Source organism: Zonotrichia leucophrys, chromosome 18 (assembly GCF_028769735.1).
Source record: "Zonotrichia leucophrys gambelii isolate GWCS_2022_RI chromosome 18, RI_Zleu_2.0, whole genome shotgun sequence".
Taxonomy (NCBI): Eukaryota; Metazoa; Chordata; class Aves; order Passeriformes; family Passerellidae; genus Zonotrichia; species Zonotrichia leucophrys.
The window spans coordinates 11,048,202-11,116,948 of record NC_088187.1 but is presented as its reverse complement, the minus strand read 5'-3'; the positions used below and the strand labels follow the sequence as shown (position 1 = coordinate 11,116,948).

Below are 68,747 nucleotides of genomic sequence, written 5' to 3'. Positions count from 1 at the left end.
TGCTCTGCTCTCTGCCTCCTCACCAGAGCTGAAACCTGACCTTTTTTAATATACAGGGCTGCGGCTCCGGGGCCGGGAGCAGCTCTGGGAGGGAAAGGAAAGGTGGGAGAGTGAGATGGAAATGGGGGGAGCACCGTGGGCTCCAGACACGTGGGCGATGTTGGGGTGCCCACCGAGGGCTGGGATGCTCAGGGAGCACCGGGGGGATTCAGGAGCCCGTCCTGGTGTCTGTGGGATGAAGGACGGGAGGCAGGGATGGAAAAGTGCCCGTTTGAAAATCAATGGAAGCGTCACGCGCCGGGAGCGGGGCTGTGCCTGGAAATCGGCGCCGCCGCCGAGGCCCCGATAATTGTGCTTTTCTTCTCCTCCTTTCTTTCCCTTTCTCCCGCTGCGCTGCAATAATTGGGAGCTGTCGCCCGGCTCATCCGCTCGGCTCCGGGCGGCAGCGCTGCAATTATCCCGCGGCTCTGGGACCGCGCCTCCGACAGCCGCACACGGCACACGCTGCCCTGTGCCACCCGTGTGCCACCCGTGTCCCCTCTGTCCCTGTGCCCAGCCCCGGGACAGCCCCGTCCCCGTCCTCACTGCCATCCCATCCCCACCCCATCCCACTCCAAACCTGTTCCCATCTAATGCCATCCACATCTCATCCCATTCCAACCCCATTCCATCCCCACACTGTCTTCATCCTAACCCCATGTCTCTCCCATTCCTATCTCCATCCTGTCCCTGTTCCTAACCCCATTCCCATCCCCATCCCATCCCCATCCCCACACTATCTTCATCCCAACCCCATGTCCTTTCCCATTCCTATCCCCATCCTCTCCCTGTTCCCATCCCCATCCCAACCCCATTCCTATCCCTTTCCAACCCCATCCCCATCCTTTCCCATTCCTATCTCCCACCGTGTTCCTATCCCTTCCTATCCCCACCTCATCTCCATGCCACTCCCATCCCCATCCCATCCCATCCTTGTCCCATCTCCATCCCCACCCCAGGGCACGGTGCAGCAGCTGGGTGAACCCCAGCTCTGGGCTGCAGCACCGAGGCCACAGGTCCCATCCTGACCCACTTTCCCCAGCAAATCCCTCTCTGTCAGCATTCCAGAGCCAGCTCCTGCCTGGGAGCCCCGAGTGGGGCCGTGGCTCCCGGGGAGTTCCTGCCACACGCTCACAAAAACACAATTATGGGAGAGCTGATAAATGTGTCAGTCCTGCAGGCAGGAGTTCCCTGGGAGCAGGGAGCTGTGCTGCTGTGGCCACGGGCGCTCCCTGTGCGTGGAATTCACTGGGAAATGCCTCCCCAGCCCTGCGTTTGTGCATTATTGATGAACCTCTCAGGGCACCCATGACTTATGGGCTCTCCTGCCTCGCTTTTCCTTTGGATTGGTGAGATCCACGGCTGGCCGTGGCACGATGGAGGAGAGATGGAATGCCAAGGAACAGCCGGGTGTCCCACCTGCAGGGTGGGCTGGGGGCTGCAGACCCCTGCCTGCATCCCTGGTGGGCCTGGGACAGGTGTGGGGACAGGGACAGGGGTGCTTTTCCAATGAAACCCCCACTTCCGAGGTGCTTGGCTTGGCTGTGCTCCCACACAGCCCCGGCACCGAGGGATCTGCATTCCCCAAAGGATTTCCTTAATTAGGAGAATTGACAGCTCCTAATGGAGCTGGAGGACGTTGGCTCCTCACCCACTCAGCCCCAAAGCTCTGCTTCAAAGCTCTGCCCACCCCCTGCCACAGCACTGAGGGGACACCGTGGTGGCACCAGCAGCACGCTGGGCAGGGCACAGGGACCCTGAACCCAGCGCCAGGGTGGGGCTGAGCTGGGACAAGAGGCTGGAGATGAACTTTGGTGTGGGTTTAGGATCCTCCTGAGAGGGGAACGCGCTGTCACCTTCCACCCCATGCCCAGGGTGGATGTTCCTGCTCGGTGGCCTTGTGCCAGCATCCTCCCTGGCACGTCTAGGCGGGTTTGGATCCAGGGGTCCCATGGTTGGGCTGGATAGATGCCATACTGGCAGTTGTGGTAGCCCACATGCCACAGCACTTACCCTGCCATAGCCACCTACCTGTGCCTAGCCACCCAAAATGCACGCCTCCTGCCATAGCCACCCGTGCATCACCCTAACAATGCCACAGTCACCTTACCCCTGCCATAGCCACCCTACCTGTGCCATGGCCACCCTAACAATGCCATAGCCACCACACCTGTGCCATAATGACCCTAACCGTGCCATAGCCACCCTACCCGTGCCATGGCCACCCTACATGTGCCATAATGACCCTAACCGTGCCATAGCCACCACACCTGTGCCATAGCCACCCTAACAATGCCATAGCCACCTTACCCATGCCATAGCCACCCTACCCATGCCATAGCCACCACACCTGTGTCATGGCCACCACACTTGTGCCATAGCCACCCTACCTGTGCCATAGCCATCCTAACCATGCCATAGCCACCTTACCCATGCCATAGCCACCCTACCTGTGCCATAGCCATCCTAACCATGCCATAGCCACCGTAACCATGCCATAGGCACCACACCTGTGCCATAGCCACCTTATCTATGCCAGAGCCACCCTAACCATGTCACAGCCGCCCTAACCATGCCATAGGCACCCTACCTGTGCCATAGCCACATTACCCATGCCACACCTGTGCCATAGCTGCCGTCCCCACCCCCTGAAGCAGCGGCACGTAGGCACAGGCGCATTCCCACGGCGAGGGATTGATCCCCGCTGCTCCATTTATGAGGTGCCGTAATCCCACGGAATCGTCTCCGTAATATCCCAAACTAAATCATTTATTCTTGCCAAAAATCCAATAAAGAGCTCAGGCCTCCTCCATAGGCAGATAAAGCCCAGATTAACGGGGCTGCCGAGATCAAAAAAAAGAGAAAAAAGAAAGAAACAAGGAGGAAACTCTGGGAAAATGAGTGCGGGATGGAGAGGAGACTCCTGCCACCTTCTCCTTTCCCAAGGCTGCTGCAGCTCAGGGTTTTATTACAAAAAGCCACCTAAGTATTACAGACTAATCCCTAAATCCCAGCCTAGTAAAATATGGAATGGATTTTGTAAATTGTGCCCTTTACAAAGCTGATTGAACGTTTTTTTTTCCCTTTTCTTCTTCTTCCCCCTCCTCTCCCAGGGGATCTTTTTTTCCTTCTTGGGGACCATGATGGCTTTTGGTGCCCATGCCCTGGCTCAGCCTGAGTTACCTGGTCCCAGTTTGGGGCTGCTGGATGGTGGGAGCAATGCGGCAGTGAGCCTGGATTGTGGTGGGGATGATCCATTGGAATGGGGTGGAGATGGAGATGGGGATGGGATGGGATGGGATGGGATGGTATGGTGAAAGAGGTGTGATTAGGGATGGGGAAAGGAAAAGTGAAGGGTAAGGGGTTGGGAATAGAGATAAGGATGGGAAAAGTAAAAGGGATGAGGATTTGGAACATGCCAATGGCCCTGTGGCTGGATCTGTTCATCACCTGTGTTGTGACTTGCTCTGTTCCCCACTCCATCCCCTCTGATCCGGCTGCACTGAGGCAGGGATGTGCTTGGGAGCACCAAGCCCTGTGGAAAAGCCCCTGCCCCTCCCCTTGGTCTGATTTTTGGGCTTTCTGCCTTCCCTGGGGTTCCCCGAGGTGATGTGGAGCTGGTGGGGGACACAGAGGTCCCCGTGGGGGTTGGTGTCCCCTGGGGCTATCGGGACATGGGCAGCACATCCCTGGGCTGGAGCCAGGATCCAAGGGAGACACAGGGATGTCTGGAGTGACACAGGGACCGGGCTGTCCTTGGTTCCTCTTTGGGGAGCTGCTGGGGTGACACAGGGACCGGGCTGTCCTTGGTTCCTCTTTGGGGAGCTGCTGGGGTGACACAGGGACCGGGCTGTCCTTGGCTGCCTCTGCAGGCAGTAAATCCGTGTGTCAGCCGTGTGGGTCAGTCTGTCACCTCCGCGTGGCTGTGACTGCAGTGTCACCAGCCCACACAGGGCCTGGCCCAGCGCCCTCAGGCTCCTCAGGCTGCTGGGATGGTCCCTAGAGCTGTGGGAGCTGGATTCCCTCTGGGATGAGCCCAGCATCGCACACCCTGTCTGTGCACGGGACGGGAATAAATTTGGGCACTGCTTTCCTTCCTCCAACATTATTTCCTGTTGGGTTTGGGTATTTTTTTCCCTAATATTAAAGCAAGATGTTGCTGGAAAAACGCTCTCCCTTCCCCGTTTTTCCATCAAATTATTTTGCAGAGGAACATCTGGCAGCGGCTCACAAAAGGGCTGCTCCCTCCTGCCGCGGTGGCACTGCCGGTTCTGGGGCAGCTGGCAAATGCCACCTGTCACCGCGGTGCCCGTCATCCCGTGCCACCGGCTGGCACAGGGGGCAGCGGGCACCAAGAGCCGTCAGCACTGCAGCAAAGGGAGAGCTGGGGAGAGCAGAAACATCTGCCACGTCTCTGCTTTGACTCCGTTCCACCCCGAGCTGCTGTTTGGTGTGAGGGGAACGCAGAGCTGGGATGGGATCCCAGCCCCGAGCCGGGCTCAGCCCGCGGCAGCCGGAGCCAAGGCCGGATCCCTGCGTGGGCTGGGAGCCTGAGCAGGATTTGGGAGCGTTCGGGGGGTGATTGTGCATTGATCCCCCCCCATCCGAGCCTGGCTGAGCTCTCAGTTCTCCTCAGATCCCCCCAAACCGAACGGCACAGCCGGGAGCCATCCATCCATCCCTCCCTTCCCCTCCGCAGCCCATCCCGGCGATGCAACACCGCAATTGCTGCTCGGAGCCCGTGCTGGAGGATGTTAGGTGGTAACCATGGCAACGGCCAGGTTTCTCTTCCCTTGCCCTTGCCAATCACCTTGAGATGCCACCACGTCCGGGCCACCAAGCGGGCCCCTCGTGTCCCCCCAGTGCAGTGTCCCCGAGCTGTCCTGTGCATGTGGCACTGCTGGGGATCCCCACCGCGATCCAAGGGCTGGATCCCGGCATCCAGCAGCGCCCAGGGGTCCCCTCGCTGTGGGGCTGGAAGGAGCAGGGTCCCCATCCCGCCGCCGTGTCCCCACGCTGGCACTGTCCCCTCGCGCAGCCCCGGCCAGGCGCTCCAAGCAACATCTGCAAGTGCTTATCCCCACAGCCGGCCTGGCCCTTCCCGAAATAGCTCTCCGGGATGGCTGCCCATGCCAGCACTGATGTAATTTGCTTTTATTTGCCTCCCGTCTGCTCCCTCCCCGCCGAGGCTCGGTTCCTGTCAGGCACGCTCCGCTCCCCGCCGGGGGCTCTGCTGCCCATGTCAGCCCTGGCACTCCCGGTGATGCTCCCAGAGCCACGGAGGGGCTGGGGGCGTCCTGGTGCTCGGGTGGATGTGATGACGTGGGAGGATCCTCATTTCCCTCACCAGAGCCAGGATGAGACTTATTTGTCCAGTGTGGGGTGAAATTAGGAAAATTTGGGTGTCAGTGGAGGTTGGGGGACAGCAGACCCCAAGGAGAATCCTGATGTCCCCACTGCTCCAGGAGCCCTGCAGAGGGGTGATTCCCTGGTTCTGCACTCTGGGACGGCAGGGTTTGCCCTCAGGGTGTCACTGGGCAGCACCCCAGGGCTGGAGCTGCCTTTGCTCCGCAGCTCCCGGCCCCTCTCCGTGCGTGGGGGTTTAACTTGGCCACGTCCATGCAGCCAGAGACAGCCGGGCAATGCTCCAGAGCGGAGCCGGCCAGCTGGCGGCCTCTCCTCGCCTGGCTCCGGCTCTCCCTGGCTCCGGCTGCGGCACAGAGCTCGGGAGCAGCGTGTCCGTGCAGCTCCCGCCAGCGCAGCTCCATCCCTCCCATCCCTCCCATCCCATCCATCCATCCATCCATCCATCCATCCATCCATCCCATCCATCCCATCCCATCCCATCCCATCCCATCCCATCCATCCATCCATCCATCCATCCATCCATCCATCCATCCATCCATATCCATCCATCCATCCATCCATCCATCCATCCCCGCCACCACCGCAGGGTCCCAGCCTAGCTCCGGCCTCTGCCGTTCACCGGAGTCACGGGGGAATGGAAATCCCGGGCAAAAACCCGCAGAAAATGGATAAAACATCGTGTCCCCACCGTGTCCCCACCGTGCCCTCGGGGACGGGCGCTGTCCTTGTCCCCTGTGCCTGCTGAGACCGCGTCCCCCCCTCCCCCGTCCTCCCCCCTGCAGGAACACATGGAACCACGTCCTCAAATAATTGCTTCATTACGGGCTAATTACTGCAATTAGCTGAGCCGAGCTCGTGCAAGGCGAGGCACGTCCCTGGCACGGGTGGACCTGTGGGTTCTGCCACCTGGACCAGGGGGTGCCAGCGTGGCAGCCTCAGGGTGCTCAGTCCCTCGGGGACTCTGGCAGGAGCCAGGGCTGGGGGTGAGGGTCTGTGGGCACCCAGAGCTGCCCTGGCCGTGCCCAGCACGAGCAGTTTGCTGTGGGTCTGTGCCCATCCAGAGCTGCCCTGGCCATGCCCAGATTGGGCAGTTTGCCACGGGATGGGCACATCCTGATGTCCTGTGGCAATCCACGGCGCTGGTCCCTGGCTGCAGGTGAGGTTGGTGACATCCAGCACCCAGGATTGCTGTTCCCTCGTGGCCTTTAATGGATTTTCCATGGTGCAGGAGCCCATGGTGGCTCTGCTGAGCAGGAGCAAGGCCAGGCTCACCTTTAATCCCTTCCCAGCAGAGGCAGCTCCAGCTCTGGACACTCCTGAGCTCCTGGGGTGGTTCTTGCACCACTCAGCAGTGCCACCACCCAGAGCCACTGCAGGAGATGGGGTGCAGCGGGCACAGAGCTGATTGTCCCCATCTGTCCCCCAAAATGGGGAAGCTGTGACAAGCAGGACACACAGAGCCCCATCCTCACTGCGACCCCGGTGTTGTCACTGCTCTGGTGCCACTGTGAGACCTGGCAGTGCCAGGGCAGCCGTGCCCCGTGCCAGCAGTTGTGCTCAGCTCCGCTGTCATTGTCACGGCTGCGCTTATGAATAAATGAAGTGCGAGCAAAGCGTCTGCCTAATGGCACGGTGACAAATGTGTACCAAAACCGGAGGGAAAAGGGAACAATTTGAGGAATTCAATTATTTAACAGAAGCTTGTTACTGCCATTGCACTGGGGACCCTCGTGCTGGCTCTGGCAGGGGGTGGCTGGGGGTGTCCTGGGGTGCTGGGGGGGTGCTGGGGGCCACAGATCCCTGGGTTGGGAACACACAGGGGCTGGTGGAAGTGGGAGGGATTCATTCATCTCAGGAGATGCAGGTAGGCTCGAACTTTCCCGTGTTCAGCCTGATTCCCAAGGCTGGACATGGCCCAGGGTCTCATCCTGCTGGGTCAGGACCCTGTGGACCCAGCCCTGGTGATGCCACACTCTAATGTCACAGAGATGGGAACTCACAGAGAGGGACTGGCGCTTAAAATGGATTTAAATGAGTCCCACTGTCCCCAGGGATGTGTGTCCCCACGGCCTGGCCACGTGAGTGTGGCACGGGGGACAAGGGGCACCAGCTGCCTGTCCCTGCTGCCCCCAGCCGGGGGCTCGAAGGGTCCGTTCCTCCCTTCTGAGGTCACGGAGCCCTCGAGCTGCATCGTGCACGGCAGGCAGCGCTCCCTCCCCGCGGCCGTGGGGCTGTGCCACGTCCCGGTGCCAGGAGCCGAGGCCAGCACGGATCAGTGCCCGCGTCCCTCCCCGGGCAGCCGGCGGTGACGGATCCTGGCAGGGGACAGGGGACGGGGACAGCAGCGTGTGGATGTGGGCAGGCTCTGGCAGGGGCCGCGGGCTCAGGGGCTGCTCCCCGTGCCCGCCCCGCCGCTGCCTGGGGACAGCTCGCTCCGAGCTCCATATGCTGGAGGAGATGAGCTTTATCCACCCCCAGCCTCCTCTGGCCGCAGCCCAGGCTCGGGCTGGAGCGGGGATCCTGGGCTCTGGCACAGCCTCTCTCCATCTCTCCTTTCCCTCCCTGCATCTCCACGGGGCCGGAGCACACCTGGCTGAGCCCCGTGGGACACCGGTGTCCTCTGCCTGATCACTCAGCCACAAAATCCCACAGGAGCGTGGTCTGTGCCGAGCACCATCCAGCGCCAAACCTGCCCGGGGCCGGGCACACACACCCGGCCCCAGGGGACACCCAGGGGAGCGTCTGGGGCCCTTCTGACAAAGGAGCTCCCGGCGGCGCTGCCAGAAGACAGGATGCTCTCAGGAGCTCTCAACCCCCCTGGCAGCCGGAATGCTCTCTGGAGCTCTCAGCTCGGATGCTCTCTGGAATTCTCAACCCTTCCAGAAGCTGGGATGCTCTCTGGAATTCTCAACCCTTCCAGAAGCTGGGATGCTCTCTGGAATTCTCAGCCCTGGTGGCAGCCAGGATGCTCTCTGGAGCTCTCAGATGGGATGCTGTCTGGAATTCTCAGCCCTGGTGGCAGCTAGGATGCTTTCTGGAGCTCTCAGCTCTGTCAGAAGCCGGGATGCTCTCTGAAATTCTCAGCCCTAGTGGCAGCCAGGTTGCTCTCTGGAGCTTTCAGCCGAGATCAAGTCTGAAACTCTCGGCCCTGCCAGAAGCTGGGATGCTCTCTGGAGCTCTCAGTGATGCCAGCAGGCAGGATGCTCTCTGGAGCTCTCAGCAGGGATGCTCTCTGAAATTCTCAGCCCTGGTGGCAGCTGGGATCCTCTCTGGAGCTCTCAGTGATGCCAGCAGCCAGGATGCTCTCTGAAATTCTCAGCCAGGATCCTCTCTGGAACTCCCAGCCCTGCCAGAAGCCGGGATCTTGACTCTCAGTGGCGACCCAGGTGCTCCTGACTCTGAGCCTGTGACAGCCCGCAGAGGATGCTCTCTGGAGCTCCCAGCCTGGTCAAAAGCCAGGATGCTCTCTGGAATTCTCAGCCAGGATGCTCCCTGGAGCTCCCAGCCCTGCCGGGATCCTCTCTGGAGTTCCAGCCCAGCCGGCAGCCAGCAGGAAGCCGCTGTTTGCCAGGCAGGCAGGGCTGGCAGGGCCGCGGGGCTGCAGCCGCTGCCAAGCCGGGGAGCTGTGCCCGGAACGAGCCCCGGCTGGTCCGGGGAGCCCTCCCTGCCGAGCAGAACGCGGGGAGCAGCCTTGGTGCGGGCTGTGCGTGCTGGGCACCCCCTTTTCCAGCCCCCAGTGCCCATGGATTGGGGCCGCTCGGAGCCCCTCTGTCCCCGCGGAGCCGCAGCCAGCGGGAGCCTCTCAGGAGAGGAGAAAAATCGCGGCATCAATGCCAGAGAGAGCAGGAGCGGTGATTTAGGGGAGCGGTCACCGCCGGAGCTGATGATGAGCTGCGAATCGAGGGGAGAGAAATCAGGCTGTGACACAAAGTGGCATCTGCTGCACGGAGCCACCCGCCCCGGGGAGGGGATAAATCCCGGGCGGCACGTTCCTGCTCTCCGGAGAGATGGATTTGGAACGGAGGCAGAGGCTCGGTGTGAGTTATTGGCTGAGGAGCACTGGTGCCAGCTGGCAGGGGAACCCAAGGGTGATGGCAGTCGAGTCTGGGACGTCAGGGATGGTGGCAATGCAGTCTGGGACATCAGGGATGGTGGCATTTCAGTGTGGGACATCAGGGACCATGGTATTCCAGTCTGGGACATCAGGGATGACAGGACTCTGATGTGGGACTCCAGGGATGACAGGATTCCATCACAGCACCCAAGAGTGCTGCTCTCCACTGTGGAACCCCAGAGATTCCAGGTGTCCAGTGTGAGATCTTTGCACCACACCCCCCCTCTTCTTCCTCCCAACCCTTGCAGCTTCTTTAATTCTCATTTCCAAACAGGCCAAGATGAGGGAGGAGGAGGAAAAGCAGACTCTGGAGCCAGGGGTTTTGTTCCTGCACGTCCCTTCCCTGCGTGCCAGATGGGCAGAAGGAAATGATCCATAATTCTTTATCTGGAAGTGCTACAGCGGGGCAGAGTCACCTTCTCCTGGTGATTCCAGCTCCAGGGTGGGGGGCTGGGGAAGGCTTTTAGGCTCCCCACATCCAGTGCTCAGCCTCAGCAATGGGATCACAACCAGGGCTCTCCTCCCTCCCCTCTCTCCCAAGCCAGCCCTGTCTCTCACCTCCCCGAGCCCGACAAACCATTCACAGGGAGATGATGTACGACTTGCTTGCTCATCTAAGTTTCCCTTTAAATGAGGTTTTTTTTCGGAGCAGCCTCACAGATCGATCCCCTGTCACCCATGCTCTGCTCCTGCCGTGGGTAACGGCGGGGAAATGGATCCCTGGGTCCTCGGGAGGGGTTGGGGCTCCTCCCTGAGTGTGCCCAGAGCCTCTCTGTGCACGTGTGCCGGGGCGTGTGGCACACGTGGCTGCACATCAGCGTTTGGTGGTGAGAACCCCGGCTCGGGCTGTATATCTGGGTGTGCAGAGCTTTATGACAACTGAAATGGAAAAGACAATTGGATGTCAAAACCTATCCCAGGAACCCATTTATACCCACTGACTTTTATGGGATTCCCACTGATTGATTCGAGCACCATAAAACTTCCCCCAGCAGCTCCCAGCCCTCGGTTCTGTAGGGATGGGATCGACTCCTCTGCCTGTGTCTGACATTCCTGGGGGTGCAGCTTCTCCCCAGCTCCTTCTGGGAGAAATTCCAGATCAGGGATGCAGCCACTTTGCCATCCATCCCTGCTGGAGCATGGGCATGGAGGCCATGGCTGAGTCCTGCACATTTTCCTTGGGAAAATCCCTCCCAAGACTCAGTTTTCCATTCCCAGTCACTTTTCCTTGTCACAGAGGTGAACTTCACACTCTGCTGACAAGTGACAGCCCTCAGTGCCACCAAGGCAGGAGCTGGGATGCTCCACAGTGTCCCCAGAGGGACAATCCGTCACCCTGCCCCCTGCACCATGGGCAGCTGGTGGCTCCAGGAAGCCGAAATTCCATGTGTGGACGCATGGAATCCTCCAGAGAATGGGACAGGGGGCTCTGCTCACCCAAATCCTAATCAGAATCTCCCAATCCCCCATTTTTCCCCTTTATTCCCCCAAATCCTAAGCAGACTGCAGAAATGGAGCACTTCTGGATGGAAAGGGACGGAATATTTCCAGTTGGAAGGGACCTACACGGATCACCTCCCCCAGACTGGCCTGAGCAGAGGATGTCCAGGGAACCTGTGCCAAGCAAGGCCTTCCCCGAGCTCCCAAAAATAAAATATTTCCATGTCAGAAAGCTTTAAAAAAAGGAAATGGGAACCATAATGGAAAAGATGAGGAGTGCGGAGAAGAAATTGGAAATGTTAAATAGAGGAGAAGCAGTGAAAGGAAGGTTCTGGTGGGGGAAGGATGGGGAGATGTCCCCAGGGAGGGCAGGGCAGAGGGATGGAGAGGGTCACCAGTGCCACCAGGAGCCATGGGCGGGCACAGAGCCTGGCACAGCCTGTGGGGATGCGGATGGAGGTGACAGAGAGCCCTTCCCGGCGCCCCCGGAGCCCTTGGCACGGGTGGGAGCGGCTCAGCCGCCCTCTGGCGCTCACGGCTCAGCGATCTGACCTTTCCCGGCCTGCCCGGCTCTGCTGCGGCTGCCGGGGGCGCTGGGGCCGGGGGGAGGCGGCAGCCCCGGCCCCTTCCCCCTGCCGGCCCCTCCTCGCACGGGAACCTGCGCGGAGACAGCCAGGACACAATCAGGACACGGCGATGGCAGCGCGGGGACAGGCCGTGGGCGGCTGGCAGTGTCCCCAGCAGCGACGTGACAGGTGACAGGCAGGGTCAGCCCTCCCAGTCCCTGGAGGGGAGGGGGCACGGCCGGGACTGCCAGGATTTGGGGTGGGAAGGTTTGGGGCAGGGTCCTGCCACAGTTCCAGGAGGATCAGGCAGTGCTGGGTGTGGGGAGCAGCTCTTGGATTGCCATGGCACTGCCATTGTCACACTGCTGGGTTTTGTGGCACCCTTGTGTCACCATTGCAGTGCCATTGTGTCACCATTGCACTGTTGTGTTGCCATTGTTGTGTCACTGTTGTGTCACCATTGCAGTCCCATTTTGTGACTGTTACACTGCTGTATTGCCATTGTTGCGTTGCTGTTGTCTCACCATTATGTCACCATTGCAGTGCCATTGTGTCACCATTGTGTCACCATTGCAGTCCCATTGTGTCACCACAGCATTGCTGTATTGCCATTGTTGCGTCACTGTTGTGTCACCATTGCATTCCCATTGTGTCACAATTCTGTCACCATTGCATTGCCATGACATTGAGGTTGTGTTACCATTGTGTCACTGTTGTTTCACCGTTGTGTCACCACTGCACAGCCATTGTGTCACCATCCTGTCACTGTTGTGTCACCATTGCAGTCCCATTTTGTGACTGTGGCACTGCTGTGTTGCCATTGTTGTGTCACTGTTGTGTCACAGTTGCCCGGCTATTGTGTCACCATCCTGTCCCCGTTGCATTACCATGACATTGAGGTTGTGTCACCATTTCATTGCCATTGTGTCACCATTGCATTCCCATTGCGTCACCATTCTGTCACTGTGTCATTGCCATGACATTGAGGTTGTGTCACCATTTCATTGCCATTGTGTCACCATTTCGTTGCCATGATGTCATCGTTGTGTCACCACTGCACTGCTACGCCATCCCTGGAGCACCATCACCATAGGACCCTCCTTCTCCTGTCCCTTTCCCACCCCAAATCCCGCTGTGCCCAGAGCCCCCTGGTTTGTCCCGGTGTCCCCCACTCCGATGTCACCTCATTGTGGCTTTTCCCTCTCCCTGCTGCTGGTCCAGCCCGGTACAGCGTGTCCCGGTGTCCCAATAAGGGCTGAGCTCCCAGTACAGCGTGTGCGGGTGTCCCGGTACAGCTGAACTCTGGTACAGCGTGTCCGGGTGTAGCTGAGCTCCCGGTACAGCATGTCCCGGTGTCCCGGGAAGGGCAGGCACACACCAGCCCTGCTCCCGCCCCTTCCCACCCCTCGGATAAAAGCTCTGCTCCCGGAATAAAGGATTTCAGAACCCGCTGTGCCTGTGTGGATAGAAACTCATTTGTTTAATAGGCAGCAGTTTGGCTTTGTCATGTTCATTTAGTTTTTAATGACGCACAGTTGTGCCAATATTGATTTTAGCTTATAGGGACTCAAAAAATTTACTATCTGGAATTATCTGAAATGTAGCTGTTTCATCCAGAGGGCAGCGAGATGGATCTTTCCCAGCCTCCCTCCCAGCAAGGTGGTGGCACCAACCGGTTGGGAAGGGCTCTGTGTCATCCCTGTCCCCATCTCACCCATGGTATGGCCAGGCTGGAGCTCATCCAGGGAAACTGAGGCACCAGTGTGGTTCCCCCAAGTTCTGTCTGTGGGGTTGTGCTGGGGATTTGTTCCAGCTGTTGGGTTTTTCTCCCTGGATCCCACAGGGATGGAATGTGCTGGGAGAGCTGGGCCAGGGCTCAGAGCTGCCCCTTCACCCCCAGCCCAAATCTCGTCCTCCGCCAATGCTGAATGAGCCAACAGCACTCAGGGGTGACCAGGGACAGAAAATCCCACCCAGGGCCCCTTGGAAGCAGAATTCCTCGGTGGGAGCCAGCCAGAATCCATTTCCTGACCGTCTCCACACTCCCTGGGGTAACACAGGGCGATGTTTGGGATGGGGTGACTCCAGGAACACCCAGAGCCTGGGGGAGCAGAGCAGAGCTGGGTGGGACAGCAAATCCTGCAGGATGGGTGGGCTGGGTGTGGGGAGGGGCTGGGACCCTCCCCTCCCTTCCCCTCCTGCCCAGTGCCCCCACAGCCCCGTCCCAACCCAATTATGGGATAATTCACTTTGAGGTTTGGCTGCTGCTGACGGGATTGATTGAGGAGCTGGTAATTACATCTCCCTAAAAGGCCCCTGGGGCTTTGTGGGAGCACAAGTGGGGAAGGGAAAAGCTGATTTTTATGGGGGGACAGGCTTGGGGAGCCTGCCAGAGCCACGTGTCCCCCTCACCGTGTCCTCATCCCTCTGCCATGCAGGGATCTCTCACTGCAGCCTGAGCTCGGTGTCATCCATTATGCAGGCCTGTAAATATATTATTTACTATTTCCCCGATTTTCACTCATTATTTATCACCTGCAGGCAGGGCTGCAGCCCCCAGGCAGGATCCTGTCAGGGACAGGGCTCCCGCCTTCCCTTGGCAAGAGGAGGGAGTTGGGAACCTGCAGGCTGGGGGCCCAGGTACCCTCTGGGCACACCTGGAGGAGGTTTAGCTGCAGGTGGGTTAAATCTCCTCCCTGAGCACACCTGGGAAAATTTCAGCTTTTCTGGGTTAAATCTCCTCCCTGAACACACCTGGAGGAGTTTCAGCGGGTTTCTCTCCGGGAGTTACCAATCTCCTCCCTGAGCACCCCACTGAAGGATCTTCAGACATGCTCTGGGTTTACTATCTCCTCCTGAACCTGAGCACAACTCCTCTGAACTGAGGAGTTTCAGCTGCTCTGGGTTACATCTCCTCCTTGAGCACACCTGGGGGATCTTCACCTGCAGGTGGGTTAAATCTCCTCACTGAGCCCACCTGGAGGAGCTGCAGGTGGGTTAAATCTCCCTGAGCACACCTGGAGGATTTTCAGGATCTCTGGGTTAAATCTCCTTCCTAAGCACACCTGGAGGATTTCAGCTGCTCTGGATTAAATCTCCCTGAACACACCTGGAGGATTTCAGCTGGGCTAAATCTCTCTGAACACACCTGGAGGATTTTCAGCTGCTCTGGGTTAAATCTCCTGCCCCAGTGCAGAGCAGAGTGGGGCTGTGGGCTCTGCGCAGCTGCCCTGGGATGCCCACCCTGTGCCAGGCTAAGGCAATGCTGGAGCTGCTCCTTTCCTGGAGGGATGAGCCATGAGTGATGCCCACTGGGGACTGGTAAGGTGGGTTTGGGTTCTGTAGCTTTTGTAGGGTTCTGCTGGCAGGAACCCCAAATTATGGGCTGTGAAACGAGCCCAGGGCTGCTGTGGGCACCCTCAGGTGTGTGGGTGCTTCAGGTGGTGATGGCAAGGCCAGGGATGCTGGGAGAGTGAGAGCACACATGACATCTCCTAAAAACTGATCTGGCGTGCCCCCCAAGCCTTTTTGGGTCTGTATTTTCCAAAAATCCCCACTTCTCTGAGCTTTGGCTGTGGGAATCAGGGATGGGGTCACTACAGGCACTCTGGCTGAGGGAGAAGAGGGTTTGGGGGGCTCTGGCCCCCCCAGCCTGGCCCTGGCTGCTGAGGGGGGTCAGCAGTGAGTGCCTCAGACCCCTCAGCTTCTGGAGCATGTGATGAAGTGCGAGCCTTGGACGCAGCCCCCAGCAAACCTGGCTGCTCCCCAGCTGCTGCTCCCGAGGAACGCTCCGGAGGTGCCCTTTAAATGTTAAGAAATGATGTTAAAATGAGCCAGAGCCTTCGTTTAAATTTTTAATCTCCTGATTTAAAAACTCAGCCCCGAGCTCTGGGCTGCTGCTGGGGGCTGCTGCTGCTCGCTGGGTGTCTCTGTGCTGGTGGTCCTGGACTGTGGGGCCAGCTCTGCAGTGGGGGCTGCACCTCTGCCCTCCTGCTGCTGAGTGGAGCCGGCTTTCCCCATCCTGGGGCTTCTCCCGACCCTTTCCAGCCCGTAGGAAAAGGAAAACTTGGATTTGAAGGGCAGTGGAGGAGCAGTTTGTGGGGCTGGGGCTGAGGGGCTGTCCTGGGGTGCTCAGTTAGGGGGGCTCAGAGAAGGAGAAGGAGCCTCAATGCTGTCCTGGGGTGTTCAGTTGGAGGGTTCAGAGCAGAATGAACCTCACTGCTGTTATGGGGTGCTCATTTAGGGGGGTTCAGACCAGCAGAAGGAACCTCAATGGTGCCCTGGTATGATCCATTAGAGGGGTTCAGAGCAGGAGAAGGAACCTCAACGATGTCCTGGGGTGCTCAGAGGGGTTCAGAGCAGCAGAAGGAACCTCAGTGCCAGCACCAGGGTGGGTTTGGGAGCCCTGGTGGTGCCAAACCCTCGTGTCTGAAGGGGAACCAGGGCTGGTTGGGCTGGGTGGGGGTCCCACGGTCCCCACATCCCTCTTGGGGGACCCTTAACCCCCCATTCCAGTGGTTTGTGGGTTACTTGGGCCCATCTGATGGGCACAGAGGGGCCGCAGCCACAGCCAGGTCACCCTGACCCCCTTGGTGGCTCGTTCCCAAATCTCCCCAAGGACAGAAACAGGTCCTGCCCAACCCTGGGAGTCCTGCCCCAGGGCTGGAGATGCTGCTCTGCTCTCTGCCACCTCAGAGCCCCCTCAGCAGCTCGGAGGAAGATTTAATTGGGCTGAGATGCCCCAGGCAGCTGATGCTGGGAGACAGCCCCGGGGCTGGGACGGGGAGCAGCCCTGGCAGGAGGGAGAGGGCACTGCTCCCATCCTCGGTGCTTCTTTAACTCATCAAAGATTGAAGATGTTTCTGTTCTGAGCCGCTTTGGAGGCTCCTTGCACAGCACCCGAGGGCAGAGCGGAGCCCTGATTGACGCCCTTCAAGGAGGGGCAGCTTCAGCCCTGCCAAAATTGAGATATTTGCCTGTGTGTGGCCTTGCAGGGCTGCGGGGGGCCCTGAGGGCCCAGGCAGTGATGAGGTGGCTGTGACCCACCCCAGGCTGCAGCTCTGGGGAGAAGGGACCTGTGCTAAGCCCAGGTTTGAAGCCAGCATTAAATGATTGCAGAGGCTGCTCTGGCCTGCAGCGCTACCCCGGGTTGACTCTTCCAGCAGAGCTGGAGAAAAAAAGCCCCTTTCAATCTTAATTACAAACCCGAGAAGGTGTCAGGGAGCCTTGCTGCAGCCGGAGTTATCCTCCCTGTTAGAAACCTGCGCGTTATTGTTGCTCTGGACGGTTCTGGCTTCTCCTCCTGCCTGCGGGAGCTCGTTACCCCGCAGCCCGCGAGGCTGCCCAGCCTCCCGCATCCAATTTCTCCTCCCTGCGCCGGTGCTGACAGCCCGTGCCTCCATCCATCTCCTGTGCCCTTTGATAGCCGAGAAGGACTGAGCTCCTGGAGCCTCTCGCTCACTCACAGGCAGCGCTCCCGACCTCTCCCCGCCCTTCCCCGGCTGCTGCTCCGCTCCGGGGATGCTGCGGGAGCCAGCGAGGGATGCTGAGGACAGCCGGAGCTCTTGGCTGTTGTCCTGCAGCCTCTGGATAGTGCTGACGGTCCCCAAAGCTCCTGACAGCCCGGCAAAGACTTTTCCCATTTCAAACAAAGCCTTGATCTTTTTTTGGAACTTGCCTTGGTTTCAGACAAGAGTTTTTTTAATTCAAGCCCAGCGCCGTATTTTGGGTTTTGACTTTGATGCGCCCTCTTCAAGCAGGAGGCAAAATAACAGCGTTCGCATCCGCAAATAGCCCCGGGCGGGCTCCTGCTGCCCGCGGCCCCGGGACCGGCCCCGCCTTGGCCGGGCTCCGACCGCAGCTCGGGGCTGCAGAGCTGCCGGTGCGGGCTGGAGACCCCCGGGCAGGGCCCAGCGGTGATGGAGGAGCTCAAAAACCCCTTCAGAGGAGCCTTGGAGAGGCAGGAGTCCTGTGATGCGGCTCACGGTGGTCTGTGGGGATGTGCTGTCACGATTCCTGGTGTAATTACGAGCGGTGCTGCCCCAAATTGTAGGTTAAGATGGGATTCTCTGAAATGCTGGGGGAGGAGGGGGACAAAACTCATGGGAGATGGAGGAACGCCCTGTGTGGGGCAGGGGTGACCCAGCAGCACGGGGAGGACACCCAAATATCACCTGGGCATCATCCTCAGGGACACGGGTGGGTGGCAATGCGGGGCCAGCCCTGCCCTCTGTGATCCCTGGGATGTGCCAGCAGCTCCAGGCTCCTCCACGCGCTCCTGGAGACAGGCACAGGTGTGGTGCTGCCTGCTGGAACTTGCTCCTGCTCGGAGGGCTTTGGGCAGAGGAGAGCTGGCACAGAGCAGGACAGGGAGGCAGGGATGTGCTCTGGTGGGGCGCTGATGTGAGATCCAGACTCAATCAGGCTGGGTGACCGTGGGGAACCAGGTACCTGTGCAAGCGGGTAATAAACCACTCACAGCTCAGCAAGATGAATGGTAATAACCATAAATCAGCGCTGGCACCAGGGTCAGAGCCGGATTTATGGCCCTGGAGACAGGAATTCCTGTTCTTCATGGAACAAAGCCCCGATCCTGCAGGGGCCTGAGAGCGTGCTGGGTGTTATTGTGGCTGCAGCGTGTGTGGAGGTGCCTGGGGAACGGGGCTGAGCCCCCGATGGGGGCTGAGCTCAGCCCTGGCAGGGCAGCCTCTCCCTGTGCTCCCTCCAGCATCGGGAAACACCTCCCTGAGGGGTGAGCCAGGATTGCTGCCTCCCACAGCACATTGATCCCGTCATCTCGGCTGAGAATGCCAGCCACGGAGCTGATTAATGCCGGGGTGGGCAAGAGCTGGGTTATTGTTCAGTCTCTCTTCGAGAGGTCGATGGGAAATTTGGCAGTAGCTCTCCAAATACGCAACGTGCTCGCAGGCGTTGTCCCCCCCAAGGGCTGAGCAGGATTTCCACGTGAGGGTTCCATTGCAGGGGAAATGCACACCGGGGACAGCACACGCAGTTCTGTCGGTGCCTGTGGGAGAGTGTTCCCTCCGTCCCTGCCCTGGTATGACCCGGCGCTGCCGGGGCTGCCTCCAGGCTAATCTGCTCATGCTTTCGTTTCACCCTGATCCTCGCAGGTCCCTTGGCTCAGAGGGGCCGTGTGTGTGCTCAGGAGGCTGATCCAGAATTCCGGATGGATATTTCCTCCTGTGCAGATGGTGCAGGTCCTTGGGTGTTAATGCTCGGTAGCAGCCGTGACTGAGCTGCTTTCCCCCACCTAATGCAAGGCACTGTGCTAGCAGAAAGCACAGACATCTTTGAAGGATGTGTGATCCTGTTGGGAGCTCTGGGCTTGAGGAATTGCAGGATCAGGCCTGACGAGGTGGTGTGTTGTCAGGGAGGTGCTGCTGGGTCATCTCTGGGGTTAAAGGTTTTGTTGGCTTTTTTGGGGTTTGTTTTTGAGAACCTTAAAACGTTTGCTTTGGTAATTCTGTGTCATTGAGTTCTGCCTTAGAGCTACCTGAGGGATGTGCTGTGTCTCCTCCTCAGGGGTCGAGCGCTGTCGGAGGGACTGGGGCAGCGAGGGGCGGGTTAGGGTGGGAGCTGCAGACAGAAGCCGCTGTTTCCACAGCGGGGGCACCGGGAGAACGAGGGGGGGGGGACCCGCCCGCTCCTCACGAACCAGGGGCGGCCGGTGGGGACGCGCCCGCTCCCTCCGCGGCCGCTGGGTAGCGCTCGGGGCCGCGCCGTCTCCCCGCCTCCCCGGCTCGGGCTGCCCCCGGCTCCGCCGAGCCCCGCCGCCGCCGCTCACTCCGCCGCCGCACAGCGCAGGAGGAGCAGCAGCAGCGGCCGGAGCGCCGAGAGGGATCGGCGCGGCGCCGCCAGCCCGCCCCCCGCGCGCCGCCGGCGGCTCCGAGCGGGACCCCGCGCCGCCGCCCGCCGCCGCCGCACTTTCCCCCGCTCCCCGCCGGGGACGGATCCTCTCTCTGCCGCCCGGAGCCGCCTAGGAGGGGATGTCCCTCGGCAAGAGCTGAGCGCTGGGGAGGGGCCGCCCCCCGCCCCCAAACTTTTCGCTCGGCCCCGGAGCGTTGGGGAGCCGGCCCCCATGGAGCCCGGGCGGGCAGGAGGGGCCGGGGGCGCGGCGCCCTGCGCTTCCCGTCCCCTTCCCTGACGCGGGGCGCAGCGCTCGGGGAGGGGCTCGGCTGCCGGCTCCGCTCCGGATTTGGTGGTCCCGGCTCCGCACGTCCCTGGGGAAGCCGCCGATGGTGGGGAGCTGCCTGCGGACCGCCCCCAGCCCCACGAGGAGCCCTTCGCCCCGGCGCCTTCGCCTCCCCCTGAGCAGCGCTGCTGCGGGGATCCCTGCGCCGGAGCCGCCCGGATTATAAAGTCGGGGAAGTTCTCCCCCCGCAGCCCCCCCAGTTTGTCTCGGCAGAGCCATGGCCCGGCTCCGGAGCTGGGGGCTGCTCTGCTTCGCCGTGCTCGCCCTGCCCGGCCCCCCGGGAGCCGGCGCCCAAGGTAAGGGGATGCGGGGGGCGGTGGGAGACGGGGAGACCCCGCGCTGCACCCCTCAACCGAGCCTATTGCCAGCCTGGGCTGGGAGATCGGTGCGCCAGCCGGGGGATGGGAGCGAGGCGGCTCCGGAGCTCCTACCGGGGGAAGAGCGGCATCCGTGATATTCGCAAACCTCCCCGGAACCAGCACTCGGGGCCCGCCGGTGCCGGGTGCAGCGCGGTGACCGTGGTGGCTCAGGGGGACGAGCAGCATGGCTCTGCCCTGCCTCCCCCTTCCCACAACTGCCCTCAGGCTGGGGATGGGGGGAACGTGTTGCTCTGAGCATGAGATACAGTCTGTGCCGGATTACCTTCGGGAGAGTGAACAACCCCGAGGGGTGAGCATCGCCCAAACCCCCCCACCCCGCCCCAAGGGTACCCCCGATGTAGCACAAACCCCGGGGGGCGAGTCTGGGGCATTCCCAGGGAGCCGCTCATACCCTGGTGTTGGTCCTGGTGACTTCCAGCCGCTGGTATGAAGTGCCAGGGGGTTGGGGGGATCTGCACCCCAGAGCCCCTGTGGGTGCCTGGGGCTCCCACTGCACCCCAACAACCCCTGGGGGCTGCAGGGCAGGGTGAGCCCCTCTCCGCTGCTCTCCTTTGGGGCTCGGGCACAGCACAGCCTGCTTTCAGCTGCTCCGCTAGCCCACAGGGATATAAAATCAGTTTGTGGCCCTTCGGGGTGCAGCTGGGGTTCAGAGGGACCGGGGGGACCCTGCGCTCCCCTTCCCTGCGGGCCCAGAGAGGAGAATCCCGGCTGGCAGGGCTGCGGCGTGGCTGCCTCCGTCCCTGCGCCTGGGCTGAGCAGATCCAGACGGGAAATGGGGGGGCACGGCTGAGCGCAGCGCCGGGGGTCCTCACCCACGACATTTCTTGCCCTTGTTTGTGGCAGCAAGTGGAGCCAGGAGTCCCTGAGCGCTGCCGTGCTCCCGCTCCCCCTGAGCCTCCCCCAGCGCTGCTATAATTTCTCAGTAATTAAGTTCAGAACATAACATCTAAAGCGGCAGTATATTATCCGGGCAGGCCCTGTGTGGGGAGCTCTGAAGGTCTCTTTGATTGATTCACTCCCTTGCCGAGTTTCTCTTCTCCTGCCTGGCGGCTCCGGCTGCCGAGTCCCCTGCGATCCGTTTGTTGCCTGCCCTCGGGACGGGCTCCTGGGGTCACCCAACCTCCTCCCGTGTATCCGAGGGGCTGTGGGGTGGGAGATGTGCTCTGGAGAGGTGGGGAAGGGGTTTCTCTCCGCTCTCCTGGTGCAGGCGCCGAGCTTTGCGGCTCTGGCTCTCTGCGGCGCGTGTCACGTCCTCGCGGGCGCTGTGACATTGTGCCCGGCGTGGCAGCGGCCACCAGCGAGCTGGGCGTGCTGGAGGGATCATTCCCAAAGCCTGGCACGTGCCCTGCCGCGGGTGGCACTGGGGACACGCCAGCAGGGTCACCTCCCAGCGGCCGTGCCCGTGGGGTGCTGGCACTCTCCCTGGCATAGAGCTGGGAACAGCCTGGCACGGGGATCCTCCAGGCTCTGGGTTGTCCCTCTGCGGTGGGGCAGTGAGGGGCAGCAGAGCTTTGTGCCAGGGCTATCGATTCTGGCAGCCAAGGAAAACGGGATCAATCGGGGAGGGAAGGAGGAGGCGACGGAGCGAGAGCTCCCCGGCCGGGGCACAGGGGCTGCCCGGGCACGGGGTGAGGCACTTCCATACCTGTGCTTGCTTTAAACAGGCCCCTTGGTGCCCGTGAGAGACGGGATGGAAGTTTAATTACAGCCCCTCTGCGCTGTGTAATTATTAATTACCCGTGGCAAAAAATAACTTATTGATTAGGGGCCTGGCGCTAATTACCCGGAGCCCAATGCGGAGCTGGGGGAAGGCTCAGCCGGCAGCGCTGCCCGGGCTGGAGCTGTCGCAGTGCGACCTGTGCTGGGCCTGGGGGCCGTGCCAGGCCTGGGGGCACCCCACCATCACCCCTGGGGCTGATGAACAGGGCAATGAAGGGATCCCCAAGAGCTGGGGGGAGCCTGGGGGTCCCCAGCCCTTTGCTGCTCACTCTTTGTGAGATGCAGTTTCCCCACAGGCAGTGCTGGGGGCACAGCCCGGGACCCCCCGTGTGGGCACAGCACCTCTAATGGGATTGAGGAGGCTGTGACCAGTCCCAGGAGGGATTTGGGCAGCTTAAGGTTCCAGACGGGATTTGGGGCAGGGGCCTGCCATGGGCAGCTTCCACCAAAGAGGCTTATTAGAGGTGGCAGCAGGGGAGTTCCAGCATCTTCTGTCCCCGTGCGTGGAGCCTGGGCACGTCTGCACGCACGGTGCCCTGTGGGGCTGGGCAGGAGGGGGGCAAGGACGGGCCCCTGCCCTTCCTGGGGATGTAATACTGATATTCACAGAGGAACTGCTGCTGGTTCCTCTGTGCCGGTGGCATCAGGGCAGGAGGGGATGGCCCTGGCTCTGCCGTCCCTGCCAGCACTGCCACGTTCGCTGGTGGCCTCGCGCAAGGCACCGGCTCTCGGGAAGCAGAGTGGCTTTTAGGGGAGAGGAAGGGAAGGGAGATTAAAATTTGATGCTGCTTGAGAAGCCATTAGTGCCTGGGCACGGCGATGATGAAATTTTGATGACCTGATCACCGTGAGGGAGGGGGATACGCTCCTGTCCCGGGCAGGCTGTGTCACTGTGCTGTCACTGCGCTGTCCCCAAAGCTTTGGGGTGCCAGCTGAGGAGCAGAACAGGCAGGATGAGAGCTGGCATGGAAATGGGAGCTCGTTCCTACCTCCGCTGGTGGGCAGGGAGGGCCGGCAGTGGCTGAGCAGCTCCTGCCCCGGGTGAGTGACAGCGTCAAGTGCTGCTCGTCCCTCGGTGACGGGGACAGCGCTGCGGTGGCATTTCCGCTCAGCAGGAGCTCCAGGAGAGCGGCAAGGAGCGAGCAGGCGGATCCTTGGCTGCTGGAGCACCTGGGAAAGCGCCGATAATTAAACCGCCAGGAGGGAGGCTGCAAGAGGGGTGACCCTGCCTCTGCCACTCCGCCGGCCGTGTCCTTGTCCCCAGCCTGTGCCTGTGCCTGGCGATGAGTTCCAGCCATGCTCTCATCACTGTAGGCCCTACACAAACTGGTTTGGGGTGTGCTGGTTGCAGTGCTTGGGGTGAAACGGCCCCGTGGGGCAGCGCCATGTGGGAGCAGAACCCGCTGGGTGCTGGGTGGGTGGGTGGTGGAGGGTGCCCTCCCCTCTGAGCCCTCGTTATTGCCCCAAGCTCGTTAACGAGTGGCTGGCGTGTGGCTGGGTGAGAAACGGGCGGGCAGAAATCTGCTGCTGTCAGTGGTGATGTGATTGTGCTAACGAAGGGAGAGCTGAGCCCCCGCCGTGCCCGCGGCTGTGCCAGGGCTGGTGGCGCCTCCTGGCACTGGGCCTTGGGCGTCCAGAGCAGCCAAGGGGATCCAGGAGCCCTGGAGAGCTGGGATGGCTCAGGGTGAGGGGCACTGGGGCATTGGGGTGTCCTGGGAGCTTCTGTGCCAGTGCAGTGGAGCATGGCATGGAGCTGCTGGAAAGAACATGGTGCCAGGACCATTCAGGTGTGGTGGTGATGCCAGGGACCACCCTCATCCCCACGGCTGCTGCTTTGAGTTGGGGTTCCCCCATCCACGGGGGCGGATCCAGCCTCAGGATGTGTTCCTATCACTGCCTGGCCAGCAGGCAGGAATGTGCTGGAGCAGCTCCCTGCTGTGCTGGCCATGCTTGGCATCCCTCACACATCCCCCTTGGCATCCCTCACACTCCCTTGGCATCTCTGCCACCCCCTTGGCATCCCTGACACCCCCTTGGCATCCCTCACACATCCCCCTTGGCATCTCTCCTGCCCCCTTGGCATCTCTCACACCCTGGGCATGCTGGTGATGCCACTGGCGTGGGCACTGCCCTCAGCACCCTCCATGCATTTGGGGACCAGTTCTTGGGGTTGCATTTCCCAGCTTTGGGGCTGCATTTCCCAGTTTTTGGGACGCATTTCCCAGCTTTGGGGTTGCATTTCCCAGTTTTGGGGTTGCAATTCTCAGCTTTGGGGATGCATTTCTCAGCTTTGGGGTTGCATTTCCCAGTTTTGGGGGTACATTTCCCAGTTTTGGGGCTGTGCCCTGCCTCACCTTGCAGCCCCTCTCCCCAGCCCCACTCCCAGCACCTGCCTGTGCCCCGGGCAGGCCGTGCCCCCTTGGCGGCCCCCGCCCCACCCTCGCGTCGCCCCCAGCCCCCCCAGCCCCGGGGGTGCAGGAATGCCTGCCTGGACAGCCATGCCGGGCTCGGGTTGCCTGGGAACTGGGAAACCTGATCCCTGGGAGCGGGGGCCGAGGGCAGGGGACATTCCCGGGCTGCAGCTGGTCCTCCCCGGCCCCCTTTGTCTCTCTGCTCCGATGGGGCCCCCAGGAACGGAGATTTGGGGTTGGGGGCTCTGGTTTGAGCAGAACACTGGGGATGCTCTGGGGTGTCACCTCCCCGTGTGGATCAGTGTCACCACCACGGGCTGGGCAAGGGGACAGAGATGGGGTTGGACAGGGCATGGAGGAACCTCAAGGGGTCCCTGCCCATGGCAGGGGTGGGACAAGAAGAGCTTTCAGCCCTTCCCAAGCCATCCCATGACTCTGAAGGCCCCAGGAGCAGCTGCTGCTGCGTGCCAGCAGCTGGGCATCCCGGCTGGCCACGGGCATGGCACGGGGGCCATCCCAGGAATGCTGGGCTCCCCTGTGCTGCAGCCACTGTCCCTCCCTCCCTCCCTGCCAGCCCTCGTTGTCCCCAGCGCCCACCCTGACATTCCAGGAGCTTCCCTGAAGCCTGGGCGGTGCAGGGAAACTGAGGCACGGGGCAGGGGTGGTGGTGGGGACAATGGGGCTGGCTGCTGTCCTGCTGCCTGGTGGCACTGGGGACAGCAGGAAGGGCACCCTGGCACACGTGAGCTGCTCCTGTGGCTCCCGTCCCTCCCTCCCTGCCTGTCCGTGAGGAAGCCCCGGGTGCAGGGAAGCCTCGATGACTTTGGCCATTAGCAGAAGAAGCCGCTGAGCTAATTTTAGCCCTGGTAGCTAATTGCTTTCTGCACTGCTGGGTGAGCCCACAGCCTGCCAGCCCTCGGCTGTAACCTTGAGCCCTCCCAGCCCCGTGCCCCTGCCGGGGCAGGGAGAGGGATGGATGGGGATCCTTCTGTGGGCCCTGGAGGGTTTCTCTGGGGCATTGGGGTGCACAAAGCTGGGAGGGGCTGGGGGCCTGGCAGGGTCCTGCTGTAGCTTGGAGCAGTGTCCCTTGTGCCTTGTGTGACACAGGGACATGTAACGTGACAGGATTTTGCTGTCAGGGGTGGCCGTGAGGTGTGGACCACCAGGGGTGAGACTCCTTCACCTTGGTGAAGAGAAATGCTGGATTTGGATCCCTTTGTCCCAATTCTCATTTCTCCAGGGTGAGAGTGAGGCTGGGGATGCTGTGCTCCCTGCTCCTGGCTGCAGGGACGGAGTTCTTCCCAGGATGGCCTGGGGCACCTGTCCCGTGTCCCCATCCTGTAGGGCCACCCCCAGCACGTCCCAGCTCTTGGATTGGAACCTGGGCAGTGCCGGGAGTTTATGGGGACATTTGTGCTCCTTCCAGGATCCCGTGTCCCCCTGCAGGGAGGAACTGAGGGTGAGCCCGTGGGTCTCTGCAGGGTGGGACACTCGGTGCTTCCCCTCCTCATCCTCCTCTTCCTCCCTGTCTTGGTTTATCAAGGGTCAGGCTCAGAGCTCGGTGATGGGTCCTGCACGGATCTGGCAGAGCGTGAAGGGCTGGCTGGGCATGGAGCAGGACGGGGGCACGATGCCAGCTGGGCCCACATGGGGATGGATGGATGGATGGATGGATGGATGGATGGATGGATGGATGGATGGATGGATGGAGGGGGCTGGGACCGGAGGACACAATAGCTCTGCTTTCAGCACCCCGCCTCCCTGCATGCCTGAAAAACAGCTGATGGCCGTGCCGGGGGATGAAATGGGATTAGCTGCTGCTGCCACAGCGAGCGAGCGCGTCCTGCCGAGCCGGACAATGCTCCCGCTGTGCCCCGCTGTGTCCCACCACAGCCCTGCCCTGGCTGTGCCCGGGGGCACCTTCCGACCCTCCCGAGCTCCAGCACAGGATCCCGGCGGTTCCAGAGCCGCTCCAGCACCGAGCATCTCCCAGAGGAGCTGTTGGGGTGGCCGGAGCTCAGAGCTGTCCCACCCCAGCGGGCACCAGGAGCCCCGCAGTGCCAGGGAGAAGCGAACCGAGGGCACGGAGGGCTTTGGCAGGGTGGGCACCTCTGTCTCGTCCCCCCCGGTCGGTACCGGGACCCCGCGGGCTGTCCCGGGGCGCGGCCGCAGCTGCGGCGCTGCCGTGCTCGCTGGAGTGAGCTGATGTTTACCCTGATAATGAGTTCTCGATGCGCTCGCAAACTAATAAAATCAACTCATTACGGTGGGAGGGTTCACTCCGAGCTCTGCCGCCGTCGGGAGCACCTGGAAGCGCTCGGCACCCGGCGAGGTAGAGGATGGGCGCCTTCATCTCCTCCTTGTCCCGGTTTTCCTGGCGGTGGAAGCGAGAGGCGTGCGGGGAGCGGGGCACGGAGCTGCCGGAGCCCTTCCCCGGGGGAGTCTCGCTCGCTTGGCTTCTCCCCATAAGCTTCACGTCAGGCTGGAATCGCTGGCTCGGGCTGGAAAAGCCCCTCTGGCTGCGAGAGCCACAAGTGTGTGAATAAATGCCACGACCGGAGTTTGCTGCGCTGCGCTGGAAATTCAGGGCTGTCCGTGGGGAGGGATGCCAGGCTGTCTGTCCTTCCCCCACCCCGCCAACAGGGCTGGCTGGGGAGGGAAAGCTTTGGAATAAAATAAGCTTTTCCAAGGAAAACTCATGCTCGCCGTCATGCTGCAGCTATTTCTGTTCCGAGTGAGCAATGCAAGGACTAATTAATACTTAGGAAAAAGGATGGCTGGGCAACTTCCCAGTAAATGGGAGTGTGCCCGGGCCTGCTGGCCGTGCCGTAGGGAGGAGGAGTCCGGCCTCAGAGCCTTCATCCCGCCTGGCACGGGCAGGGGGAGCTGGCAGAGCCTTCTCCATCCCTTGGGGCTGGAAAAGGGATGGAAAAAAGGGACTCCATTGCGTCAGTGCCCCGGGAAGGGCTGAGCGGGGCTTTTCTTGTGGTTTCCCTCCTCTGTTTTTCTTCCCCCGCCGTTTTTTTGGGTTGGGCCTCGTTGGGATTCTCGGGGCCAGGCTGGGAAGCGGCTGCTGTGTGTCTGTCTGTCCGTCTGTCTGCTGAGCATCCTGCGGGGCTGGGGTGGGACACGACAGGAGGGACATCTCAGGTGCTGCTTTGGCAGGGCAGGGCTGGCCTGTGGTGGCTTTGCTTTCCCAGCCCTTCACGGCCACAGGGCTGTGGTGTCTGTCCGTCCTTCCAGGAATTCCTCGAGGATGCGCTCAGCCTGTTCCATGTGGCCAAACCCGGCTTGTGTGTCACTCCCTGGGGTGGATGACACCGGGGACAGGATCCGGGCTTTTGGGACCTCCGCCTCGTTTGGCAGCTGGGTGTGGAGCTGTTCCTGCCAAATCCACGTGGGGAAGCTCCAGACTCGGCTGGGAAGGGCTGAAGGGCAGCACGGGGGATGCATTTTAACCCCTCTCCTTCCCCGGACCCGTCCGGCCGCTGCCTGCTGGGGGAGTCCGGAGGTGATGTCCGTCCATCCTTCCCTTCCTCCGTGCTCTGGAGCCCCTCCCGGCAGGATCAGCCGCAGGATCCGGCCCCTCTAATAGCGTTGAGTCACTCTCCGGGTGTCCGTGACTCACAGCGGTGACCCAGATACGGCGGAGCTGCGTAATCGCGGAGCGTTTCTGCCGTCCCAAGGAGTTTGCTGGGGAAGGAGTTTTGTCCGGAGCCTCGTTCAACATCCCCAGCTGGTGATGGGGCTGTGTCCTGCGTGGGGACAGGCTCGGCAGGACAGTGTCTGTCAGTGCCACCCGCAGCAGGGCAGCCCTGGGGGTGTCCCCAGGTCTGGGTGAGCTCCTGTCCCTTGTCCCCCTGGGCTGGGGGTGGCTCCTGTCCCTTGTCCCTTCCAGCTCCTGGCAGCCCCACGTGTTTGGTTTGGAGCTCGGTGCCCTGGGGCCAGGGTTAGGATTGGAGCACAAAGCTCCCCTTGTGCCCCCCGGGCTCGGGGCTGGGCAGGCACAAAGCGGCCGTGTGTGTGTTTGTGTGTGTGTCTGTGTGTGTGTGACTGTTTGGGGTTTCCCGGGAGGGAAATGTTGGTTTTTCCAGCGGCAGGGATGGGCAGCACACAGCCCCGCTCTGTTCCCAGCCCTGGGGTGAATCAATCCCTGTTTCCCGGCCAGGGCTGATGTTTCCCCCTTGGCTCTGGGAGCAGTTTGAGCCTTACCTTACCCACGTTGTCACCTGGCTGTGTCCTCAGTGCCACAGGGGGGCTGTCCCGGGCTGTGGAATCCTTAGGGGATGATGCTGGCACGGCCCTGGCTCTGCTGCAGGGGGCAGAGGAGGGTTTGTCACCAGCTTTGGGACCTCTGATGTCACCAGCTTTGGGACCCTGATGGCCGAGGACACGGGCTGGGAGCTGCTGAGCTGTTGGGGAAGGGATTGCCAGGATGAGACTGCAGGGGAAGGGGATTCATCTCCAGCACCAGGAGATCCTGAGCCTTTTTGCAGCCCCCCTGTTCCTTGGGGAGCTGAGCTGCCCCCTCCCCACGTCCCCCATCCCTGGAGGGGCTCACCTGGGCATGGTGAGGCTGCCAATGGCCCCCTAAGTCTGCCAGAGCCCCGGCTGTGGAAGAGGAGCTTGTTATGGAGCCATCCTGCTTTTAATTAACAAATTAAAATCCTAGTTAACAATCCAGCCCCAGGGCTGTTGGAGGCTGGGAGAAGCCGGAGCGTTTGTTGTGGAAACAGCAGTTAATTAACAAATAAATAAATAAGTGTGGGCCTGGAGACAGATGTGGGAGGAGGAAGGGGAGATGGCAGCGTGGTCGGGGTGTCCCAGTGGCCTGGTGGGATGCAGGGAGGGAGGAGGACATCCATCCATTTATCCATCCATTTATCCATCCATCCATCCATCCATCCATCCATCCATCATGGATTCCATCCATGGATTCCATCCATCCATCCCGGGGTCCGCCATGGTCTGGGTGGGCATTCAGAGCCACTGAGCGCAGGTGGCTCTTGCTGGCAGTGCCAGGACAGATCTGGCCATGTTCCACTTGCCGGGGCCACCTTGGCTGGGCTCGTGGTCTCTGCCTGGGCTTTCCCTGAGCGCTGCCAGCTCCAGGAATCACCCCCACCCTGGGAACAGGAATGCCAGGACAGATCTGCAGCAGAGATGGATGAGGTGTGACACCTGCAGCCCGTGGGTGACACCAGTGCCACGCTGGGGACAGCAGGAGGAAGGGACAGAATTGGGGGGCATCGCTCAGGGGCTGCTCTGCATCCCTGTGCAGGGATGGTGGTCCCCACCAGTGTCACCTGTACCCCAGGACAGGAATATGTGCAGGATCTGGGGAGCACTGGCTGCTGCCAGGGAGGGGGTGCTGAGGCCGTGGCCTCCCTGGCCGTGCCCTGCAGTGGTCAGCTTGGATTAGCCACAGGGCTGTCACCCACAGGGATGTCACCCACAGGGATGTCACCAAGAGCCCCGGGCAGTGTCTGCTGCCAGCAGGGATTGTTACCAGGGGCGGCTGCTGGGCACTGAGAGGCTCTATGGGGGTTTGGGGTCACTGTGCTGCTCCCCCAGGCACTGAGGGGTCACCTGGAGGTCTCAGTGCCAGTGCCACAGGCTGTGGGATGTGACCCAGTGCCACGAGCAGGGGTGGCTGTGGTGACCAAGGTGGGGATGTGACCCAGTGTCACAAACAAGGGTGGCTGTGGTGACCAACATGGGGATGTGACCCCAATGCCTGAGTGAGGACGTGGGTGGCTGTGGGATGTCACCATGGGGACATGACCCCTCTGCCAGCCCATACCGGGGCCCTGCAGGGTTTTTGTGGGGTGAGGAGGGGGCAGAGCCCACATCCTTCTGGCAGCTTCACCTTTCCAGAGGCTTAGGGGAAGGAAATCAGTTTAAGCTGCAGCTCTGCAAATCCTGCCGTGTCACACGGGCGGGAGCTCTGCTGAGCAGCTCCTCCAGGTCTGCCTTTGCTCAGCTTCCCCTTAATCCCGTTACCACACCTCTGCAATCGGCTCAGGGCATGTAGGGAACCCCAAATCCCCTCCGAGAGAGCGCAAGGAGCGGCCCAGCAGGGCTGGAGCTCTGGGCTCAGCCCAGCTCCTCTTTGGGCTGGTGAGCCCAGCTCCAGCTCCCTCTGCCAGCCCTTCTGGGGTCACGGGCACCTTATGGGTGTCCCCACATCCCCAGAGCTCCCTGTGACCCAAAATTCCTTTTTCTTGTGTCAGGAGGTGCCCAAGCAGCTGCACAAGTGCACAGGGGGCTGGATGGAGAGGAGCTGCCCCTCTCCAGCTGGGCAGGAGCTGTGACCTGAGCCAGGGACAGCTCTGTTTTCCATACGGCAAAGGAGAAGGCTGGAAAGCAGCCCCAGAAGTGCAGGACACCACGTCCAGGTCCCCTCTGTCCCTGCTCTTTGGGAATTCTCTGGGAATTCTGTGGGGTTGAGGAATCAGCATCTCAAGGAAGGGCTGGGAATGGGGTGGGGAGAAGGAAAACCTGGTGGGACAGGGATGGGGGAATGGGACCATGATGCTCTCCGATATTCTGTGGGAATCGGAGCGCACTGAGCTCACCAACCCAGGAACTGACCCCCCAAAATCCGCGCCGTGTCCCCACCGCCTCCCACCCCCATTTCCGGCAGCAGAACCCCCCAGCCCGGCTGTGCCGCCGCCTCGGCAGCACCGAACCCCCTCGTAAATAATTCAGGAAGCCGAGCTGCGTCCGCAGGGGCTGCGGATAAACGCGGTAAATGGCTGAGAAATGGAGCGTGTCCTCCGGGAGCCACCTCCGCGCACGGTGGCCGGGCCCCCTCTCCTCCCTCCCGGCCCAGGTGGGGGCTCCGGGCCCGCCCCGGTACCCGAACCACGGAGGAGGGGATGGAGCTGAGGCCACTGGAGCATCGGGAATTGCATTTCATGGCTGGGCAGGCTGGGATACCCACCCGGCCCCGCGCTCCGAGAGGAGATAAGATTTGATTAAGAAGGCTGCTATTAATTTATGGCAAGTACACTCACGGCAGTGGAGAGGTTGCTTTTAATTAATAGCCAGAAGGAGAGTTTTAAAGCTCTTGGTCTCAGTGGGGGGAGAAAGGGAGGGAGGGGAGAGCGGGGAAGGAAGGGAACAAAGTAAGTTGGGAGGATTAATGGTCACATCTGCAATTATAAGTCTTTTTCTTAGTGAAAAGGGCAAAAAAAGGCACATCAAAAGACACGCCGTGGGTGGGGGTGTGTGGGGCAGCCGGGCTGGGCCCTGGAGGATGGGTGGGAGGTGGGACGGTGGATGGATGGGTGGGATGGGGGATGGGAGGGGATGGTGGATGGGATGGGATGGTGGATGGGTGATGGATGGGATGGTGGGATGGATGGGATGGGTGGATGGGATGGTGGATGGGTGGGATGGGATGGGATGGGGTGGGACGGGTGGGATGGGATGGGATGGGATGGGATGGGATGGGTGGGATGGGGTGGGACGGGTGGGATGGGATGGGTGGGACTGTACCAGGTGCCTTTGGCACTGCTCCATCCCAGCCTGAGGGGACAGCAAGGGACAGCTGGGTGTCCTTGTGGCTCTGCTGGGCTCAGCACCGAGGGACAACGCTGGGAGGGATCTCTTGGGAGAAATTATTCATTGTGAGGGTGCCCAGAGCAGCTGTGGCTGCCGCTGGATCCCTGGAAATGCCCAAGGCCAGGCTGGACAGGGGATGGTGGGAGGTGTCCCTGCCATGGCAGGGGTGGCGCTGGACAGATTCTGAGCACTTCCCCAACCCAAACCACTCTGGCATGGGGTGACTCTGTGGTTTTGGCTGTGGTGGTGCTGGGATGAGGAGGAGGATGGAGCAGGATGGAGCTGGGATGAGGACGATGGAGCAGGGATGAGGAGGATGGAGCAGGGATGAGGAGGATGGAGCAGGGATGAGGAGGATGGAGCAGGGATGAGGAGGATGGAGCAGGGATGAGGACGATGGAGCAGGGATGAGGAGGATGGAGCAGGGATGAGGAGGATGGAGCAGGGATGAGGAGGATGGAGCAGGGATGAGGAGGATGGAGCAGGGATGAGGACGATGGAGCCCTCCTGCCCTGTTGGGTGTGGCTCAGGCCGCTCTGCCCCTGCCCAGGTGTTGGGAGCAGGGTGAGCAGGGCCCAGCCAAGGTTCCCAAACCTCGCTGACTCATTCCTGGCTCCATCCTCGGCTCCCCCAGCCCCTCAGTCCCCTCGGTCCCCTCTGGCAGCACCGTCGCGCTCCGTGGCTCCCCAGGTGCCGGCGGCGCTCGGCATTTCAATTCCGTGTTTGCTTTTTATGAAGGGGCTGGAGCTGTGTCTCAGGAATACTAATGGCTCTGGCAGCGCTGGAGAGAGCCTCCAACCCCCCCTGCACTGCCACCACCACCAGGGACCCCGGGAGGTGTCACCAGGGGCACCACGGGGGTCATGGCCAGGTGTGATGGTGGGTCTGTGCCCTTGGGGACACGAGGGCCATCAAATCCCCCTGGTGGCTTTACCAGCACCCCCTGACAAATTGATGCTTCCCCAGCTCACCCGGCACCTGACAAGCCAGGAATGGGATGCAGCCATGGGGTGGCTGTGTGAGCAGGGATTCACCTGTCCCCAGGGCCACCACGTCCCTGTCACCCCTGGGATGGCCATGAAGGATCCCCTGGTGCCACCTGAGGCTGTGACCCCCCCGGGGTGCCTGGGGACACTCTGGTCCCCATGGGTGCTGTTTTTGGGGGCTGTGGGTGATGTTCCCCAAAGAGGAACATCCAAGGGGTGGCTGTGTGGGCAGGGATTCACCTGTCCCCAGGGCCACCATGTCCCTGTCACCCCTGGGATGGCCATGAAGGATCCCTTGGGGCCACCTCTCCTTGTGCCACCTGAGGCTGTGACCCCCCCGGGGTGCCTGGGGACACTCTGGTCCCCATGGGTGCTGTTTTTGGGGGCTCTGGGTGATGCTCCCCCCTCCCCAGCCCCCCCAGCTGTGTTGGCGCCGAGGACCCGTGTGGAGAATATGTTCCACAAATGAATAATAAAAACAAAGGAAAATTACCCTCTTATTGAAACTCGTTTTATGAATAAAACAATTATTCTGGTAATTGAAAAAATGTGTCGTTAAATTAAATGCAGTGGTTCCTATTAAAATTTTAGTGGATTTCTTCTTCTCCTCTGTTTCTTTTTCCCCCCCTTTTCTCCTTGCCTCCCTCCCTCCTGCCTCCGCTGGCGGCTAAAGGCTGGTAATTATAGCGGAGGGTTTCGCTTTCTCTTTATTGTTTTTTAATCTCTTCGTGCTGCGGAGCCAGCGAGAGCCTGATGCCGAGGAGATTTAGCTCCATCTCCCCGTGCTGGGGGGGGGGGGCTGTGGTGGGAGCTGCTTGGTGGCAGTGCCACCACTCCTGGCACCTTCTTTACTGAGTTGGCATCCTCATTTCCAGGCTGGCATCCTCCTTTTTGGGTAGTGGTGTCCTGGGAAGCTCTATCTCCCCGTGCTGGGGTGGGGCATGGTGGGAGCTGCTTGGTGACAGTGCCAGGTGGCTGTGCCACAGCTCCTGGAGGGGTTGGCACCTTCTTTACTGGGCTGGCATCTTTGTTTCCAGGCTGGCATCCTCCTTTTTGAGTGGTGATGCCCAGGAAAGCTCCATCTCCCTGTGCTGGGGAAGCTGTGGTGGGAGCTCCTTGGTGGCTGTGCCACCACTCCTGGCACCTTCTTTACAGGGTTGGCATCCTCCTTTCCAGGCTGGCATCCTCATTTTTGGGTGGTGATGCCCCAGGAAGGATGGGGGGCCCTGGGAAGCCGTGGGGGCAGCAGGGCCATGCCTCTGTCCCCTCTCTGTGCTCCAGGCAGGGTGTGGGCACTGCAGTGGCACTTCCAGGGCTGCATCCAGGTGGGACCAAAGAAGGGTTGTTGGGAAGGAGGAAGAGGATGGAGCTGTTTTCACTGAGGCAGGTGCTGGTCCCTGGGGTTGGCTGGGTACCTGGAGCCCGCAGGTGAGGGTGGGATGGGTCCAGGAAATCCCCCAGGTCCTGGTGGGCATCAGCCCCATTGGGATTCCCGAATTGTGGTGATCAGCAGGACCGGGCGGGTCCCCTTGCAATGGTGGGACTGGATGTCCCCACAGACATGGGGACAGTGCTGTCCCCTGGGTGGTGGCACCAGGCAGGAGGGGACCCGGCTGTCCCACAAGCCTCGGGGGTGGCCTGAGGGATCGGATCTGCTGCCCCCATCCCCACCCTGCCCCTGAGAGGGTCGGGAACAGGAGGGGGCTGCATCCCCATCCCCAGAGCCCCCCTCGGCATCCCTCCCGGCTTAACCCTCCCTGGCCTTCCCATCAGGAGGGATTTGGAGGCGGACAGAGGGGAGCTTAGTGCCCGGCTGGCCCATTAGGGCCGGGAATTAGGATCCATTACGGCTCTTAGGGAGCCCTGCCCTACATCCCGGCCCCAAAGCCCCCGGCCCTGATGTAACTAAAGCGCGGGGGCCAGGGCTGCGATCCCATTAGGTGGGATTAGTGCCGTGCCAGGGCCTGGCATTAAATTGTCATCGGCAGGGGAGGGGGAGAATGGCCCGGGAATGGCCCTGTCCCTGTCCCCGTCCCTGTCCCCGTCCCTGTCCCCGTCCCTGTCCCTCCCTGCTGCCAGCCCAACCCCGAGGGCAGGATGGGCACACAGGGGTTTGGTGGCACCATTCCCTGTGGAGGGGACACTGCTGGCATGGCAGGGGTGGCACAGGAGCCGTTCAGTGTCCCCGTGCCCGCCGGCAGATGTGCAGATGTTGCCGGAGCCGCCCCTCGCTGCCGCCTGTGTTTGGAAAGTGATGAATTTCTGCACCAACTAATTAGCCTCTAATTAGCAAGCGGAGTGTAAACAGTCACAACAGATGGGGGAGAGGCGGAATGAGCAGTAATGACCCTTCGTTTGTGGGGGGGACGTGGCTGTCATCCACTGCCAACCCTTCCCCTGGGCCCAGGGCAGGGGGAATGGCATCTCCTGTCCATGGTGGCACGGTGAGAGCTCCATGAGCCCGGATTTGGTGGTGCCAGGGCCTGCCAGGGGTGCTGGTGTCCCCAGGGAGCAGAGCTGGGATGGCAGGTGCAGCTGGAGAGGGAAACTGAGGCTCTGGGGCTGGTGATGAGGGAGACAGCCCTGCTCAACGTTGGGGATCCCTGCTCTTCTCCTGTCCAAGAATTGGTGTGGGCACCCCCTGGGGACAACAGGGACACCAGGAACACCAGGAACACCTGGTCTTGTCCCTGGAGGCCTCTCTGGAGACCTGGAATTAAGGAGCCACCTTCTCTCCCTGCATCCCTGCTCTCCTCCAGCCACCCCTGGCACTGGGTTGGTCTCCCAAGAGGATGAGGAGGATGAGGAGGATCCCATCGAGTTCAGTGCCATGTTCACCCCTCACAGGGGACCCACAGGACCCCTACCTCACTCTTAGGCTGGGTTTGCATTCCTGGGGGCACGGCGGGGGCTGGCCCGTGCCCTTGGCGGGCGGATCAGCCCGGAACGATCCCATCCCATCCCACCCGTGTGGAATTAGGAGCCGCCTCTCCTCCTCTGCGCCGTTTTTCACCCCTTAATGCAGAACAGATGGCTCGGGCGCTTCAAAGCGTGATGAGCCTTAGCTGCTTAAAATCAAATTAGGATGGATGCGAGCGGCGGGCGGGCCCAGGGGAAGGTGCAGTGGCGGCACCCTGATCCCAAACGCTCCCCAAACGCTTCCCAAACGCTTCCCAAACACCTCCAGGACACCTCCCAGGTGTGTCCCAGGTGCTGGGTGCAGGGGGTGCATTGGGCATGCCAAGTCTCAGTCCCGTTGTGCCCTTGGAACACTCAGCTGGGCACTGCCAGCACAGCCTGGTGGTCCTGAGGGAATCAGCATTCCCTGGTGATTAGCATTTCCTGAGGACCAGAATTCCCTGAGGGATCAGCATTCCCTGAGGGAATCACCATTCCCTGGGTTTCCAACCCCTTGTGCCATGCTTGGATGCTCCCTGCAGCTGTGTGGTGCCCAGTGGATGCCAGCTTGGCACATGGTTCATTGACTGGTTCCATGCAGGAGGTGTTTGGACCCAGAGCTGCCATCTGGCTGTGCCACGTCCCCATCTGGGCACTGCCATAATCCCAAAGTCTCCAAAGGGGTGGCGTGGGCGATGCCCTGGCCTTGCAGGTCAAGCCCTGCTGTGGTGTGGGGACATGTGGCGTGCACAGGTGGCACAGATCTTACTCTGGGGTGTTCCTGTGACCTCTGTGGCATCTCTGTCCCCAATCCTGGGCACCCTGAGGGTGGCAGGCCTGCCCTGAGCTCAGCATGCCAGGGAACAGCATGGCCATGGGTTGGGCTCACAGCAGTGGTGCCAAACCCCTCTGCCCCTGTGCCACCCAGGATGTGCTGGGCTGCCGTTCCCTGATGCCCCAATGTCTGAATCCATCCTGGATCCAAGGCAGGGACACCAGGAGGAGTGAGAGCTGCCCCTTCCAGCTGGTGCTGGAAGGTCAGAGAGGAAGATTGAATTAAGGAGCCACGAGCTGCTCCTTCCCTTCCCAATGACCCGCCTGGCACCCAGCACCGCCCTGCCCTGCCCTTTGCCAGGCAGGATGGTGCAAATCCCCTGTGGGTCAGAGGGACCCCCCAGTGCAGCTCTGGCTCCCACAAACTCCTGTCACACCCCCAGGGTGCTGGGCACTGCCTTGGTGCCGCTCCCAGGGATCCACGGCAGCAATTCAGCTCGAGCAGACAAGAAAGCAGAGCCCTACCCCAAAGAAAAAACCCAGAGCTGTGATTGAACGTGCACTTGAAAGCTGCTGGGGAATATGAATGTGCCTTTGAAGTAAAAGGGCTTCCATTTGTTAAGCAGAAAATGGAGCTGTGTGGTTCGATTTATAGTTTTACTTAGCAAATAAAACAGGAGAGGAGTAAGTGGCTGCGCCTCGCTCGGCTCGCAGCCCCTCCGCCCCTTCGCCCCCCGAGTTAAAAGCTCCGAGATGCTACAAAGGGAGCTGGGAATAAAGCAAAGCACAGCTCAGATAAACCTGCAGCGGGCTGAGCCCTTGAGGATGGGCTGCTGGAATGGCTCAGGGGGGGACAAGGGACAGGGAAAGGGGCTGGGGCGGGGAGGGGGCAGTGGGGTGATGCCAAAGGAATCGCGGAATGTTTTAGGCTGGAAAGGACCTCAAATCATTTTGTTCTGCCAGGGGCAGCAGTGCTGGGTGCTCCATGGGGATGTGGGGCCCTGATCCCTGTCCCTCTCTCCCCACAGATGATGTGTCCCCGTATTTCAAGACGGAGCCGGTGCGGAGCCAGGTGCACCTGGAGGGGAACAGGCTGGTGCTCACCTGCATGGCCGAGGGCAGCTGGCCCCTGGAGTTCAAGTGGCTGCACAACAGCCAGGAGCTCACCAAGTTCTCCCTGGAGTACAGGTGAGTCTGGAGAGGGCGGTCAGGCCTCAGCAGGGCTGCCCAGGCAGGTTTGGAGTGCCCATCCTGGAGGGGAAATGGAGCTGGCACTCAGCTCTGGGCTGGGGACAAGGTGGGGATGGGGCACAGCTGGGACACGATGACCTTGCAGGTGTTTTCCAGCCTCAGTGACTCTGGATTCTGAGCGTTCCCGAGCACCCGTGGCAAATCCTGCCCGTCATGCTGCTCCCTGGCAGGTGCCAGTGCCAGGGCTGCCATCCTGGGAGGTGGCACAGAGGCTGCTCTTGGCAGCCCCGGAGCTGAGGCTCTGTTTGCAGAGCAAACGGGACTTTAAGCAGGTCAGCAGTGGGGAGGAGGTGTTTGCACAAGCAGATTAACACCTCAACACCGGGCTGTGCATCACAGCCCCCGGGGCTCCCTGTGGGAGAGTGCCCAGCTCCAGCCCCCTGTGCCAACTGCTCCTGGCACGGAGCGGCTCCAGCCCCTTGGAGACGGCCTTTAAATCAAGGCGGGCACCTCTGGCCGTCTCCTGTGAGTGTGTGTGTCATCCTCTCTGTTTTAATCAATAATTCAGGCTGAGACAAGCCGTTCCCCCTTCCCAGCATCGAATCCAGAGGCTTCGTGTTGCTGTAGCAACGCTGGGGCTGCTCCGGGATGCCGGGAAGGCGCCGAGCGCGGCTGGGGATGGCAGTGCCCTGCTGGGATCCTGCAGCCTGGGCCCTCCCTGGGGACTGTCCCCTCCTGAGCGTGCTGCTGCAGCTCTGCAGCGCCCTGAGTCCCTGCCTGGGGGACGCCCTTGTCCCTTGTCCTGGTGTGGAGGTGCAGGGACCTGTTGAGCCCCTCAGTTCCCTGTTGGGGATGCAGCTCTTCCCCAGGCAGGAGAAAAGGAGTCAGGACCTGCTCTGCCCTGGGAGTGGGTTGGGGTGCCTGGGGGTCACCTCCAAACCCAGAGTGGGCATTCTTGTGGTGTCACATTTTATTTAAACGGTATGTGATGTTAAAATGTAACACCACACGTTCTGCCTCCTTTTCCTGAGCTTCTCCTGGGTTTGATCCGTGCCTCAGTTGACCCTTCAGTAGGGAAGGGCCCAGCAGTGGTGTCTGTGCTCCGGGGTGCCAGGCAGCTCCACGTGCCTGCATCCATGCATTCCTGCATACCTGTGTCCCTGCATCCCTGTATTCATGCATCCCTCCATTCCTGCATCCCTGCATCCCTCCAGCCCTGCATTTCTGAGTCCCTGTATCCCCGCATCTCTGCATCCCCAAATTCCTGCATCCCTGCATCCTTGAGTCCATGCATCCCTGCATTCCCACATCCCCACATTCCTGCATCCCTCCATCCCTGCATACTTGCATCCCTGGATCCTTGAATCCCTGCCTTCCTGCATTCCTTCATCCCCAAATCCCAGCATCCCTGCATCCCTGAATCCATGCATTCCTGCATCCCTGCATTTCTGAATCCCTATATTCCTGCATCCCCAAATCCCCACATCCCTGCATCCCTCCATCCCTGCATCCCTGCATTTCTGAATCCCTATATTCCTGCATCCCCAAATCCCCACATCCCTGCATCCCTCCATCCCTGTATCCCTGTATCCCTGAATCCCTGCATCCCACATCCCTGCTCCAAGGTGCCTCCCCTCCCCTGGACCCCACAGCTCCAGCGCTCAGGCAGAAAGGATTAAGGCAGGAAGTGAGAACCCAAGCAAACAAACACGTGGGGAAAACCCAAAACCCAAACAAACCCAGCTCAGCCAACGGAGCAGAGAAGGCACCGAGCAAATCCCAAATCCCTGCTGGGCTCCCCTGGCTCCTGCCAGCATCCCTTGGCTCTGCCCGCGGCTCTGTGGGGATTTGGAGAGTGGGGACAAGGGCTTGGCTGTCGTGCCTGGCACTGGAGGCTGCTGGTGAGGAGGAGAAGGACCAAAATTAGTTATGATGGGCAGAAATTGAATTTTAATAGAGCTGTCGGTGGCGTGGAGCCAGCCCGCTCAGGCAGTGGGAAGGTTGTAATTAAAAGTTAACGAGTTTAGAAACAGAGAAATCCTTGGAGAGGGGAGGACTGCTGCTGATGGCCAGGGAGGCTCAGGGATGCTCTTGGCCGTGTGGGGCTGGGGATGGCTCTGGGTTTGGGGCGCACCAGTCCCTCCCAGCTCGGTGCTGCCGTGTGTCCGTCAGTCCAGGGACAGGAGGACATTCCCAGAGTCTGGCTGTGCCCATGAGGAAGGCTTTGGAGGGGACAGTGTGCTGTGGGGGCTGGCTGGGCTTGGTGGCATCACTCATGAGTCCCAGCCAGGCTTGGTGGCTTCACCTCGCTGTTCTCAACCAGCGCTGAGTCTCCAAGCATTCCACCCTCATCATCCTCACTGCTGCTCCCCAGCCCCTCTCCTGAGCAGGGCATCCCTCTGGCTGCAGTGCCACTCGTGCATTTCCCATTTGGGGGGCTGTGGGCAGGGTCTGGCTGTCCCCCTGTCCCCCCGGAGCCACCCTGCTTGGTGCCCACGGTGGTCGGGGGAGCTCTCGGTGGTCGCAGGAGCTCAGGGTGGCCGCGTTTCCAGGGAAGGAGCCGCTCTCCCAGTTTGGCAGCGTTTCCATGGCGACCGCCCTTTCCTTCCCGCAGCGGTTCCGCCGCCACCGGAGCGGCTCTCGGCGCTCACCGGGGGCCAGGTGGGCACCGGGCCGGGTCTGTCCGTGCCCCGGGCAGGGCAGTGCGGTGCCTGTGTCTGTGCCTGGAGCTGATCCCTCGGGAGCATCCCCGGGGAGCACTCGGCTCTCTGAGCATCCCCAGCCAACCTCCCCGAGGAGCATCCCGGGGGATTCAGTGCCATGAGGGATCCCAGAAGGCCCGGGGAGCAGCCCGGGGCTGTGTGCTTGTGGAGCCAGCCCTGGGGGATTGGGCACCAGCCTGGCTCTGGGTGTGACCACGGCCTCATCCCCCGGAGCATCCCTGGGGATGGAGCATCCCAGCTTGGGTCCAGGAGCATGCAGAGCTGCTTCCCTCAGGAGGATGCTGGGGGATGGAGCAGGAGAGAGCCCCGAGGGACTGAGCAGCAGGCTGGCTCTGTCTGTGTGTGTGTGTGGAGCCATCTTCCCTTGGGAACATCCCTGGGGTCTCAGGATCAGCCTGGCTCTGTGTGTGTGGAGCCTTCCTCCCTTAGGAGCATCCCTGGGGCTTTGAGGGGCTCAGGATCAGCCTGGTTCTGTGTGCCATCCCCCAGAAGCATCCCTGGGGCTGTAGGGAGCTCAGGAACCACCTGGCTTTGTGTATGTGGAGGCTTCCTGCCCTGGGAGCATCTTTGGGGTTATGGGGGGATCAGGAATCACCTGGCTCTGTATATGTGGAGCCATCCTTCCCTTGGAGCATCCCTGGAGACTGTGGGGGGCTCAAGGATTCAGGGATCAGCCTGGCTCTATTTGTGAGTGTGTGTGTAGAGCCATCCTCCCCTGGGAGCATCCTGGGGCCTCAGGGATCAGCCTGGTCCTGTGTGTGTCTGTGTGTCTGTCTGTGTGTCTGTGTGTGTAACCATCATCTCTGGGGCTGTGGGGGGCTCAGGATCAGCCTGGCTCTGTGTGCCCACGGATCTGTGATCCCAAGAACGTTCCTGGTGTGTGGGATGGGATCAGGGATCACCTGCCCTCCCCTCCCTCCATTCCCTGTCACTGCCATGGGGTGCACAAGGCTGTTTTCCCATGGGATCCCTGCTCTGGGTGCCCCCCAGGGATCCCCTCTGGTGCCCACTCTGTGCCAGCAGCCCGGGTGCCCCCGCACTCAGCTGGGTGCCCTGGCCCAGCCCTGGCTGTGCCTCCAGGGTCCCTCCCGTGCTGGGCTCTCTGGAGCTGCTGGGATGAGGAATCACAACATGCAAATCAGGCAGCTTGATGCCTTTAATGAAATCCTCGGAAGGGAAAGCGCTTCTCTGGTGAATTGAGGATATTTATTTCTCATACAAGAAATTTAACATGCAGATTAGTTGGGGCTGGTAATTTATCACATGAGATTGTCCTATTAAGGGCTGCATCGAGTCCTGCGGCCTTTGGAAATTACCTTACACATAGATTACCTCTGGACAGACTCCCATCCGTGGAGATGCATCCTCTGGCTCCTAAATCAGCGCTCGTGCCTCCCCTCATGGCCTGCACAGCTGGTGCAGGAGCCCAGCAGCGACTGAAGGATTCCCTGCCTGCTCTCAGGAGCCCAGCTCCCCTTTGTGGAGCTTGGAGCAGTGTCATTCCATCTCTGGCTTTGCCCCAGCTCCCCTCTGCCAAGCAGGGCTGGCACAGCTGAGCCTCCCCGTGCCATCCCATGCCAGCCCTGGGGTGGGTTTTCCAGCACGTGGTGCCTCTGATCCAGTTCCATCTCCTTTCTGTGTGGGCTCACCCGGATCTGGGACAGATTTGGGGCTCTTCCAAGCCCTGCTGCCCATTGGGCTGTTTTGGGGTGTCCCCTGGGGGTGCAGGGACACAACTGGCTGTGCACAGGACTCTGATGTGCCTTTATGGCCTGGTGAGGATCCCAAATGTTTGATGAGGATCCCAAATGTTTGATGCCCAGAGTTTGTCCCCAAATTATGTGAAATACAGAGCCAGGAGCCTCTGAAAACCCCAGGCCTGGGGCAAACAGGATGGATCACCCCCAGGTTCCTGCTGGGAGCTCATCCCTGCTCTGGGGGCCCAGCTCTCTGCCAGCCCAGGTGTGATGCCCATCCCTCTGCCTTGGGGGGCTAATTACCATGCAATGAGTTAATTAACGGCGGCTGAAGAACATTGGAAGGGTTGCACCCAGGCTGGGTGGGAGCCCTGCAGGGCCTTCCTGGTTCTGGTGGTTCCAGCCTGACCTGTGTCACTTTTGGTGCCACTTTTGGTGCCACCACAGGTGGCAAAGCCCCAGGAGTGCTGGTGAGGAGCGTGGGCAGCACGGGGGAGGATTTTCCTGGGAATGTTTGTGCTGGGGAGGCTCCTGCCTCTCTCTGTGCGTTGTTTGGGACTTTGGGGACACAAACATTGGCATGTGGGCACAGGGCAGCGGTGCCAGTGAACCAGAGCAGTGTCAGGGAGGGCAGGAGGCACACGCTGGGGTGGCAGAGGAGGGAATCTCCCTGCTGGGATCCTAAAGGGAGAGGACAGGGACTGCCAGAGCAGGAGATGCCCCCGGAGCTGGGAGTTGGCCAAACCCGTGCTCAGCAATGCACCAGAGCCCTCCGGATGCCGCAACACGGATCGAGGCTCGCTCCGTCCCTGCTCTGCAGGAAGGAGGCTGATTAATACACGGGCATTAATTATTAAATGGCTCATTGTTCTGGCAGGGCCAATTGAGGCAGCGATTTACGGCGCTGCCAATTCCCACGGCCGAGGGAGGGAAAACACTCCCGGGCAGGAGCAGGGGCAGCGGCCACGTGGATCCAGAGAGAACCCGTTCCAGTCGGGAGCTAATTGCGATCCAATAGCGCAGTTAAGCGCGGCTGATGGAGCTCCAGGGGCGCCTCGCAGCCTCATCGAGCGCTGGCCCGGAGCAGGGGCCGGGACACTGCTCGGATGCTCCGAGTCGTTAAACCTCGGCTAAGTGTGTTTTAATGCTCACTTGACATTTCATTATCCCACAGTAACCGTTCAAACACGCGGCCCCTCCAGAATTAATTAGTCGTTATGCAGGATATTAATCAAAGGGGACTGTGCCAGTGCTGCTCCCACCCCAAATCCGATCCAGCTGTTGCTGTTCCCGGGCGGCATTGGAAGAACCTCACAGATTTCAATTTGATGGATCAAATCCTTTGGCTGCCGCTTTTCCCGGCCCTTCTCCACCCCCTCAATCTAAGAATAATTCAGCAGCGTCAGCCCCGCGCTCCTCGGCAACCCTACAATAACAGAGGCACGGCGGCAGCCACAGCACGGCTGGGATGGACGGACAGACAGACGGACAACCCTACAATAACAGAGGCACGGCAGCAGCTGGGGCGTGGCTGGGATGGATGGACGGACAGACGGACAACCCTACAATAACAGAGGCACAGCGGCAGCCGGGACTGGGGCACGGCTGGGATGGATGGATGGATGGATGGATGGATGGATGGATGGACAGACGGACAACCCTACAATAACAGAGCCGTGGCAGCAGCTGGGGCTGGGGAATGGCTGGGATGGATGGGTGGATGGACAGATGGACAACCCTACAATAACAGGGCAATGGCAGCAGCCGGGCCTGGGGCACAGCTGGGACAGGCGCAATCCTGAGGGATGGCACAGCCAGGAGCTGGGCACGCTGCTGTGCCCTTCCCGGCTGAGGGGCCGGGATAGATGGATGGATGGACAGACAGACGGACAGGTTGTCATTCCCAGCCTGCAGCCGTCCATCTGTCAGGCAGATCCGGTGCCAAAGCTGCTGCTGCAGACCCGAGGCTCCCTCCTGACCCCGGGGCTGAGCGGGACGGAGCCGCTTCCTGCCGGGCCAGGGCGGTCAGCGCTCGCCTCTCCCCACGGACCGTGCCCTGTCAAGCTCCGTCTGCACAGAGAAGCCAAACAAACCCCTGGAACAGCGGAGTCAGCAGCGAGGGCTGCGCCGGGAGCGGGGCCAGCTTCACCTCGGTCCAGCGGGGGCGGGGGACAAAGGCAGAGCCACCCGGCCGGGGGGACAGAGCCCCCGGGAGCGGCCCCAGCTGGAGCAGCTCCTTCCTCGCGTGGAACAAAGGCCACGAAGCTGTGGCACAAACTGGGGGTGGGGTGGCATCCCCCGCTCCTGCCTGCAGCGCATCCCCTGTGAGGGGTGACACGGGGGTGACATTGGGGGTGAAATCAATCCATGTCCCCTCCCAGCCAGGAGTGATGGGGGGAGGAAATCGAAGCTGAGCGCTCTTGGATGAAAGCCTCGGTGGAAGGCGAGCGGGGAGAACAAAGTCTGTGCCGGTTTGGTTGATGACTGCGGGCTGGGCTGAGCCGGGAATTGATTTCCTTTCTCCGGGCTATTTTCAGCTGCTGAGGTGTGTGTGCGAGTGCTGTGCTTCAATAACTCCTCCAGCTCCCGTGTGCGGGCACCAGGCCCTCAATTGGATCTGCTGGGGTGTCCTGGGTTGGGGACACGGCTCCCTGTGCCCATGGAGTGTCCTGGGCTGGGGACACGGCTCCCTGTGCCCATGGAGTGTCCTGGCTGGGGAATTCCTGTGCCATGGAGTGTCCTGGGTTGGGGACACGGCTCCCTGTGCCCATGGAGTGTCCTGGGTGGAGGACACGGCTCCCTGTGCCCATGGAGTGTCCTGGGCTGGGGACACGGCTCCCTGTGCCCATGGAGTGTCCTGGGTTGGGGACACGGCTCCCTGTGCCCATGGAGTGTCCTGGGTTGGGGACACGGCTCCCTGTGCCCATGGAGTGTCCTGGGTTGGGGACACGGCTCCCTGTGCCCATGGAGTGTCCGGGCTGGACAGTCTGTGCCCATGGATGTCTGGGAGGACACGGCTCCCTTGCCCATGGAGTGTCCGCTGGGGACATGGTCCTAGCCCATGGAGTGTCTGCCAGGGACACGGCTCCCTGTGCCCATGGAGTGTCCTGGGTTGGGGACACAGCTCCCTGTGCCCATGGAGTGTCCTGGGCTGGGGACACCATGCTGCCAGGCCTGTGACTCCGTTTGTGTCCCTCAGGCTGTGCCAGCCCTGGTGGCTTTGCATTGTCTCTATGGAGGGACACACCAGTGAGGACACAGGTCTGTTTGGGGACACACGTGTCCCTGTGCTGCTGTGTGTCCGTCCATCCATCTGTCCATCCGTGGGCGTGCGTGCGCTGGGGAGTCACGGTGTGATTTATTAGCGAGGACACGGCAAGGAGAGCGGGCCCATTACTCCTGGCGGCTGCAGCCCTTGCTGACAGCTCCGTGGAATTGAAATATCTTATTTAAAGCCTCTGGGGAGCGTTTTTAAATATCAGCCGTGACACTCAAGGTCTTGTTCCCAAAGGGCACCTCCATCCTCCTCCTCCTCCTCGTCCCGCGGGGACGGGTGACCCCTGTGTGGGTGTGCGGCTGGCTGGTGTCACCGCGGCTTGGTGACAGTCCCGCCGGGCCAGGGGACAGCCCGGTGTCCCTGCCACCCTCTGCCGTGCGCAGGGACCGCGCTCCTCAGGTCTGATGAAAGTTTAATTTACGCTCGGTTCTCAGAAGAGCAAACAAAGCTGTGCCGAAGGAGCCCGCGGCGGGTTTTAACGCAAGATTAGATTTTTGGGCAGGGAGGAGGGCTGAGCTGGCTTTATTTATTTATTCCCTCTCTGCTTTATCTCGCAGCGCTCCCCGCCGGGGGCAGCGGGGCTGCAGCTCCCGCCCGGCCCCCGGAGGCTCCCCCGGTGCTCCAGGGGGATCAAACCGGAGCTGCAGGGCTGGGGACAGCGTTGGTGGCAGCAGGGTCCGCCTTGGGGCGGCAGGGTGGTCGAGAGGAGATGTGGTGATTTCCTTTATCTCCACACCAGGGCTGGCCGCTGATAAGAGCAGGGGGGGGTGATAAGGGGGTTCAGCCAGGATTTATCGGAGCAGTGCTGGACTTGGACACTCTCAGATCCAGGCTGGGTGACACCAACAGAGCACAGTGTCATTGCTGGGGCAGGGCTCAGGACAGCGGGTCCCAGCTTGTGGCGATGGGTCACATCCAGCCCCCGGGCCGGGAGGGTGACAGTCACCGGGCTGTCACCGGGGGGCTGTGACAATGGCACGATGTCCCCTCACGGCTGCTTCCCCTCCCACAGGTACATGATCACCTCGCTGGACCGCACCCACGCCGGCTTCTACCGCTGCATCGTCCGCAACCGCATGGGCGCGCTGCTGCAGCGCCAGACCGAGGTGCAGGTGGCCTGTAAGTGACAGTCCTGCCCCGCGGGGACAGCACGGGGACACACAGATCCCGGCGGCGGGGGACAGCTCCGGTGTGGGTGCCAATGGTGGCCAGCACGTGAGAGCCGGCAGCATCCCTGGGATGACAGTGACAGAGACATTGGGGCATCCCTGGGGTGACACTGGCAGGGACATTGGAGCATCCCTGGGGTGACACTGACAGGGATTCGAGCATCCCTGGGGTGACATTGGGCAGGGACATTCAGAGTGTCCCTGGGGTGACACTGGTAGGAACATTGGAGCATCCCTGGGGTGACATCCAGAGTGCCCCTGGGGTGATGCTGGTGACATTTAAGGAGGAGATGGCCGTGCTGAGGCCTGGGCTGGTGGCTCTGTCCCCCAAAGGGACCTGCCCCTCTCTGTCACCCCTTGCCTCTGGGATATCCCCACTCCCATCCCCTCAAACCCCTCCAGAGGAGCAGTGACAAATCAGGAGGATAACGAGAAATTAATAAGGCAGCTGTGCTAACAACTAATGATAATGGCAAAGTCGTTAAAAAGGGATTCTTTACATGTTTTTAATTACAGCAATTAAGGAAGTCAATAAAAATCCCCTGTCCCACCCCCTCCTCCATGCCCCCTGCTTCCCTCAGTCTCCCTCAACTGCTGCTTGATTCCAGGCTGGGAATGGCAGCGGGATGGAGGAGCTGTGCCACACCTTGTCCCTGCAGCCAGGGCCATGCTGGGATGCTGCTGGCACTGGGACATGTGACAGCGTTCACAGGGGGCCCAGGATGAGGGAAGAGACAAGGATTTGACTCCATGTTTCAGAAGGCTTGATTTATTATTTTATTAGATATATTACATTAAAACTATATTAAAGAATAGAAGAAAGGATTTCATCAGCAGGCTGGCTAAGAATAGAAAAAGAAAGAATGATAACAAAGGTTTGTGGCTCAGACTCTCTGTCTGAGCCAGCTGGGCTGTGATTGGCCATTAATTAGAAACAACCAACAGGGAGCAGAGAGAAGCTGAGGAGCTCTGGGGCTGGGCTCTCCCTGCTGTGGCTGCAGCCTGGCTGTGGTGGGGACACTTGGATGTGGGGACACTGAGGCTGTGACCCCCCCGGGGTGGGGGTCCCTGACCCAGCACAGGGATGGATGGATGGATGGATGGATGGATGGATGGATGGATGGATGAGGGATGGATGGATGGATGGATGGATGGATGGATGGATGGATGGAGGGAGGGATGGATGGAAGGATGGATGGATGGAATCCATGGATGGATGGATGGATGGATGGATGGATGGATGGATGGATGGATGGATGGAATCCATGGATGGATGGATCACCAGGAGCAGCCCGTGGCATTTGAGCCATCCCCCACCCTGACCCACCCTCGGAGGGGACCGGGACCCCCCCTCAGCACCATCCCATGGGAGCCCATCCCACAAACCCCATCCTGCTGCCCACCCAGCCCTGGCTCTGCACCCCTGGGCTCCCCCCCAGCCTGGCACATTCCCTGCCCTGTTCTGCAGACATGGGGAGCTTCGAGGACGGCGAGACGCAGCAGAGCGTGTCCCATGGCGAGGCGGCCGTCATCCCCGCGCCCCGCATCGCCAGCTTCCCCCAGCCCCAGGTCACCTGGTTCCGCGATGGACGGAAGATCTCCCCCAGCAGCCGCGTGTGAGCACCCCCAGAACCCCCCTGGAACCCTCCCCAGCATCCCAGGGGCTGCATTTCCCACATTAAGGATGTTTAACCAACATCGTGCCAAAGCCCAGGGACAGGCCTGGTGACTAACGGCTCTGTTTGTCACCAGAGAAGGGATTTCTTCGCAAAAAAATGAAAGCAGGAGGGAGGAAGGCGGGTGAGAGGGTGGGATAGAGCCAAACACGGCACACAGGTGTCCCCATGGAGCTGTGGCAGGTGCCAGTGGTGCCACAGCCCTGGGCAGGAATTGAATTTGTAACCCCCATTATGCAGGAATTGAACTGGTCTCCTTTAGATTTGCAAAGCGGGATTGAGGAGATAAAACTCCTTTATCTCATATTTAACGGTAAAAAAAAAAACATATTCCCTTCAGCATTTTATGTTTCCAGCAGATTAGATTGTTCCAATAAGTAAAAAATGGAAAAAAAAGGGAGAAATCCTCAGAATCTGCACTGTCCCATGGGCTCTGCTTGGACAGAGGGGTGCAGGGCTTGGTCCCCCCATCCTGGGGGGAGGCTGGGGGTCCTGTGTGGGTGCTGGGTGGGCTGTGAGGGTCCCAGCTCGCTGGGTTCACCCCCACCATGCTCTCCTCCCAGGGCCATCACGCTGGAGAACACGCTGGTGATCCTGTCCACGGTGGCGCCGGACGCGGGGCGTTACTACGTGCAGGCGGTCAATGACAAGAACGGGGACAACAAGACGAGCCAGCCCATCACCCTGACGGTGGCCAGTGAGTGTGGGGGGCACTGGATCCCTGTCCCCAGCCCCTGCCTCGCCCCCAGGTTTAATTTGCAGTAAATCTCCTCGGAGGCTCCGGTTTCTGCTGACTAAACACTTCAGCTGGCTCGGAATTTATTTAGATGCTCGTGGCTGTGCTGCAGGAGCTGCTGTGTCACAGGCAGAGCATCATCCTGCCATGCCCCGGGATGGGCTGTAGAATGGGGGCTGCAGGGTCACCCCATGGGTGCCCCACACCCCTGTCTGTGTCCCCACCCCTGTCTGTGTCCCCCTGTCAGCTCCTGGTGCTCTGGAGCAGCCCCTGCCTGGGGGACACCCCTGTGGCTTTTGTCCCCCCAGTCCCTTTGGGCCCCTCAGGATTTCCAGGGGTCCCCCAGCCCATTTGGGTGGTGACAGCCCATCCCATGGTGTGACAGTGTTCACAGGGGTCTGAGGATGAGGGAAGAGATGAGGATCTGACTCCATGTTCCAGAAGGCTGATTTATTATTTTATGATATATATTACATTAAAACTATACTAAAAGAATAGAAGAAAGGATTTCCTCAGAAGGCTGGCTAAGGATAGAATAGGAAGGAACGATAACAAAGGTTTGTGGCTCAGCTCTCTGTCTGACTGTCTCTGAGCTGACTGTGATTGGCCATTAATTAGAAACAACCACATGAGACCAATCCCAGATGCACCTGTTGCATTCCACAGCAGCAGATAACCATTGTTTGCATTTTGTTCCTGAGGCCTCTCAGCTTCTCAGGAGGAAAAATCCTAAGGAAAGGGTTTTCCATAAAAGATGCCTGTGACACCATGGGACATGCCCTGAGGTGACATCAGTCCTGTCCCGCTCTCCCCATCTCCCCTCCTGCTGCTCCACAGGGTTAGGACAGGTTATCCCTGTCTGTCTGTCTGCCTGTCTCCCATCCCCATCAATCTGTTCTCCTGTCCCTCGGCGTCCTGGAGCTCCATAAACATCCCAGGCCCTGTTTATGGATTCAGCTCTATCAGCAGCTTTCGAGCCCATCGCGGTTTTACAGCGCCTACATGAGGGTTTTTTATTGTCGCCATCATTTTGCTTTATGGACTCCCTGCTCCCTCCCTGCTGCCACCAGCCTGGTGGCCCTGGTGGCGTGCTAGGGCTTCCACAGGGGGACACAGCTTAGAAAGCCACCAGGTCCCTGCCACCTTTGTCTCCTCCAAGCTGAGGATTTGGGTGCCGTCTCTGGGAACAGCCCATGGTGGCAGGGGTGCTCATGGCTGTCCCTGTGTCCTGCCTCTCCCCAGATGTGGGTGGCCCGGCTGACCCCATCGCACCCACCATCATTGTCCCTCCCAAGAACACCAGCGTGGTGGCCGGGACCTCGGAGGTGACCATGGAGTGTGTGGCCAACGCCAGGTGAGCCCTGGGGTGGGGATGACGATGGGGAATCTCCCTGTTGGCACTGCCCAAGGGGGATTTAGGGGCTGGGTGCTCCTAAACCCCTTCCCACCACACTCCTGGGACCTGTGGGATGCAGGGAGGTCCCTTCCCACCGGAGTCCTGCGGGATGGAGCGGGGTGGGATCCTCCAGGGAAGCTGGAGCTGGTTCTTGACACTCCCTGGCCCCCAGGCCACTGATGAAGCTGCACATCGTCTGGAAGAAGGACGGGGCGCCCGTGTCCAGCGGGATCAGCGACTACAGCCGGCGGCTGACCATCCTGCACCCCACCCTGAGCGACAGCGGCTTCTACGAGTGCCAGGCTGTGCTGCGCAGCAGCAGCGTCCCTGCTGTCACTGCCGGGGCCTTCCTGTCCGTGCTGGGTGAGCTCCTGCCCCTGCTGGGTCAGCTCCTGTCCCTGGGCACCTCCCTGACCATGCCAGGTTAGCTCCTGCCCGTGGGCACCTCCCTGCCCGTGCTGGGTGAGCTCCTGTCCATTGGCATCCTCCCTGTCTGTGCTGAGTGGGTTCCTGCCCATGGGCACCTCTCTGTCCATGCTGGGTGAGCTCCTGCCCACCAGCAGCCCAGACCATGCGTGCCATGAGCTGGGGCAGGGCTGGGAGGTGCCAGGAGTGACACTGGTCACCCCAAGGACCTCAGGGGGAGGCTCTGCCCCCATTCCTATCTCCCGGTTCCCTCGGCAGAGCCCCCTCAGTTCATCAGGGAGCCGGAGAGGCACATCACGGCCGAGATGGAGAAGGTGGTGGCCATCCCCTGCCAGGCCAAGGGTGAGCTGCTCCCCGGCACCCTCCGTGCGCCACCACCAGCCCGTGCCTGACGTGCCCGTCCCCCTGCAGGTGTCCCCCCTCCCGAGATGGCCTGGTACAAGGACGCTGCCCTGCTGCAGCTGGAGAAGCTGCCCCGTTTCCAGCTGCTGGAGGACGGCAGCCTGCAGATCAGCGGGCTGCTCCCCGACGACACCGGAATGTTCCAGTGCTTCGCCCGCAACGCGGCCGGCGAGGTGCAGACCACCACGTACCTGGCCGTGACCAGTAGGTGCCACGTCCCCGTGCCCTGGGTGGTGGGCCACAGACAGCTCAGAGAGCCCAGGAAACTCTTCTGGGTCAGAGATCCAGGCTGGGCACAGCACAGGGAGGGGATTCAGGGGGGCTGTGCACCTCTGTGCCCCGCAGGCATCGCCCCCAACATCACGCGGGGTCCCCAGGACAGCACGGTGATCGATGGCATGGCCGTCATCCTCAACTGCGAGACCTCGGGGGCGCCACGCCCGGCCATCACCTGGCAGAAAGGTACAGGGCTGGGGAGGGGTCTGGAGCCTGTCCTTGCTGCCCTGGTGGCCGTGGCGCTGATGGTCCCCACTGTGTCCCCAGGGGAGCGGGTCCTGGCCAGCGGCTCGGTGCAGCTGCCCCGTTTCACCCTGCTGGAGTCGGGCAGCCTCCTGGTGAGCCCCGCGCACCTGTCTGACGCTGGCACCTACACCTGCCTGGCCACCAACTCCCGCGGCGTGGACGAGGCCTCTGCTGACCTGGTGGTCTGGGGTAAGGGGCTCACGGTGGGCCAGGGAAGGGAGGGACCCTGCCCCAATGGCTGTGGGACCACCCTGGTGCTGTGGGATGGAGCTCTCCGGGGATGGGTGCTGAGTTTTGGGGCTGTCCCTGCTGGTGCCACACCTGCAGTGCTGATGGGTCATTGTGTCCCCTCCCACAGCAAGGACACGTATCACGGACCCGCCACAGGACCAGAGTGTCATCAAGGGCACCAAGGCTGTCATGAGCTGCGGGGTCACCCATGACCCCAGCGTGGACGTCAGGTGAGGGAGAGGTTTGGGGAGTCCAGGTACCCCAGGATGCTCACCTGGCTGCTGTCAGTGCTGTCCTGGGCAGGGAGATGAGGGAGATGGGGGTCTCCTTCCTCAGCCCCGTGCTGGTGGTCCTGCAGTGCCACCTGGTGCCCTGTGACAGTGAGCCCCTGTCCCCTGTGCTCGCTGGGGGCTGCGGGGCACCAGCACACCTGGCTCCCCCTGGCACAGGTACGTGTGGGAGAAGGACGGGGCTCCGCTGGGCCCCGAGAGCGGCCCCCGGGTGCGCCTGGACGAGGTGGGCACCCTGCACATCTCCCAGACCTGGTCGGGTGACATCGGCACCTACACCTGCAAGGTGATCTCGGCCGGGGGCAACGACTCGCGCAGCGCCCACCTCCGAGTCCGGTGAGACCCCCCGCACCCTGCCAGCACCCCGGGGCTGTGCCCCCCGTCCCTCCTTCCCTCCTAACCCCCCTGTCCAGGCAGCTCCCCCACGCCCCCGAGAGCCCCGTGGCCGCCCTGAGCCTGCAGGAGAAACGGGCCATCAACCTCACCTGGGCCAAGCCCTTCGACGGCAACAGCCCCTTGCTCCGCTACGTCGTGGAGGTCTCCGAGAACAGTAAGGGGCTGCTGTCACCCCCTGAGAGGTCCCCAGTGTCACCCTGCTGCAGGGGACGCTGCTTGGGGACCCCGGGATGGGTCAGCCAGGCTGGTGACCCCAGTGTCCTGCAGGCCAGGTCCCCACCCTGCTGTCCCCTCTCCCCCAGATGCGCCCTGGACCGTGCTGCTGGCCAGCGTGGACCCCGAGGTGACATCGGTGACAGTGCGGGGCTTGGTGCCCGCTCGCTCCTACCAGTTCCGCCTGTGTGCCGTGAATGACGTGGGCAGGGGACAGTTCAGCAAGGACACGGAGAGGTGAGGCCCGGCCTGGGGGGGTCCTGGGGGGGCTGGTTGGTGACCCCGGTGCTCACCCTGCCCTGTCCCTGCAGGGTGTCCCTGCCCGAGGAGCCGCCCTCGGCGCCCCCCCAGAACGTCATCGCCAGCGGCCGCACCAACCAGTCCATCATGATCCAGTGGCAGCCGCCCCCCGAGAGCCACCAGAACGGGGTCCTCAAGGGCTACATCATCCGGTAGGTGCCAGCTGGGGTGCCCAGGGTCCCCAGTCTGGTGTTGGTGGGGACAGTGGCAGCTCTGACGGCTCCTGGTGCCCAGGTACTGCCTGGCCGGGCTGCCCGTGGGGTACCAGTTCAAGAACATCACCAACGCCGAGGTCAACAACCTCCTGCTGGAGGACCTCATCATCTGGACCAACTACGAGATCGAGGTGGCCGCCTACAACAGCGCTGGCCTGGGGGTCTACAGCATGAAGGTGACAGAGTGGACCCTGCAGGGAGGTAGGCAGGGGCAGTCAGGGGTGGGCAGGGGCTTGGTGGGCACCCCAACAGCATCAGTGGGGTGTCATTGGTGGGGTGGGATGGGAGGCCCCAGGGATGTGCTGGGCAGGGATGAGCCAATGTTGGCACCCAGCTGATGGAGGGGACCTCGTGGAGCTGTCCCTCTGAGCTGTCCCTTCATCCTGGCAGTGCCCACGGTGCCTCCAGGGAATGTGCAGGCTGAGGCCACCAACTCCACCACCATCCGCTTCACCTGGAACCCCCCCAGCCCCCAGTTCATCAACGGCATCAACCAGGGCTACAAGGTGAGGGTGATTCCCAAAACCAGAGCAGCTTGTGGGGAAAACTTGGTCAACCTTCACAAACTGTCTTGGCTCCTCCTTGCTGAAATCCCTGATTTTAATTGGCTCTCTCCTGACTGTTAAAATAATATTTACTGTTATTTAACACTTGCATGGGCTCGGAGTCTCCCATGCTCTGTAATTAATTCCAAATTGCAATTAATTCAAATTTACATTAATGAAATTGAATTAAAACATTAAACTTGTGTTTTAATCCACTCGAAAGAAGTTCGGGAATTTAATTGCCGCTCAATGAGATAACCAGCGTGAGCAGGATATTTAACATTCCTATTAAACGCCACTTAGTATTTTTGATTAGTATTTTTAGGGCCTAATTAGTGTTTAATTAAGTTGCTAGAGGCTATCTTGCACAATTCCAATTAAATGCCCAGGATGCGGGCAAGGGGGGGATCCCGTTATCGATGGAGTTAATCACAGCTCCGTAACGGTGCGGGGAGCGCTGGATGCCGGCGCTGTTTAATTGATCGTTAATCAACGCCTAATTAATAAGAGGCGGCCGGAGGTGCTGGTTTTGGCATGGAGAACCTTCATGGCATCTCCTTTCCCCTTCAGCTCATCGCCTGGGAGCCGGAGCACGAGGACGAGGCCACGGTGGTGACGGTGCGGCCCAACTTCCAGGACAGCGTGCACGTGGGCTACGTGCCGGGGCTGCGCAAGTTCGCCGAGTACCTGACCTCGGTGCTGTGCTTCACCACGCCCGGCGACGGCCCGCGCAGCCCCCCACAGCTGGTGCGCACCCACGAGGACGGTACGGGGAGGCTCCCACCCCTCGGGACGGACCCTGCCCGCCCCCCGGCTCCGTCCAAGGGGGTCCCGTGGGTGCCGAGGGTGCTGTGTGCTTGGGTGTTGAGTGTTTGGGTGGTTTTGGGCAGTGCCTGGCCCCGTGGGACACCTGAGCTTCAGTGACATCCTGGATACGTCCCTGAAGGTCAGCTGGCAGGAGCCGCTGGAGAAGAACGGGATCCTGACGGGTAAGGGAGCAGCAGCAGCTACTGGATCTGTCTGGTCCCTTTCCCATCCCGCAACACTTCCCTTTTTTCTTGTCCCATTCCCACTCTGCAGCACTGTCCCCTGTGTCCCATTGCCACCCTGTGGTCACACTCGTGTCCTTTTTCTCCTCCACAGCATCTCCCCTTTGTCCTGCCCTGTTCCCACCTGCCCTGTCCCGCCCCTGTCCCCACACAGCCCGTGGGGTGGGCAATGCAGGGGTGCATTCCAGGGGTGACACTGCCGGGGTGAGGCTGCAGGGGTGGGCATTGCAAGGGTGACGCTCCATGGGTGCATTCCAGGCTACCGGATCTCCTGGGAGGAGTACAACCGCACCAACACGCGGGTGACGCACTACCTGCCCAACGTCACCCTGGAGTACCGCGTCACCGGCCTCACCGCCCTCACCACCTACACCATCGAGGTGGCCGCCATGACCTCCAAGGGACAGGGACAGCTCTCCTCCTCCACCATCTCCTCGGGGGTCCCCCCAGGTGAGCACCGTGGTGTTGGGGTGCTGGAGGGCTGTGCGTGGGGCTGGGGACAAGCGGCCAGTGCCACCCACCCTGCCCTGTCCCCACAGAGCTCCCCGGTGCCCCCACCAACCTGGGCATCTCCAACATCGGTCCCCGCTCTGTCACCATCCAGTTCCGCCCGGGTTACGATGGCAAAACCTCCATCTCCCGCTGGCAGGTGGAGGCACAGGTACAGGGGGGCTCGGGAAGGGGCTCAGGGGGCGTTTGGGGGCAGCTCACCCCACTCACCCCGCTGCCACCCCACAGGTGGGCCAGAACGGCGAGGCTGGCGAGTGGGGGCTCGTGCACCAGCTGGCCAATGAGCCCGACATGCGCTCCATGGAGGTGCCCAACCTGAAGCCCTACACCTACTACAGGTGAGCGCCAGGCTGGTGCCACGGTGCCATCCCTGGGTACCCCATTGTGACCCCATTGTCCTCCCCAGGGGACTGGAGCCCTCTCAGCCCACACCGTGACCCCCTCTCCTCTCAACCCTCAGTTTCCGCATGCGGCAGGTGAACATCGTGGGCACCAGCCCGCCCAGCCTGCCCTCCAGGAGGATCCAGACCCTGCAGGCCCCCCCGGACATGGCCCCTGCCAATGTCACCCTGAGGACGGCCAGCGAGACCAGCCTGTGGCTGCGCTGGATGGTGAGGGGGGTCCGGGGGTCTGAAGGGGGATGGAGCTGGGGGGCTGTGGGACATCAGCAGTGACAGTGTCTGTCCCTGGCAGCCCCTCCTGGAGCAGGAGTACAACGGGAGCCCCGACTCGGTGGGCTACAGGATCCGGTACGCGCGGGCGGACGGGCGGGGGCAGCCGGCGCTGCAGCTGATCCGTGACCGTGTCGAGAGGGAATTCACCATCGAGGACCTGCAGGAGTGGACCGAGTACCGTGTGCAGGTCCAGGCCTTCAACGCCATCGGGCCAGGGCCCTGGAGCCCCCCGGTGCTGGGGCGCACGCGGGAGTCAGGTACTGAGCCCACCTGGGCACCCACCTTGGCCAATGTGGCCTGGTACTGAGCCCACCTGGGCTCGGCCAATGTGGCCACTGACCCTCTCTGCTGCCGCCTCCAGTGCCCTCCTCTGGCCCCAGCAATGTCTCAGCAGTGGCCACCTCCTCCAGCAGCCTGCTGGTCCGATGGAGTGACATTCCTGAGGCTGACTGCAACGGGCTCATCCTGGGCTACAAGGTGAGCTCCTGCCCGTGGGCAGCACAGCTTTCCCTGGGGGAATCACCCTGCAGGTGTGGGGTTCCTAAATGTGCCACCCCCAAGGAGCACACTGGCCGTGTCACACTGGCCATGTCACACTGCCCATGTCACACTGGCCGTGTCACATGGGCTGTGTTGCAGGTGCTGTACAAGGAGAAGGGCTCGGAGGCCCGTGCCCGGTTCTGGCTGGCAGAGGGCAATGCCTCCCACAGTGCCCAGCTCACCGGGCTGGCCAAGTACACCCTGTACGAGATCCGGGTGCTGGCCTTCACCAGGATGGGCGACGGTGTCCCCAGCCGGCCTCCTGTCCTCGAGAGGACGCTGGATGATGGTGGGTGACAGCGCCTGGGTGGGCTGGGTGATTGATCCCATCCTATCCCTGGGTGATTGATCCCGTCCTACCTCTGGGTGATTGATCCCATCCTATCCCTGGCTGATTGATCCCATCCCATCCTTAGGTGATTGATCCCATCCCATCCCTGGCTGATTGATCCCGTCCTACCCCTGGGTGATTAATCCCTTCCTATCCCTGGCTGATTGATCCCATCCCATCCCATCCCATCCCATCCCATCCCATCCCATCCCATCCCATCCCATCCCATCCCATCCCATCCCATCCCATCCCATCCCATCCCATCCCATCCCTCTGTGATTGATTCCATCCTATCTCGCTGATTGATCCCACCCTATCCCTGTTCTCTGGGGCGATCCCTCTCGCCCTGCCCAGCACACCCAGGGCTCCCAGGGGTTGGGATCTTTTCCCCACTCCCCAGTGACTCCAATCTGTCCCCTGCAGTGCCTGGGCCCCCCGTGGGGCTCCTCTTTCCTGAGGTGAGGACCACCTTGGTGAGGCTCATCTGGCAGCCACCAGCAGCCCCCAACGGCGTCATCCTGGGTAGGTGGGGAGCGCCTGGGGTGGGCTGTGACCGTGGTCACAGGGGTTTTCAAATGAGGGAAGAGATGAGGATCTGACTCCGTATTTCAGGAGGCTGGATTTATTATTTTATGATATATATTACATTAAAACTATACTAAAAGAATAGAAGAAAAAGTTCTCATCAGAAGGCTGGCTAAGAATAGAAAAGAATGATAACAAAGGCAGCTGTCCCAGACTCTCTGTCCGAGCCAGCTCACTGTGATTGGCCATTAATTACAAACAACCACATGAGACCAATCACAGATGCACTTGTTGCATTCCACAGCAGCAGATAATCACTCTTTACATTTTGTTCCTGAGGCCTCCCAGCTTCTCAGGAGGAAAAAATCTTAAGGAAAGGGTTTTTCATAAAAAGATGTCTGCGACAGTGAGCCACACTGGGATGCTCTGCAGAGGGATGCAGAGTCCTATGGGGGTACGGGTTGTCAGAGAGCAGCTCCCTGGGCACCTGGGAGCCCTCAGGGATGAAATTCCCCGCTCGGATGCTGGTCCCGGGCTGGGTGTGAGCAGGTTGGGACAGAGGGGGTGGCTCCAGGCTGGTGTCCCCTCCCCAGCGCCCCCACCGCGCTCCCTCCCCGCAGCCTACCAGGTCAGCCACCGCCTGAACTCCTCGGCGCTGCCCGCGGCCGCCGTGGAGGTGCTGGACGCCGGCGCCCGGCAGTTCACGGCCACCGGCCTGCAGCCCGAGGCCACCTACCTGTTCCGTGTCACCGCGCAGAGCCGCAAGGGCTGGGGCGAGCCGGCCGAGGCGCTGGTGGTCACCACCGAGAAGCGAGGTAAGGACGGGGCTCCGGGCCGGGGCGGGGGGCAGCTGGCGGTGCCCCCGCAGCGCTCGCAGCCCCTCGCCTCCCCCAGCCCGGCCGCAGCCCCCCGGGAAGCCGCTGGCGCAGCAGGAGGAGGTGCGGGCGCGCAGCGTGCTGCTGTCCTGGGAGCCGGGCAGCGACGGGCTGTCCCCCGTGCGCTACTACACCGTGCAGAGCCGCGAGCTGCCCGACGGACAGTGGGCTCTGCACTCCGCCGCCGTCAGCCACAACGCCACCGCCTTCGTGGTGGACAGGTGAGCGGCTGGGGAATGCTTTCCCCGTGCCTCAGTTTCCCCATCTCGTGAGAAGTGCTGGGGAGCGGCTGGGGATGCTTTCCCCGTGCCTCAGTTTCCCCATGGCGTGAGAAGCGCTGGGGAGCGATGGGCGGTGGGAGGGAGGTGGCTCGGGGGTGACCCCCTGGCTGCCCCGTCCCCATCCCGCTCTGCTCCCTGCAGGCTGAAACCCTTCACCTCCTACAAGTTCCGTGTGAAGGCCACGAACGACATCGGGGACAGCGAGTACAGCGAGGAGTCGGAGTCCCTGACCACCCTGCAGGCGGGTCAGCACCTCCCGGGGCAGGGACAGCGGCTCCGTGCCCGAGGGAACAAATCCTCCTTTGTCCTGGGCGTCTCCTGAGCCTCACCACGCTCTTCTCCCCCACAGCCCCCGAGGAGGCGCCCACCATCCTCTCCATCACGCCCCACACCACCACGTCGGTGCTCATCCGCTGGCAGGTACCGTCCCCTCTGCCCTGCCCAGGGAGTGGCACCGAGGTGGCACCAGGGTGCCAGGGGGCCCTGGAGCAGAGCAGCCCCTGACTGCCTTCCCTGCCCGCCCTGCAGCCCCCGGCTGAGGACAAGATCAACGGGATCCTGCTGGGGTTCCGGCTGCGCTACCGGGAGCTGCTGCACGACAGCCTGAGGGGCTTCGCCCTGCGTGGCCTCGGCCACCCCAGTGCCACCCGTGAGTGACCACAGTGACCCTGGGACAGGGGCTGGGCTGGCCTGGGGTGGCAGCTGGGATCTGAGCAGTGCAGCACCCACAGCATCTCCTGGTACCAGGGTCAGGCTGTGCCCCTGGAGCTGTCACCAGCTCCCTTGTGCCAGCAGGGCTGTGCTCCCTAAATGTCCTTTTGTGCTGTCACTGGCTCTGTGCTGCTGTGTCCACAAATCTGAACCTCACAGGGGTGTCTGCACCTGACACAGCCTGGGTGCCATCCTGCTGGGTGACATCCTGCTGGGTGTCCCCAGCCCCTGCAGGCAACAGGGTCACATCCCCTCTGGTGGCAGCAGGGACACGACTGACAAGGGCAGAGCCCAAGGCAGGACCTGGCCCTGTCCTCTGTGGGGACCCCAATGCCCAAACCCAGCTGGTGGCACTCAGGGGATGGGGCTGGAGGATGGAAATGCTCCTTAGTGCTGTCACAGCCCCGTTGGCGCCTGGAGGTGCCAGGGCCATTTCTGGGGACCCCTGGCCCGTGGTGGGATGGGGGCTCAGAGACAGGAGCCCCCCCTGCCCTGCACTAACCCCTCCTGTTCTCCTGCCCAGCTGTCTATGCCGTGCACAACCTCAGCGAGGTGTCCCTCACCCAGTACGAGCTGGACAGTAAGTGACCACCCCTGTGTGTCCCCCCGTGCCACCCCTGTGTGTCCCCCAGTGCCACCTCTATGTGTCTCCCAGTGCCACCCCTGTGTGTCCCCCAGTGCCACCCCTGTGTGTCCCCCAGTGCCACCCCCGTGTGTCCCTGCACTGCAGGGCCAGCTGGAACCCCTCTGCCCCAGCTGCTCCCTTTCTGCCCAACCAGGGGGGCTCTGCCAGGTCCCCCGGGGGCTGCCCCATCCCGGGGAGGGTCCCTCTCACCCTTTGTCCCCCAGACCTGAGCAAGCACCGGCGCTACGAGATCCGGATGAGCGTCTACAACGCCGTGGGCGAGGGGCCCCCCAGCCCCCCCCAGGAGGTGTTTGTGGGGGAAGCAGGTGAGTCCTGGCAGGGCTGGGGGCTGCAGGAAGGGGCTCGGCTGTGCTGGGACCCCAATCAGCGCAGTGACCGCGTCCCCTCCTCGGCACAGTGCCCACCGCAGCGCCCCGGAGCGTGGCCGTGCAGGCGGTGACGGCCACGCAGCTGGATGTCACCTGGGAGCCGCCACCCGTGGAGAGCCAGAACGGCGACATCCAGGGCTACAAGGTACCTCCGGTGCCCTGGGGGCTGCCACCCGCCCGGGGGGCTCTGGGCTGAGCCCCTGGGGGGCGCAGGGTGGGGATGCTGTGAGTGGTTTGGGGGAAGGGGCTCTGGGAGGATGCCGGGGGGCCCATCCCGGTGCCGAGCGGCGGAGGAGCAGCAGATGGCGCCGTCGGCCCTGGAATGCCACCGGAATGTGTCGGGAGAGAGCCGGGATGTGTCGGGATACAGCTAGAATGTGTTGGGATGCCCCGGGATAGAGCCGGGATATGTCGGGATGCACAGGGATGCATCGGGATAGAGCAGGGATGTGTCAGGATGTGTTGGGATAGAGCCAGGATGTGTCGGGATGCACAGGGATGTGTTGGGATGCAGCCCAGGTGCAGTTGGGATGCACAGGGATGTGTCGGGATGCACAGGGATGTGTTGGGATGCACAGGGATGTGTCGGGATGCACAGGGATGTGTTGGGATGCACAGGGATGTGTCAGGATGCAGCCCAGGTGCAGCTGAGATTCATTAGGATGCAGCCGCGGTACCCAGCCCATGCTCCAGACACCTCCCGGTCCCCATCCATTGTGATTCCTCCTGCTTGTCCCCATCCTGCGGGAATCAGGCACGGCTGGAAGGCGATCTCAGCACACCCTGGCAATGCCAGCCGTGCCTGATGCCCAGCACAGCCTGGAGGAGGGGCTGTTCCATTCCTTTGGGCACATTTGGAGCCACCAGGCTGGGACAGGGGCTCAGGGAAGCCGAGCTGTGTCAGCCCCGTCCCTCATCCAGCTCCCCACTCTTATCCCGCAGATCCACTTCTGGGAGGAGCAGCGGCAGAACCAGAGCACGAAGGTCAAGACCCTTTTCCTGCCCGAGACCGGCGTGAAGCTGAAGAACCTGACGGGCTACACCTCCTACTGGGTCAGCGTGGCCGCCTTCAACGCCGCGGGCGACGGGCCCCGCAGCGTGCCCGTGAGGGCACGGACACAGCAGGCAGGTGGGGCCCGTGGCACGGCTCCCCTGTGCCCTCCTGCCCCTGGGCTCCCTGGGGACGTGTCTGCATGGGTCCTGCTCCAGGATTCATGCTGCAATCCCGAGCAGAGCATCCGGTGGGTTTGTGGGGTGGGGTTGCATGCAGGTGAATGTTTAAGCTTGAGGATGATGAAGGTTTTGGGAGGACACAAGGAGACTCATTGCCCTGTGGAGCCCTCCAGCATTAGGGTGGCGGCAGGGACAGGGGCTGGCTGGTGCTGGGGGTGTCCCCTGGAGCGCTGAGCTGGCCCTGTCCCCCTGTCCCCTGGCAGCCCCCAGCGCTCCCGGCTCCATCCGCTTCAGCGAGCTGACCACCACCTCAGTGAACGTGTCCTGGGAGCCACCACCGCTGCCCAACGGCATCCTCGAGGGCTACAGGCTGGTCTACGAGCCCTGCACGCCCGTGGATGGTGAGGGCAGGGCCGGGGGCAGCGGGCAGGGCTGGGGGGGAGCCGGCTCAGCCTCTGTCCCTGCAGGTGTCAGCAAGATTGTGACCGTGGATGTGAAGGGGAGCAGCCCTCTGTGGATGAAGGTCAAGGACCTGGCTGAGGGCGTCACCTACCGCTTCCGAATCCGCGCCAAAACCTTCGCCTACGGGCCGGACGTCGAGGCCAACATCACCACGGGGCCCGGGGAAGGTACGGGGGACAGCTGGGGACACGCAGGGTGAGGAGATGGAGCGGGGTCTGGGCCAGTTTGTGGCCCTGCCTCCAGCTGTGCTCTGCTCCCCAGGTGCCCCTGGCCCCCCTGGAGAACCTTTCATCTCCCGCTATGGCTCGGCCATCACCATCCACTGGTCCAGCGGGGACCCAGGCCAGGGTCCCATCACCAGATACGTCATTGAGGCCCGGCCCTCAGGTACCACTGCATCTCAGGTGGGGATGGGTGGTGTTTGCTCAGGTGGGCTCAGGTGTGCTGTGTGCTGGGTCCCCAGGACAAAGGAGGAAATGATGAATCTGACTCCATGTTCTTAGAAGGCTGATTTATTATTTTATGATCTATATTATATTAAAGAATGCTGTATTAAATCTATGCTAAAGAATAGAGAAAGGATACAGACAGAAGGCTACAAAGAATGATAAGGAAAACTCGTCACTCTCAAGGAGTCCTGACACAGCCTGACCGTGATTGGCCAATAAGTCACAACAATTCACATGAAACCAATCAAACAGCCACCTGTTGGATAAACAATCTCCAAACCACATTCCAAAGAAGCAAACACAGGAGAAAGAAGCAAATGAGATAATATTGTTTTCCTTTTTCTCTGAGGCTTCTCAGCTTCCCAGGAGAGAAGTCCTGGCAAAGGGATTTTTCCAGAAAATACAATGGCGACAATCAGGAGAGGGGAAACTGAGGCAGGGAGTGCTGACCTGGGTTGGGTGTTAGGACGCAGTGTCTGTGAGGAAAACGCTGCTGAGTGGGGCTGATAGCAAGGGCAGCACCTGCAGGGCTGGTGGATGGAGAGACAGCACCCCTGGCCCTGGGTGTCCTGCAGAGCCTGCCCCAAAATCCCAGCCCCAAAATCCCAGCCCTAAAACCCCAGCCCCATTTTCTCTTCCAGACGAGGGGCTCTGGGACATCCTCATCAAAGACATCCCCAAGGAGGTGACCTCCTACACCTTCAGCATGGACATCCTCAAGCAGGGGGTCAGCTACGACTTCCGAGTCATCGCCGTCAATGACTACGGCTACGGGACCCCCAGCACCCCTTCCCCCTCCGTGTCAGGTGGGTTCCAGGGCCCCCCTGGGCCAGAGGGAGGGTCCTGCTGTTGCTCTGCTCTTGTGAACCCACCCCTGGCTCCTACAGAGCCCCAGTCCCACCGTCAGCACCCCCTTTCCAAATCCCCATCCCTTTTTGGGGATCCAGGCCTCCCCAGGTGACCCTGTGCTCTGCAGAGGGCTGTCCCCACGTCCCTGTCCCCCTCTGACCCTCCCTGCTGTGCCCCAGCCCAGAAAACCAACCCGTTCTATGAGGAGTGGTGGTTCCTGGTGGTCATCGCCCTGGTGGGGCTCATCTTCATCCTCCTCCTCGTCTTCGTGCTCATCATCCGCGGCCAGAGCAAGAAATACTCCAAGAAGTCGGACTCAGGTGAGTGAGGGGGCGTGCTGGGGGGTGACAGGACCCTCCTGCTCCTGTGGGAGCCTCTTGGGGTCTCTCCCTGCCTTTGGGGTCTGTGTGGAGACCCCACTTTGGGAGCAGCTCCTGCAGAGCCCCAGAGCCACCCCATAACGGGGCTGTGGTGTCCCAGAGAGCGCTGAGAGCCTGAGATGAAATGAAGGGTTTGTCCCACAGACAGCTGTGCAGGCAGAGCAGCCCGGGGGCTCGCCGAGGTCACTGGGATTAGCCAAACACAGCTCTGTTTTCTTAGCTCTGTCAAGGACTCAAATTGTGGGGAAAATCCAGAGCTCCTCGTTAAGCAAACAGCTCAGAGTGGGGAGCTGGGGGCACTGGGGCAGGGCAGGGCTGGCACCTCCTGGCTGTCCCCAGGAGAACCCTGGGTGACTCTGGAGCCAGCACAACCCCAGCCTTGGGACATCCCCATCCCTGGTGCCATCCCCAGTGCCATCCCCATCCCCAGGGACCATCCCCATCCCTGGTGCCATCTCCATCCCCGGTGCCATCCCCATCCCTGGTGCCATCCCCGGTGCCATCTCCATCCCCAGTGCCATCTCCATCCCCAGGGACCATCCCCATCCCTGGTGCCATCTCCATCCCTGGTGCCATCCCCAGCCCCGGTGCCATCCCCAGCCCCCTGGGCCGTGCTGTGCTGCCTGCCCGGGGCCTGGAGGAGGCTGAGAGGGCCTGGGGGAGGCTGATCATCCCATCCCGCAGGGAACAGCTCCAAGGCAGCCGCCCTGAGCCACGGCGAGATGGTGAGCCTGGACGAGGGCAGCTTCCCCGCCCTGGAGCTCAACAACCGCCGCCTCTCGGTCAAGAACTCCTTCTGCAGGAAGAACGGCATCTACACCCGGTAGGGACCCCCCCGAGCCCCCTCCCCGCTGCATCTTTGGTCATCCCTGCTCTGTCATGGCGAGGAGAGGGCTTGGATCCCCTGGTCTGCTCAATGTCTCCCCTGAAAGTCCATTGGGGTTTTTGGGAGAGGTTGGCACAGCTGAGGGTGATCCCTATGGATCCGCGGGGTTGTCCCCAAGTGGCCCAGCCCCGAGTGGAGGTGACACACGCTGACACCCCTCTGTGTGTCCCCGAGGTCCCCGCCCCGGCCCAGCCCCGGCAGCCTGCACTACTCGGACGAGGACGTGACCAAGTACAACGACCTGATCCCCGCCGAGAGCAGCAGCCTGACCGAGAAACCCTCCGAGGTCTCCGACTCCCAGGTGAGCCCCGGGGCCGCACACGGGGACAGGGACCCGGGGGGATGATGGGGAGGGTGCTGGGGGCCCTCCCTGAGCACCAGCCCCTTCCTCTGCCCGGTTTGGGAGCTGCCCTTCCAGCCCTGCAGGCTGCAGCATCCCCGCGGCTCGGGAGAACCTGGCACAGCCCCCGGCCCCTCTGCTGGGGATGTGACGCTGCTGGGGACAGGCCACAGGGCACGGCAGGTCACCGGGGGCTGTCCCGCTGCCCGGTCGCTGGTGGCAACGCCCGCGGCTCTGCCAACTCCACAAAATGCCACCTTTGTCAGCTGTGGTGCCACGGGACTGTCACCCCCAGGATGGACCCCGAGGGGCTGACACCCGGGGAAGGGTCCTGTGTGTCCCCAGGGCTGTCCCCGAGCAGGAGGGACCGTGCCCAGGCTGTCCCCGAGCAGGAGGGACCGTGCCCAGGCTGTCCCCGAGCAGGAGGGGACCGTGCCCAGGCTGTCCCTGAGCGGCAGGGACCGTGCCCAGGCTGCCCCCCCGTCCCTGCCCGCACCGGCTGTTCCTTGGCAGATGCCGGCTCCTCTCTCTGCGGCCCGAGCGGGGCTCGAGTGGCTTTTGAGGAGCTGTGAAGAGCTGCGGGAGCTGGCGCTGGCGCGGGGCAGTTCCCACCGCCCTCAATGGGCTCTTTGTGCGCCGCCGGAGAAGCTGAATCCAATTACCGGCAGAGGCCAAAAACAGCGTCCCCGCCAGCCCCGGGGGCAGCGCGGCCTCGGCAGCGCTCAGGAACCTTTTGTGTGAGGTTTTGTTTTGTTTTCGCAAGAGGCAGAAACCCCCCAGCGATGCTGCAGCAGTCCCAGCCTTTAAATCCTTTCGGGATGCAAATGCTTTGGGGATGTGCTCGATGCTGCAGCCGTCCCAGCCTTTAAATGCTTTCGGGATGTAAATACTTTCGGGATGTGCTGGCCAGCATTCCCTAAAGAGCACTGGGAAAGCACCAGGAAAGCGCTGGAAATCACAGAATTACTCAGGCTGGGAAAGAGCTCTGAGATCACCGAGTCCACACTGTGCCCCATTCCCTGCCTTGTCCCCAGCCCAGAGCTCTGAGTGCCACCTCCAGCCCTTCCCTGGGCACTCCAAACCCCCCTGGGCAGCCCCTGCCAATGCCAGGCCACCCTTTCCATGTGGAAATTCCTCCTGAGATCCCCTGGCACAGCTCGGTTCGCTCAGTTGGGATGGCCAAGTAAAGCCATCTTTTCTAAGAGATCTTGGAAATCAGGATTCCCAAGGATTTAAGGTTTAAGAAATTAGGATTTCTTCTCTTTAAGGTTTAAGAAATTACGATTTCTTCTCTTTACGGTTTAAGAAATTAGGATGTAAGGAATTGGAGCCCTTGGGCTGAGCTGAGGGGGTGCCCCTGCAGCCCCTGTGACACTCAGAGTGTGGCAGAGGGGCAGGATTGGGACAGGGAGGACAGAGAGGGTTCAGAACTTGGCAGTGCCAGCACTTTGTGCCCCCATGTCAGGGCACAGGCCGATCCTGCTCTTCTTCCTGCAGCTTGAATGCATTTTCTTTATATTGGGGCCGTTCCCTCTCATTTCAGGGAGCAGAGCCCGACCCCATTGAATTTTGGGGCTGTTGGGAGCTGTCCCCTGTCACTGTAGGACACATGGGGATGTGGAAGCCACACTGGTTCGAATGGTGTAAAAACAAGGTGTTCCCAGAGTGAAAATGTAGGTTTTAGGATTTTTGGTATGGGGACAAGATGGAGGAATCAGGGCTTGTCTAGTCCTTCTTTCTTCCTCTTGTTCTCCATTTTCTGCAGTGATGTTGGCACTTTGGGATTGGTTTAGAGTAGAACTGTCTAACATAGGTGACGGGTATTGGGAATTAAGAGTAAATATGATGTACGTAGTTTGTAGTATAAAAGGATGACACCACCTCGGGGGTGATCAGAGTGCCTGTGGCAAAAAAAGGGAAAAAATTTGTAGATAAGAAATAATAAACAACCTGAAGATGGAAAAAGCGAAGAGTCCAGACTCGTTCTTGGAAAGCGTGAGGCATCCTGCACATCTCAGGGCAGAGACAGACAGCCCACTCGAGAGAAGGAAAAATCCTAAAGAAGGATTTTTAGTGAAAAGGTGTCTGCGACCCCTGACCACCTTCCCCGTGCTGTTTTCCAGGGCAGCGACAGCGAGTACGAGGTGGACCCCGCGCACCAGAAGGCGCATTCCTTCGTCAACCACTACATCAGCGACCCCACCTACTACAACTCCTGGCGGCGGCAGCAGAAGGGCATCTCCCGTGCCCAGGCTTACAGCTACACCGAGAGCGACTCGGGCGAGCCCGAGCACACGCCGCTGTCCAACAGCACCTCCACGCAGCAGGGCAGCCTGTTCCGCCCCAAGGGCAGCAGGACTCCCACCCCCCAGACCCCCGGCACGGCCCCCAGCAGCCAGCCCGGCACCCTGTACCGCCCGCCCAGCAGCCTGGCCCCCGGCTCCAGGGCCCCCATCGCGGGCTTCTCCTCCTTCGTTTGATGCTTCGACAGAAAAAGAAGAAAAAAAAAAAAAATGAGGAACAAAACGGGAGAGGCGGGGGAAAAAATTAGGAAAAAAGAAGAAAAAAAAAGAAATCGAAGAAAAGCCCCAAGAATTAAGAGAAAAGGAAGAAGAGGAGGAGGAGGAGGAAGGGGAGCAGCTCCAGGGGTTTCTGCTGAAGCCAAGCGCCGTCCCTGGGGCTGGGGAGCGAACCCAGGGCCCCTCCTTGGCCAAAGCTTGTGGGTCACAGACTCCTCTGTGGAGGTGGGGCAGGGGGCTTGGGGGGCACCCACATCGTCCCTGGTGCACCCACATCGCCCCTGGTGCACCCACATCGCCCCTGGTGCACCCACATCACCCCTGGCACCCCTGGAGCTGCTGCTGGGCCCCAGTGGGTGCTGGGGCTGGGGAAGGGGCTCCTGCCGTGCCAAACACCCCAGCCCCTCCACCCGGGGCTCCCCCAGGACGTGGGGACAAGCAGGGACACAGAGACAGAGGAGCTCTGCTGGTCTTAAACCTCTGGACTTGAGCCCCCCACTCTGGACCCCCGCAGAAGGATGCCAGGGGACGTTTCATTGGTGCCAGGGGACCATTCATTGGTGCCCTCCCTGGTGCCCGGCCCAGCACAGCCGCCAGAGCAGGAGGAGCCAGGACTGGAACCCCAGGACAGCCCCAGAGGGGTGCACGTGGTGCTCATCCCCCAATTCTGCACCTCGGGGCCCTGGGGAGGACTCGGATGGGGCAGCTGGAGCCTCCCCGTGGCGTTTCGGGTGCTTTGGGGCTTTTTAACGGGGTTTTGTGCAGGCTCTGAGGGCGTTGGGGGGTGTTGATGCCCAGGGCGGGGGTCTGTGGCTGTTTTGGGGGTGTCTGCACAGCCCAGCCCAGCCCCTGCAGTGCCTATGGGTGAGCCAGCCCCAGCCTGGCAGGGCCAGGGCACCCTGAGCCGAGGGAGATGCCAATAAACAGCCTGAGGACAAGCGTGTCCCCTTTCTGTCACCTTGCTCTGCCACGAAAGGCCCAGTGCCACGTGTCCGTGTGTCCTGCTGTCCCTCTGGGCCTGTGGCAGCCCTGTGGCACCAGGGAGGAGCTGGGCAAGGGGTGCCAGAGGTGCTGGGCACAGCCTAGAAGGGTGCAGGGGGCTGTGGTGGCCGTGTCCTGCATGTTCCCATTGCAGAGGGGTCTGGAGCTGTGGGGAAATGGGGTGGTGGCACAGGAGCCCCCACAGTGATGCAGCATGCTCTGGGCACTGCCGGCAGCAGCCCTGGCACTGGGCACTGCCAGCAGCAGCCCTGGCACTGGGCACGGCTCCTGGGCTGTTCACAGCCGCCCTTCAGGCCT

The 68,747-nt window shown here is 61.3% G+C and overlaps 1 protein-coding gene across 1 annotated transcript; it reads left to right on the top strand.

Annotated features, from left to right (window-relative positions):
* Positions 1-19,423: 19,423 nt before the first annotated feature.
* Positions 19,424-68,445, top strand: SDK2 (sidekick cell adhesion molecule 2). Its single transcript, XM_064728401.1, has 45 exons — positions 19,424-20,034; positions 37,504-37,663; positions 46,376-46,482; positions 48,001-48,148; positions 48,772-48,905; positions 50,187-50,298; positions 50,513-50,703; positions 51,025-51,108; positions 51,178-51,372; positions 51,514-51,630; positions 51,712-51,879; positions 52,049-52,151; positions 52,371-52,547; positions 52,625-52,761; positions 52,910-53,057; positions 53,132-53,272; positions 53,355-53,536; positions 53,726-53,841; positions 54,451-54,646; positions 54,771-54,869; positions 55,188-55,379; positions 55,469-55,590; positions 55,668-55,777; positions 55,900-56,050; positions 56,133-56,370; positions 56,475-56,590; positions 56,753-56,942; positions 57,408-57,506; positions 58,130-58,324; positions 58,404-58,605; positions 58,807-58,910; positions 59,015-59,085; positions 59,194-59,314; positions 59,900-59,956; positions 60,226-60,327; positions 60,420-60,535; positions 61,333-61,519; positions 61,827-61,964; positions 62,031-62,192; positions 62,287-62,412; positions 63,116-63,280; positions 63,503-63,643; positions 64,388-64,526; positions 64,764-64,890; positions 67,053-68,445. Exons 1-45 carry the CDS (start codon positions 19,956-19,958, stop codon positions 67,407-67,409), a joined length of 6,522 nt encoding a protein of 2,173 aa, XP_064584471.1. The 5' UTR covers positions 19,424-19,955; the 3' UTR covers positions 67,410-68,445.
* The last annotated feature ends 302 nt before the right edge of the window (positions 68,446-68,747 follow it).

Coding starts and splice junctions, on each gene's coding strand:
- SDK2 (XM_064728401.1), top strand. CDS start 19,956: ATGGCCCGGCTCCGGAGCTGGGGGCTGCTCTGCTTCGCCGTGCTCGCC. Junction 59,957..60,225: donor CACCCAGTACGAGCTGGACA/GTAAGTGACCAC, acceptor TTTGTCCCCCAG/ACCTGAGCAAGCACCGGCGC. Junction 62,193..62,286: donor CACCACGGGGCCCGGGGAAG/GTACGGGGGACA, acceptor TCTGCTCCCCAG/GTGCCCCTGGCCCCCCTGGA.